This window comes from Carassius auratus, linkage group LG44F, assembly GCF_003368295.1.
Source record: "Carassius auratus strain Wakin linkage group LG44F, ASM336829v1, whole genome shotgun sequence".
In the NCBI taxonomy this organism is placed as follows: domain Eukaryota; kingdom Metazoa; phylum Chordata; class Actinopteri; order Cypriniformes; family Cyprinidae; genus Carassius; species Carassius auratus.
In genome coordinates this window covers 152,699-224,544 of record NC_039298.1, presented here as the reverse complement: position 1 = coordinate 224,544, position 71,846 = coordinate 152,699, and the positions used below count along the sequence as shown (strand labels likewise).

Here is a 71,846-nt window from a genome sequence, read left to right as displayed (position 1 = left end):
TATAGATGTCTAAGTAATTATTGGTTTGTGAAAACTGATTGTTCTGAGAAAAGCTTTGGTTTGAGATTTTGTTTCTAATTAAGTATGCAGTATTTTAAAGAGTGCTTTAACTGTCCAGAACAGAAGCGTTTTTGGGGTTTGCTGTATGTGACATTAGTTTTTATTTAAATGTTTTGTTCTATTTTTATGTATATTTTTTTATTTTAAAAAATACATACATAGTGTATGCTGCTTTAATTTTTTTTTTTAGTTTGACAGTAAAAAAGTAATTATATATATAAATATATAGATATATAGATTTTTTTTTCTATTTATTTAGCGTTTTATATATGCTATTTATTTTTCTTTCAGCCATTTAAGGACATTTACTTGTAAGACTTTGATTCTTTCTTTTAAATACGAAAGGGGATATTTGTTTTTTGCTGCTTTGCTACTTTTTTTTTTCATTAACCAGTGTGACTGACTTTCTTTCTCTAAATTTTTTTTTTCTTTCTATTATTGTTTATTCAGCCCATGCAGTTTAGGCCAGTGCCTCTGCATACAGGAGAAGAGGTGGACTACATGCTCGCTCTTAAGCAGGAGCTGAGAGCCTCCAGCAAGAACCTGCCGTTCCACATAAAAGCAGCCAGAACAAAGACAGGTAAGACGGGTCGAGACAACGTGTGGGCGATGCATTGGTTTATGAAGAGTGGCCAATTCTGAGCACAAAGGATGAGTATCCAGCCTGACTTGGAGAACGAGGTCCTTCGGTCTCTGAATTTGCATTTGAACTGTGGGCAGTCGCTGAGATATTCAGAGCCAACGGGTCATCAGGACAGTTGAAGATCAGGTTTGAACGGCTCTCTTCATTGTTTTCTTTTTTAGATGTGGCACGCTACTCTGATAAATATCAAAACGGAGAGCCGAAGAACAACTGCATTGAATGGAGTCCAGGTGAGACACTACAGTTGATAAAGCAGAGGAAACCATCACATTCAAATGGATGCTTTTTGTGCATTAAAATGTATATCTGTTTAAATCTATGAATCCCACAGATTGGTATCTGACACATACTTAAAAGGTTTGGAGTCTTGATGAATACTTTTATTAATAAAGCAAGGGCACATTAAATTATTCAAAAGTGACAGTAAAGACATTTATAATGTTTCTATTTAAAAACAAATGTTGTTCTTGTGAACTGGTGTAATAGCTGCTGAAAATACACTAATGTATTAAATTACATTACAAAACAATTCAATAAATATATATATATATATATATATATATATATATATTTGAATAAATATTCTAATAGAAACACTTATTTTAAATTGTATTAGTATTTGACATTATTTTACTATATTTATAATTTATTTGACAAAAATGTCAAAAACATACAAAATACCAACCCCAAATGTTTTAACGTGTGGCATACAAGTAGACATTCTGTATTATATTCAGTTTCTACTACATTTCAAAAGAAATACTCCTGATTATTTAGCGATCATGAATGGAAATGAATTGGTCAGAAGATCTGTCAGATGTATTTGAAAAGAGGATTTGAATCAGTACCGTTCTTCAGTTACTGTGCTACAGCCGACTTGCTTTATAGTCAAATCTGTTTAAAAGACAGCTCTCTTAAAAAAATATTCAAATTCATTCCAGACTGGAGCCGAATGCCAAAAGAGCTTTGCATTAAAGTACGGAAAACAAGGAAAACTGGTGAGACAAACTCTTTTTATTATTATTAATAATGTGTGTAGGTTCACAGTCTTGATATTAATGCTAACACTTTATAATATTTCTGCTTCATTTTAAGCTATAGGTGCCAGACCACAACTCACGCCAAAAGTTGCTGCTAAAAAAGAAGAGGTTCTCCAAAAACTAGAGGTACGAGTTCAACAGAAGATGTTGTTATGTTGCATTAACTGTGCAGAAGATTTTGTAACCGTGCTTTGACATTCAAATCAATTGGGAAAAGGTATCAGATCAAGGATGAGCTAACTGAAAAACTTTAGATGAACAGACCGAAACAAAAAACACACGTGCTGTTCTGCCTTCTCCTCATTTTCTGTTTAATCTGTGTATGTAACGTTAATATTGTTGAATGACATTTAGACCCTTGAGAAAAGAGAAGAAGAGCAGCATTCTGAGGAAGAGGAGGATGAAGAGAAGAAGAAAAAGAATGACGAGGAGGAGGAGCCGGATGCGGATGAAGACTACGATGAAGAGGAGCTCGAAGATGTAAGAAAAAATCATCCTAATTTGATAATATCTTACAATCTTTGTGTTGCTGTCATTTGCGAATTTCTTTCTTCCTGTCACTCTTTAAAAATCCTAGCAGTTTGGGAAGGCTCCTGGTAAAACGGTCTTAAGAGCAGAATATGTGTACTGTGTTTCAGGAGACAGACTACATCATGTCCTACTTTGACAACGGAGAGGATTTTGGAGCGGATAGTGATGACAATATGGACGAAGCTGTCTACTAGTGTATTTTATTTAAAGCTCTTCTCGCTGGGGGATGAATATTTCTGTGAGTGAGAGTGAAAGTATGTGTTTCAAGAAGAAGCGTCTTGATTCAAGCCCTCTCTGTGTGCTACACATACTGACTGTGATAGTGACTGGTGTTGTAAAGATCCAGAGACAGAGAGGGAGTGCTGCTGCTAAAGATGCTGTTGTGTGATTTACAAGCTGCTTCACTGATCCATACCGATATACTGCTGCTGCTGCTGCTGTTCATTATGTGACTGAAACACAATCTGCTCTTAATTTTTTAGTATTTTTCGGACTATAAGTTGCACCTAAGTATAAGTCGCATCAGTCCAAAAATACGTCATGACGAGGAAAAAAACATATATAAGTCGCACTGGACTATAAGTCGCATTTATTTAGAACCAAGAACCAAGAGAAAACATTACCGTCTCCAGCCGCAAGAGGGCGCTCTATGTCTTCAGTGTAGACTACAGGAGGACTGAGCAGCATCTCTGGAAGCATAGAGCGCCCTCTCGAGGCTGGAGACGGTAATGTTTTCTCTTGGTTCATTTCTCCTGGTTCATGTCAAATTAATTTTGATAAATAAGTCGCACCTGACTATAAGTCGCAGGACCAGCCAAACTATGAAAAAAGTGTGACTTATAGTCTGGAAAATACATCGGAAAGCTCTGCTTTAAAAGGCTGCACACAGAAGGCATCTTTCCTTTTTGTCAGACAGAAGATGACACTACAGACCATCTCATGTTTACACCTGATAATGCCTTGAATTGTGAATTACACCTGTATAAGAGTGACTTCTCTGTTTTATTATTTTTTGTCTGAGTGGTTTGAGTGTGTGAATGTATAATAAATAGGGAAAAAATAAATTAAAGGGTTTTTTTAGGCACCTGATGCAATTTTATTCTGAAGTTTAGTTTTTTTTTCACTTCCATTATATGGAAAATAATTGTTGAAAATAGCATGGACATTCTTAAATTTTTACTTTTGTGTTACAGAGAATGAAAGTTACGTAGGTTTGCATTGAATGTGAGTAAATGAATGCAATTTCGTTACAGCCGGCAGGTGGCGATAGATCTCTTCAGTCAATGAACTGAGCTCTCACAGCGAGTCACTGATTGTACTGTAGAGCTTTAATAAACACGTGTTTTACAGTGCATGCAAGATTTCACAAAGCAACATCAACACATACACACACACAATAAAAAGAAAAAGCTTTAATGCTTTCTTTTCATAAATGCACTTGCTGGACTTTTTAAAGTCAGATTACTACTTATTCCCTTAATAATTGGTTTTCATACTTTAATTGTCTGCAAGGGCGTAACTTTGGGTCTACCATTGGGGGGGTTAAACTCGCGGCATATGAATAATTTTCTTGTGTAAAAGGTAACATGCTAATTTACACTACAGATTATTTAAAATATGATACTATCTTTCTTGCTGGCAAATGAAATTAATAAAGAAAACGAACAAAATTACAAAAGTATTCATTCTGAATGTTTCATATTATTTTAATCTGAATGATGTTATGATATTAAGGGGGTTATATTAGTTGGATCTGATTTTTTGGGGGGGTCATGACCCCCGTAACCCCCCTGCAAATTACGCGCATGATTGTCTGTAATCCAGGATTTTTATTTTTTATCAAAATGCATGCTTTACCTTGTGTTAAGCACAACGATACTAGATATTCATCATATTTTACTGCATCATTCCTCAGTGACAGATTTGTGTTGTTCTGCGGAGGTAAAAGTTGAGCTACCAAAACTCGCTGAAAAACATCAGCTACCCTCTAATATTAGACTGCATTCAATCTAATTCAATTAGCAGCACTTTGTTAGCTTGATTTGTTTGTTTGACAAAGTATTATGCATGAAACAATGACAAGAAAAAGTAAATATACAATTGAACAATTACAAAGTGTAAGAAATAAGGTTTATCTATATAAATCTAAATAACAGACAATTATCATGACATTGCAATTATGGTTTAAGGTTGATCAGGGAAGTAGTTGTGTTCTGAGGTTTGGGGTTTCACAAAGTGTTGAATCAGATGTGCTTTTTTTCAGTGGTCTGAAGTCAGAAAAGAGAAAACATCCTACACACTGCATGGGGTTATGGGACATAATCATACATCATAGAAATTGAGGTGCATGCATTTGAAAATAACCTCTGAATGTATCCATTTCCAGTCAGCTGGCCCTCTAGCTCTTACAGACTGTGCATGCATTGCATCACATACATTAGTCCCTATATGCAGTTGTATGCACACACCTAACAGTGCAACATTTTCCATCAGGGCCTGAGAAAAACATCTTATGCAACATATGTCACACGCTGTGAAGGACAGGTGGGAAGTACAGTATAAGTCAACAAACTGAAGCAAGCACCTGAGGCACTGCCCCATCTATCTGTGCAATGACCTATAGCACAAGTGAGACATAAACAAATGCCAGCTTAGAAACACAGAGGAACTGGTTTTCTTACTGAACACCTTTGAACGAACATGTGACTGTGTTGAATCAACAGATATATGAAGCAATGCTTATAGCAAAGTTAAATGCCTGGAGTCTTGAAAGTAATAATGCAGATGTAAAATATATACAGTATATAGGCTACACACGCACACATACATGCATGCACACATATCACCTTTGGACAAAATATGCTTTTAAAATCTAAGAAACAGGTTGCATGTTTGCTGAGAATCATATTGTGATGCATTAGGCTTTTATGGTCCATAATGTATGGTTCATAAAGTACACCTCAGTTTAATAGGTGGCATAAACAATGCAAAATATGCAATCTGGTACATATGCTGCATATTAACATGGCCAAAAGGTGCTGGAAACATTCTGATAGCATGTAGTATAAATAAATTAAATCTTAATATTACGTTTAATTTCTAAAATCAGTCATTTCACAGTAAAAAGACAGGTGAACCATGACCAGAAGGAGCACATTATTAAAGGCCTATTACTTGCTAATAAAGTATGGATTATCAATCAGACAACAGAAGACATGTAGTAGATTGTGTTCAACATTTTTTTTTTTAAATATCATAATTATAATTTAGATGCATTTGCATTAATTAAATACAATACTTTAGGCTTTATAGGGTTACGTTTGCATCTGATTGATTGTTTTTATGTTAAAACTTCCACATATTGGCTTTCATAAGGTTATGCATCATCCATTTTATGCTTCAATTAATAAACAACTGAAGTTGATTAATTTTTTAGGCCCAAATCATAGTTAATAGGGTGTGCAAATGACTGCAGGACTGAACTCTCTGTTGCCTGTACTGTACCGTTTGTGAAAGTATAGCGTCCAACAGCACCCATATATTTCACACCCATTCTCCCAGTCAGCAAGCTTAATGTGGAGGATCCCAAAAATATGTCTCGGAATTGCATTTCAGTTCATAAGCGCACACTTACTTACTGCAGACGGCTTTGACAAGTAAGAATCATAGTTTCTCTATTAGTAAGACTCATAGGAGTAAATTATGATTGTTTGTGGGCCATCTGATTACGTAAACAGGTGAAACTGCCTGTTGTGGACGTGTATGAACACGAGTACGTGCATGTGTGTGACTTCCTCCTCCGCAGAGGCCTTGCTGTGTACTCAGCGTGCTTTTGTGGTGAGACAGAGAACACAGTGTACACCCACAAAACATATGTGTTTCACATTTGAATACGTCATTTTTGTTGTGTTCTTCACACTTACTTGAGGTCAACTTACCTGATGTTTTTGTAAAATAAAACCAAGTGTCTTAAATGTTTGAAATGGCAAGCAAGACGCAAATAAAAGTGAAGTAAACTCTTATAACATGTTCTCCAGATCAGTTTGAAGTTGGATGCTAATGCTAAAGATCTCTGCTTACCCTCCCGGTTCACTTTACGGTCATGCAGCGTCAGTGTTACTCATTTCAACATGATAAACTGGCACTAAACTATAGGATCACATTTCCAGGGCGGTACTGCCACACCATTATATGATCTCTGTTGTTATTATAAGTATATAATTGAAGGATTGTGTTGACAAGATACTGTCTGTTCTCCTATTCTCATTGGCATAAATGTTAACTTGCATATAATGCTGACACAACACACTACAAAAAAAATTACCATGTGAAAATTAAAATGTCCTAAAAATCAAACATAGCACTTTATTAATAACAAAGTTTGTGCTTAATTATTGAAATACTGTGAACTTAAAAGAAGTGCACTTAATTCTATTGAATGTGCACTTACTTCAAATCATAAAAGTATTTATTTAATAAATACTGTACTTACAGATAATATAACATTAATGAAATATAATTGCACATAAAAGAGAGTTACATTTCCTTACTTTTTCTTTACACACTTTACACACTAAATACTAAAAGTATTTCCTTACTTTTTCTTTACACACTAAAGTTTTCTTTACACAGATCCAGAGGCTGAAATTTAACAAGAGAAGCAGCGGCAACGACTTCAGCAAGACGTCTCTATGTGGTATGTATTGAAACTGTATATATATATATATATATATATATATATATATATATATATATATTTTTTTTTTTTTTTAAGCTGTACATGTGGAAAGTGCAGTTTGATGATAACATCGCATGTTGTTTACTTGATGTGCTTACGCGCCAATAGCTAAGTTAACAACACAGAGATATTTGAAGCAGTTTTACTCACCGCCTGCGGTTCCAACACACGATCGTGACCCTTTTTCGTTGTGACTGCATTATCCTTAAGAAATAAACGATGTGCAAATCCGTCGTCAAACTGGGCCTTGTTTGTAAAGCAAGCATCTTCGAAATGCAGGGAACAAACAAAAACACTTGCACAACTCCTTTGATGCTCTGTAAAAATAAACTCCATCCACTGGTCCCTTAATGCTGTTTTTTTTTTTTTTTTTTTTGGTAATCTGTGCAGGGTTGTCTTGCCCTGGCAACCAAAAACACACTTCTTTTGTGACATTTCGCGACGCTCTCGCTCTGATCAGTGAATGTCTGGGTTGTGTTCCCTGGGTTTCCACTAGATGTCCTCCTTTCCCACAGTGTCTGTGACCTCATTAACCACATTCCTCACGTCTCTGCCTAAATCATTGCACCCAGCTGTCACTGGTTATCAATCATCACACTCTGTCAATTTCCCATTAGCGTTCATCTCTCCCTGTGTATTTAACCCGGTCTGTCTTAGTATGTGTCACGGAGTCCTTATGAATTCATGTCCGTCATTCAGTCTTGCCCTTGTCTTGTGTTCGTGTTTTGTTTTCATGTATTGTTTATGTTTGGTATCGACCCCTGCCTGGACTGTTTGTTCTCGTTGGATTACCCCTAAATAAAGATATACTCGCAATTGGTTCTCTCTCCGTGAATCCTTGTATCAACGGTCGTTACAGTATGTTCATTTAAATACAATGTAGATTCCAAAACAGTTGGGACACTGTAAAAATTTTGACTAAAAAGGAATGGAATAATTTACAAATCTCATAAACTTATATTTTATTCACAATAGACATATCAAATGTTTAAAGTGAGACATTTTGAAATGTAATGCCAAATATTGGCTCATTTTCGATTTCATGAGAGTTACACATTCAAAAAAAAGTTGGCACAGGTAGCAATAAGAGGCCGGAAAAGTTAAATGTTCATATAAGGAACAGCTGGATGACCAATTTGCAACTTATTAGGTCAATTGGCAACATGATTGGGTATAAAAAGAGCCTCTCAGAGTGGCAGTGTCTCTCAGAAGTCAAGATGGGCAGAGGATCACCAATCCCCCTAATGCTGCAGTGAAAAATAGTGGAGCATTATCAGAAAGGAGTTTCTTTAGATAAAAATTGCAAAGAGTTTGAAGTTATCATCATCTACGGTGCATAATATCATCCAAAAGATTCAGAGAATCTGGAACAATCTCTGTGCATAAGGGTCAAGGCCAGAAAACCACATTGAATGCCCGTGATCTTTGGGCCTTTAAAAGGCACTGCATCACATACAGGAATGCTACTGTAATGGAAATCACAACATGGGTTCAGGAATACTTCCAGAAAACATTGCCGGTGAACACAATCCACCGTGCCATTCGCCGCTGCCGGCTAAAACTCTATAGGTCAAAAAAGAAGCCATATCTAAACATGATCCAGAAGCGCAGGAGTTTTCTCTGGGCCAGTGCTCATTTAAAATGGACTGTGGCAAAGTGGAAAACTGCTCTGTGGTCAGACGAATCACAATTTGAAGTTCTTTTTGGGAAACTGGGACGCTATGTCATCCAGACTAAAGAGGACAAGGACAACCCAAGTTGTTATCAGCACTCAGTTCAGAAGCCTGCATCTCTGATGGTATGGAGTTGCATGAGTGTGTGTGGCATGGGCATCTTACACATCTGGAAAGGCACCATCAATGCTGAAAGGTTTATCCAAGTTCTAGAACAACATATGCTCCCATCCAGACGTCGTCTCTTTCAGGGAAGACCTTGTATTTTCCAACATGACAATGCCAAACCACATACTGCATCAATTACAACATCATGGCTGCGTAGAAGAAGGATCCGGGTCTGAAATGGCCAGCCTACAGTCCAGATCTTTAACCCATAGAAAACATCTGGCGCATCTTAAAGAAGAAGATGCGACAAAGAAAACCTAAGACAGTCCTAAACTTGAGCAACTTGTCTCCTCATGCCCAGACGTTTGCAGACTGTTATAAAAAGAAGAGTGGATGTCAACACAGTGGTAAACATGGCCTTGTCCCAACCTTTTTGAGTTATGTTAATGCCATGACATTTAAAATCAACTTATTTTCCCCTTAAAATGATAAATTGTCTCAGTTTAAACATTTGATATGTCATCAATGTTGTATTCTGTATAAAATATTGAAATTTGAAACTTCCACATCATTGCATTGTCCGGTTTTTTTTTTTTTTTTTTTTTTTTTTGTGTCCCAACTTTACTGGAATCAGGTTTGTATTTTTTCCCATTCTCTTTTCAAAAGAATGCTTCAGTTTGCTTCTTTTTCACATGGTATGACAGGTTGCTAAATGTCTCCTTTATGTATGTTTTGCTCTTAAGTTAATGTTGTAGAAAATGGAAGTGAGAAGAAAAGATTAGACACTAGGATGTTTGCTTTGTCACTCTTGTCATCACCTGACATTCTCGCCCCAAGGCCACTTCTGGTGAACTTCACGAAACAAGGTTCATGTAAAAATCAGCTTCATGGCAGAACGCCAAAATGAGGTCAGGACGAGCAGATTTAGACCATCATCCCGTGCTGCATCAATCCTGTTCGCTAAACTAAGAGAGAAGATTCTGCTGTGGTGAGAAAGAGAAAGATTTCGGAAACATACAGTTAACACAGCAGTGTGAGCGTCTGGACAGGCTTGTGCACAGATTAAACTTTAATGTACTTTAATATACTTTAAATATATTTAAATGCATGTGACAAGGTCAGAACGGCTAAATACAGTGCATTGTCTGTTCTCATCTGTCGATAGCCTGCAAAGACTTGACCGAGAAGCACTTAAAACTTTTATTCAGATTCTAATAGACAAACTTGTTTTACTTTGAATGCAGAAGAACAACATTTATGTCATGTTTGCTATATGGGCAAAATATGGAATATGCTATATGCTATATGTTGGAAGATAAACCTCCATCCCATTGACTACTTCCTGGCAGATGGCATCAGATTTTCCTCAAGATTTTGACAGTATTTTACCTCATCCATGTTTCCTTCTATCCTGACAAGAAGTGCTTCAGTCCCTGCTGCAGAGAAACACCTGATAACAGGAGATCCCCACCTCCATGCTTTACTGGAGGAATCCTGTTATTTAAATGGCGAGCTGAATTGGATTTCTGCCAGACATATCGTTTGGTGTTGAGGCCAAATAAATCAGTCTTTTAGTTTTAGTCTCATCTGCCTCAGTCTTCCAGTTACGTTTTGGCAAAGCTCCGTCTGAATGCATGTGACCTTTCTTGAGGAGTGTCTTTTTATCTCACAACCCTCTCATACAAGCCACGTTTGTGGATGATTTGTGATGTTGTTGACACATGCACACAATAACCGCTCTCTGTCATAAATTCCTGCAACTGCTTCTGAGCGGCTGTCGGCCTCTTTGTCACCTCTCTGATCAGTCCTCAGCGTTTCTAGCTTGTCTCCATCCACAATTTTATCCTATATATACGGTAACGCCCCCCCCCCCCCCCCAAATGACTTGTGAACTCAGGTGTAGTTAATCACCTTCTCAATGTATACATGATATATACTATACTGCACACACTATTAGGCCACTAGTATTTTCTTCCCCAAAAAAAACCAAAAAATTATTAGCCTTGCTTTAGCGTGATCAGTTTACATTACCAAATATTGCTTTTGCCATTTTGGCATTAATTGTAATGGCAAAAAAACAAATAATAATAAAATACAATAAAATAAAATGGTATAATTGTATTTTGTTTGCACAAGAAGTCTGTCAACAGCCAGTGCTTCACACAGAGATCTGATGTCAACATAATCCAGTTCATCTGGAATAACATGAAGACCTTTGCAGGAAGGTTTCTTGAAGTGTCTTGGAGACATTGCCACAGGTCTTTTGGATTCAGTCCCAGTTTTCTTCTGTTTGATATCAAATAACACAGTTAAAATTATAATCAAGTACTCTACATGCTTTAGTATGTTAAACATCAAACTGTGTACTACTTTAAAGCACAACGAAAGATTATTAAACCAAAGATTTAAAATGTACTTAAAAGTAAAACTTTTGATATAACATTAATACAAAGTGAACTTCTTAAAAGTGTGATCTTGCGAATTCATGAGGCCTTTTATTTAATTAATATATTGCAAGTACAGTTGTTCAAAAAAAAAAAAATCCTTTTAATATTTGAAGTACACATTGGCAGTATTGTTTGCCGATTTTGCAAGGCTCTCACAGCTATGAAATCCTCCCTTCTTCTGACTCTGATCACATGTTAGTCATGTGCTGCATACCCCAGTAAACGTCTGAATATACTTTACCAGAAACAAGTAAACCTACATTCCAAGGGCTCTATCAAATTACTAAAGATTTATGTTTTTGTACAGTTATCGCTTATCTACAGCTCTTTGCTGATTCTCTGAAAAATTCTGGGAAAGTTCTCAGAAGGCGGCTGTGGCTCCTGACTCCCGTGGGAGAGCTGGGTCAGCGCCACCCTTTTCCTGCTTCCTCAGATCCAGGATCAGCCTCTCTATTGAGCTTGAAGAGAAGGTGAAGTACTGCAGTGTGCTTCCTCTGTTTGCACGGTTAACGGCTCTCACTTCCTCCTCACCCGTGATCTGACATTGATTCTATTCAAAAGGCACAATGTTCTTGTTACTGCAATAAACAGTCCAGTTAATGAGACTGAAGTAAAACAATAAACAATCACAGTGTGAGTAAAGCTTACACTATTGCTTGTTTTTTCATTACTTGATTGCAATATTAACAGGTAATTAAGTACCGGTTGCAAGTCATGACATCGATTAATGCCGACCTTTGAAATCAACAGTAATAAGGAGAAATAATGTATATTTGGACAAGGATTATAATTGCTATTGCTCATACTTGAGGGGAGAGACTGGAACCAACTCCCCAATACTAAATACTGAACTCTGAGTCTGATCACATGTTAGTCATGTGCTGCATCATTTCATTACCCAACAAATCAGCTGCTTTTTCTGTTCCTTTACCAGAAACACGTAAACCTACATTCCAAGGATTCCATCAAACTCCTAAAGTTTTATGTTTTTGTACGGCTATCACTTATAGACAGTTTGAAGTAAATAATGAAATCATGTATATTTGGACAAGTATTATAATTGCTAGTGCTCATACTTGAGGGTAGAACCAGCTCCCCAAAACTAAGTATTGAACTTAAGTGCATAAGTTGTCCTGCAGTAATTCACATAATCTGCTTAAATTTCAGGGAGATTCTATCAGCATATATATATATATATATGACTAACATGTGATGGGAGTCAGAGTTCAGTTCTTAGTTTTGGGGAGTTGGTTCCAGTCTCTACCCTCAAGTATGAGCAATAGAACATTGAGCAACGAACAAAAACATTGTGTCTTTTGAGTAGAGTATATATAATGCAGTTATATAAAATGCAGTTATCTGCAGTAGTCTGAAGACTTAAGTGCATCTTTATACCTAATTTCATTATTCTGTTGTCTTTGAAATTTGACATGTATTTACTTAGCATTTATGATAAGCTTGAATGTCATTTAATTCAATCTGAAGTTACACATTTGTAAGTGTGAAGTTGCAATTTAGTGCATTTAAAATATATTAAACTTCTTCATCAACACATCTAAACAAGTGATTATTAAAACGATGATTTAAATACTTATTCAAGGTAAACCTGAATATAAATAAAGCCTGAAAATAACTGACATTATTGCAAAGTGCACATTTAAGTGTACTTAAGTGTTTCATGAAAGTAAACTCTTTAATAACACTTATGTGGCCTTTTATAAAAAAAAAAGTGCTTTGTGTTAACATCATTTTATTGGATATATATATATATATATATATATATATTATTTAACATCAACGTAAAACTTAGGTTACACCAACAAAATGGCTAAGATCAGGTAGAATTTTTAAATATTTTTTTTTATATTTTTTTGCATTGTAGCATTGTTTAGTTGCTTAGACTATAATGAACTCTGGATGCAGGCACTTCTATCATGATCACTGTGTGTAGTATCAGACTCATGACATGACAGTTATGCAGGATTATCCTCATATCAAAATTCTCATGTTCAAAAATCACAACAATAATAACAATATTAGTTTCGTGAACCACGTGAAAGCAGGGAAATGTGGTTGTTTGCATAAAGCTCTCTGATTAGGGCACTGAGGGGAAATCAGCAGACTTCAGACTAAACACAAAGCAGGAGACAGACGTAATCTGTCGTATTACACCGCACATTATCTCTGGATTTCTCTCTTGTGTCTTTGTCCTTCCAGAATCTTTAAGTAAAGCTGCGCTGCTAAGATGTTGACATATGTAGAGGCTGACGTCAGGAGGAAATGTCACGCTGCCCATAAAAACAGGGCCAGATCAATGCATTTGGAATAATGAAAAAGTCATGTTCAGTGTCTTCACTTCCTCATCGTGTCTCCGTCAGCTTTGTTCTAGCTGATAGTATAGTGATATATCATGACACTGTCTTCACACCAGGACTTGTCAGCAGCACATCAGTCTGTGGCGTAACTGAAGCCCGGAGTTGGCAGTTGTTGCCACTGTTTCTAATATTGGAGTAAAGGACTAAGTCATGGCTTATTCAGCAGCTGAGGTGACTGTGTGACCTGTGATCTGACTTTGAACATCACTGATTTATGCATGAGTCTTTATGTAAAATGTATGCAGATTCCCAATGGCAAGGTTTCTAAACAGGTGCTATGGTTCCCGAATATGGGTCGCAGGTTTGTTTTGATACAATGTTTAAAGGAATAGTTCACCCAGAAATAAACATTTGCTGGAAATGTTCTCACCCTTGAGTCGTCCAACATGTAGATTAGTTTGTTTCTTAATGGGAACAGATTTGTATAAATGTAGCAGTACATCACTTGCTCACCAATGGATCCTTTGCAGTGAATGGGTGCCGTCAGATTGAGAGTCCAAACAGCTGATAAACACATCACAATACACATCACATGCATGCTTTCTACAAATCCTATACATGAATTAGGATGATGGATTCACTTTGAAGCTTGTGAGTCCTTTATGCAGCAGTGCTGTTTCTGTTCCTGTGCATGCTTGTATCTCAGTGCATAGGCAGCACAGGTCAAGGTTAGCTGACTAGCTGCTATTTCCTCTTTCTAAAAGTGTTGTTGCTGGGCTGACTGTAAACAGAACATTCCGATCTCATGGGAGGAATGTGTCTGTGGCCCAACAGAAGCTCCTGCACAGCACATAGGCAATCCCAAACATGTCTGTGTGCTTTTCTGCAGCATATGCTGAGCCCTCAGGCTGTTTTGATCATTTCACACATGACTTTGAACACACAGTATCAATGGATGAGAAACAACTCTGGTGATGCAATAATGAGAGTCTGCCCAAGTCAAGTTTGTCGAGTTTTTCTTTGTCTTTTTCTTTTCTTTCAGTTTTTTGAACTTTAGAAGGTTTTATTGAAGTATGTTAAGATGCAGTGTCTCCTGTCAGCATACAATGTTCTGAACAAATAACACTTTGCTGATCTGGACGAGTCCCATTTCCCTATCTTTCATCAGTTTCTCTGCCTTGTTTCAGTTCTCTGTGCCTAAATTTGTTGAGGCAGCTATTTATATTTAACAACATGTAATGTGACATTTACTTGCCCATTCAAAAAAGGTTCTTAGAGTTGCTGTGCAGGACACATTTTTGACAGGGTTTTAACACAGATAGCTGGTCATTTTAAAGCTCACATACAGTACACAGCATAAATATCAAACTTAAAACACACATACACTTTCATTTAAAAGTTTGCGGTCGTCAAGAAATCTTTTGCTCACCAAGCATGCATATTTGATAAATTAATACAGTAATATTTGGAAATGTTATTACAATTTAAAATAATTGTTTTCTATTTTAATATGACTTTATGTTTTTTTCCCTATCTCTCCACATCAGTGTAGTGCCATTTTGGATAATATGAGCTGAATACAGGCAGCGTTTGTTCTTCGGTGTCAGCCGCGCCACAAGGATGCGCTGTTTTCTTTTTCTGCGTCCAGCTCATATTCTCCAAAATGGCACTACGCTAATGTGGAGAGACACAGATAAGATGAATTGTTGAATAAAGTATTCTCATCGCTTAATGACATTACAGTTGAACCACTGATGGACTATTCTGACGATGCTTTTCATACTTTTCTGGACTTTGACAGTGTATTTTACTTGTCAGTCTATGGGTCAGTCACAAGCCTCCCGGTATTCATCCAAAATATCTGAAATTGTGTTCCCGAAGACGAACAAAGCTTTTACAGGTTTGGAACGACATGGGGCTTAATGACTAGTTATTAGTGGTTAGTGATTAAAGACAAAATGTTCATTTTGGGGTGAAGTAACCCTTTAACTGTAACCTGAAAAAAAAAAAAAAAGCTGCTATACAACAAATTACATTAAAAAAAGAGTTGTTGGTGCGTCCAGGTTTAGATTTACTCTTTCCAAGTTTACGTCTGACCCAAACTGCATAATGTCAAGATGGTGCTCCGCTCCTTAAAGGCTGACACCCGCATTTTTACACAGTTCAGGCCAGAGTCAGACAGGAGATGCTGGCACACACTCACAGCGTGTTCACAGCATGCTCAAAGAACACAGCCAATCAGCAGGAGCGTGATCGGAGCCAGCCACCAATCAGACGCATCTGGGCTGCTGTTGTGAATGAGTATACAGAAATGTAGGGGAAGTACTGTTCTCAAACTCAGGCCAGGAAGGGTGATGTGGCTGGGGGAAAAAAACTGCAATTTGGCAGAACACAGGAAGTATCCAAGTAGGGAAACAGAACATTTAGTGGAATCTGTGGTGGGTTTATCCAAATGTGCAAAGGTCATATGTGTGTGTGTGTGTGTGTGTGTGTGTGTGTGTGTGTGTGTGTGTGTGTGTGTGTGTGTGTGTGTATATATATATATATATATATATATATATATATATATATATATATATATATATATATATTATACTATATAAATATAATGTTCGATTTTTAGAAAAGTCATACCTAATTTCTGGTAACTGTTGTAACTTAACTATTTGCTAGAAGGGATAGAGAAATGATAAGGGAAAGAAGGAAGGGAAATTAAGGGAAATCTTGAGCATTTATCATGAAAGCTTGCTGCTCACTGGGTTCAACCAATGAGAACATGCATGAGTATGTGTTGTGGCCAATCAAAGGGAGGCACAGTTATGTTAGGAAGCCATCCAAGAAATGTGCCTCATGAGATTACTATGTTGTGGGGCTTTTGAAGCTGAACACATGAACTTTAAATAGAGTGGGACTTTTTGATCACAAAGAGTGAAGTGAAAATGAGTCGTATTTGAAGACAAATTCCCCCTCAGGTTTAGACATCCACTGAAACAAACTGGAGCACAGCAGATCAGACAAATGAAACCAAAACTCTGGCTCAAATGGTTTGTGTCTATTAACCCCAGTGGCACACATTATCCTCAGATCCTTTTCCTCGAAATCTTTTCTTGCATGTGAGCGGTGGAGTTTGTTTATTTTTGTGCCTGTAATACTGCCAAGTAAAGCCAGAGTTCAGGCATACCGGAGTCGGGAGACTTGGAAAGCCATATTTGGCCTGGCTAGCCTGCTGAAATGAACACTGGTTGTTCTGAAAAAAATATTTTTCAGTTCACCGTTTAGGCTAATGTTTAGATTCTCCCTTATTTCCCAAATAACTGTGAATGTTTCGTCTGGATTGAGCTTTATTACAACTATCTGTTCTAGATTTAACCATATAACATTAAAAAATATATATATATTTAAGCTAATGTATAAGAGATACAAGACATAAAATGAAAACACTATATATTCTGTATGGACAAAATAGTACAGTGAATATGATGGTTACTACATAACTGATTGGCACATCACACATTAACAACATGGTTACCACATCATAACTATCTTTAAACTATCAGTTCAGTGAACAGAAAAGTACCTGCTCTCATATTTTTCACCAATGACTGATGTAAAGTTTTTATTGTGATGGATGAATTCATGACTTAAACTCAATTCCCTTTAGTTATAAGCCGAATAGTTCTTATATTGTGCGGTTGATATGTTCTTCTTGATTGGCTGGAGGGCACAAGCATCCAGATCCTCATCAGTCAGTTTGCACATGGTCGCTCTCTACTCGCATGTTTAGTTTCAGCTCACAGTTCACACTTTATGGTGATGAATTATTAACACAGTGGTTAGGATTAGTCAGAATCTCAGGTAAGAAGATGCTCTCTCAGCCATGCTGTTACGTGACACTCTAGCACACTGTAAAATCGCAATGCTATGAGAAGCAGGTATAAAAATATAGCTTTAAATACAATTCTTTGACTGGAAATTTAACATTTTTAACATCTCTCCATCTAAAAGGCTGGAAGGCTTTCTTTAGAATTTTCAGAAACTATAAACTTTCTCAAACAAACTTTGATATACTAGCTGTCCTTTTATTGGCTAAGCAAAAATAACGCCAATGCTTAAAAACCACAGCACTTGAGGGCAGTATTTGGAAAGATGTTGAAGTATAGCTAGAGTTACCATGTACTACCTGTATGGCAATAGTTTAACAGTTTAACTCATGGCGACCCTTAACACATGTGTATTTATCAAAGAGAATCTACCTAAGCTTATACTGAGTCCAAAATTCACATTAGAGGTAAACCGCATTTAAAAATAAATCATTAAATAAATATGGAAAATCCCTTCATATTAATACATTCATGACCTATTTTTTGCAGATATGACACATTTACAAGAGCATGTAAATGTGCCACTAACATGTTCGGTAGCTTCTGGCATGCAAAGCAATGCTTTTGCTAAATTCATTTATCCAAAAAGTTTTACAGTGCATTCTAAAACATGCATCTATTGCGATTATGTGTGTACGTGTCTGTTTTTGTGTTTCCTTTGGACTGAATCCACGAGCTTCAGTTTATAGTGTCGTGCTCTACCAGTTGAGCTGCAGAAACAGGTTGAACACCAACTGAATGTGATACGTTTCACCTTCAGTGATCCAAAAAGTACAAGCAGCAGTAAAACTAGTCATGTAAGTTGCCTTCAGTATTTTCAATAGCATAATTGTCTTGTTTTTTTAGGGGGTGAACAGATAGATAGAAAATTGCTTTTTGCCCACAGAACTGCCACTTGCAAGATATTTTCTATTTTTTTAACCAGTCTCTGTAAACCCTAGAGATGGTAATGAAAATCTCAGTAGATCAGCAGCCCTTTCAAGCAGTCACTCTCAATGTCACAAGAGACCAATCTACTTTGAGTGTAAACTAAACAAGCCAATGCACATTGGCATGCAATTATTGCATCCAGCTCCAGCCGATCACAGCATGGGCATAAAAAGGCAGCAGGTGCAATGCATTTTGCAAGCTTTTTGCTTCGGAGCTGATAAAATCGTTCTGCTCCATCTAGTGTCTTCAAGTGTCTATGAGTTCAACGTGCTCCTGGAAGCTTCTGGGGTTGCTGGTACGGCGCTTCACGGGTGGTCATTTTGAGTTGAGTGGGTTGCACCCTTCAGGCTGCAGTACCCCCTTTCGTTCTGCAAGCGGCCAGTCCCCTGTGCGCCTCAGCACCAGGTGAAGGCTATTTCCAGCAGTTGCAAGAGTCGTTTGAGGATTAGAGTGGTGGCAAACCCTTCTGGTTACCAACACTGGGGGCCCACCACTCCTCTAGCACCTCCAATCCAGTTGAGTACTCGTCTGGCCTGTCCGCCCCTTCAGACATGACATTGAACAGAAGAGTGAGAGGCCACTGGACAGGCGTCCCAGAGAGGGAGGAAGCTTCTCTTTTGGGGATGGTGAAGGCACCTCTCCCCCATATATGGGCTGGGTGGAGAATCTGGAAAATCTCGATGTGAGTGCAGTTTTCTCTATCTCTGAGTCGCAGGAGGGCACAGAGTGTTGTGGACAACCCAACATCAGACCTCGCTCATCCTCCTCCTTCACCAGCCGGCAGCAGCGGGCGGTTTGGGAACATCGACAAAAGCCCTACTCATGCACCCTCTGGTAACTTGTGGAACCAGGTAAGTATTGCACTGCACACAGAACCCTCTTCAGTCCACCCACAAGCCACACAAATTTGGTCCCCTGCATTCCACCTAGCACCAGTGGGGCACACTGCGGGTACCGCGGTGGTTTCATTGGTCCCATTTGCATGGTTTCTGGGTGCCTGGCAAGCACTACCCGACCCTATATAGCCTCCATGTATATAGCACTATAGTCCTTCTATAGCCTTTCTGTGGAGCCAGTATCCTCCTGTGTTCTCACCTCAAACGGGTAGTGGCACCGAGAGGTCAGGGTTAGAAAAACTACTCCAAAGTGTCCGTATTGTGGACCCTGTCGGGCTCTTCCATCCCCTCGGCAGCCAGATGCAGCAGAATGTCTGGCACCAGACCTTCACTCCTTGAATCTTTGAGAACCGGTAGAAGGCTGGTTTCCATATGCAAGACCTAAGTGGACCCCATATGTGTAAAGTCCACGGTATAGCCTTGGAGCCAGTGTTTCGCAGCAGACTTCTGCCATTTCCAAGAGGGTTAGAACCATCTCCAATTTTCCATATGCCACTAAACGGATGTTCAAATGCATATTTGCTCCCGACACCTCCTTCGGGAAGGATTGAACTTCTGCAGCATCCCTGATCAGGCAATGCTCATACGGCCTGTGGAGAAGCTGCCTCCACCTTAAATGCTACGGCTAGCACAGGGCACCAGAAGGGGCAGAATCCATGGCGCTTTGGTAGAGTATCCCAATTCGTCAGTCACCAATGTGACGTCAAGATTGAGTGACTGAAAGGAAACGTCTTGGTTACATAACTCTTGTTCCCTGAAGGAGGGAATGGAGACATCACATCCCATCGCCACGGCTGCTGTACCACCGCTGACCCGCCGGGTCACCCGCTCGGCTTCTTAGCGAGAACCTGGAATGCATTGCACCTGCTACCTTTTCATGCTCACGCTGTGATCAGCGGCAGCTGGATAGAATAATTGCATGTCAATTTGAATTAAACTCAAAGTAGATTGGTCTCTCAAAGCAAGATCCTAATTTGTCGGTCACCGACATGACATCTCGATTCCCTCCTTCAGGGAACCAGGGTTACATAGGTAAACAAGACTTTTCTGAAATACTCAGACAAGCCTGTTTAGCACCATGCCACATTCAAAGTCACTTAGGCCTGGAACACACTAAATGATTTTCAAATCTTAACTGATTATAAAACTGGTGGAGATCAGAGACTTGAGAACAGTTTCAACCAACGTTAAGCATTACAATCTTCCCAAAGCACACACTACACGATTCAGCCAGACCACAAAACCACACCACTGCCGATTGTAGTATGATTTTAGTGTGCAGTATGATGAGACGATTTCTCATGGAGATCAAACGTAAAGTAAAAAACAAATGAAGGGCAATCAGCGTCATCAGCTGGTTCTCCTGGTGTGAGTTTTGTTTTATGGTAAGAAAAACAAATGTGAATATGTGTGATCTTCTTTCTCAGTACTGCACTTTCATGGCATTTATGAGGCCTCAGCTATAAAGTTTCAGCAATAAAATCTTCAAGTGTGTGGCCTGCCTTAACCACCTTTCTTCCTCATTCTGATGCTCTATTTGAACTTCAGCAGATCACTACTAGCCTAAATGCACTAAACATCTTCCATGTGATTAGTTGATTAGATACTGAGCAGTTGAAGTGGCTGGTAAGTCATGCATTCCAACCCTGTTCGTTGATTAGTGAAACACATAAGGAGAAATGAACTGCATTGGTCACACGTTTTGGAGAATTTACAATAAATGGGGACTAGATTTTTTAACCTCTAAAGAATTCACAAAAGTGTCATGAAAGTACTTCTTTGAAGCCAATTAATAATTTTGTGTGAGAAACTGTAAATATTTAATTATACTTTATAGTAGTATTTGATGTACTGTTTTTATGTGACTTGGACATGTTTTTGATGGTCACCCTTGTAGTATTACCATGCCTACCACTATACAAGGAAAAATGGTGGTCAAATGCTTTCACACAGCAAGGTCAGCATTATTTGCTCCTCGGACGATGTGCATCACATGCTTGAATACAGAAGTTCCAAAACAAAATATATTCTATCATGAGGAAGTCAGACAAACAAGCAGGGGAAAAAGAGCAGCTGACCTACCATTACTCACCTGGAATATGAGAGGAGTTTCCATTACAGTGGGACAGTGGTGATTCAACTTTGCTCCACATGGATCACTGCCAAGATTGCATAATGTGACATCAAGACAGAGATGCTGACCCAGGACTGTGCCTACCGCTCAGCACCACATCTAATATTTTCAATAATCTTTTAACAAAAAATAGATACCACACAGGCCTTTCAATGTTGTATGTGATCACACCAGCTAACCCTCAACACTGTTGTTTGATTAGATACAAAAATAAAATATAAAACAGACAGTGAATGCATGATAATTAAATAAAAAAAAGATCAAATTGTGAATAAAATAAAATAAAATAAATAAACCATTAAATTGAAATAGTAATGATTATGGACAAATTGCATGTTAATCTGTTGAAAAAACAAAACACCTTTTCTCTTGTAAGATAGCTTCATGTAAGTAATCTGAAAAATTACAAAGCACAAAATCCAAAGCTAAAGTCTCCAACATCAAACACTCACCTGAAATGCCTCGTTTTATAGTTTTAACATCATTTTTTGTGATTTAGCTATGTCACCATGTTACACATTTGCATAACCCCCATCTAATTTGGCCCATCCTCGAAGAACAATTTAGTAAGTGATTTCACCAAAAAAAAAAAGAAAAAAAAAAGGCTTTAAGAAGCTGAAATCAATTATGTTACAGGCATTACATTTTTCAGCACATGCTCTAAATGGTTGACCAATCAGAGCAGACTGAGCGTTTTGGAAAGACCGACTTTAAAGAGACAGGAACTAAAACAGAACGTTTTCTGCCGAGGGTGAAAAGAGGTGCTGCAACGATGAGATCTAAATGATCATTTAAATAAAAATCATGTAAATATATACTAACAGACACTTTAATACTAATTGTATTCTGTTTTTACAGACAAATAAGGGCAAGTGGACAAACTGCAAAGCTGAATATAGCACTCATATTGTTCCTAGATTAACTGGTATGATGGCTACTTACGAAAAAAGGCAAACAAACATTGTGCAAGGTGTATTAAGATGTCCTGAGCAATATCTGACAGAACTCATAAGTTGTTTATTGCACAACTTGTTTTTGAGCTCCCTAATGGAACATGTTTTTAGACAAGTTCAAACATGTATGAGGTTTAGCACTAAAAACTCTGAGCTTCTGCTGATATAAAATAAATGCAAACATCACTGGCTATATAAGGACGTCCCTTGCATGAAACAGTTGAAGAGGTTGAGTACTAATAAGAGAAGGCATAAAGAAGTCAAGTGCAGTGTGTTACAGTACTGTGAAAGGAAAGACTTGGCCTCATCTTGATACAGATGAAGGACTGGCAAAGAGACAGTAAGAATGAGGGGAAAGGTCAGTGCAAGAGATCTTATGTGGCTGTCACACACAACTTCCTGTTTTTAGAAGCAGCTGGCATCCATGCACACAGCAAGCTCAGGTTTCTCATGATGGACAGGTTGGAGTAATAGATAGACTGGAGAATGATCTCCAATGCCTGCCCAAGCAAAACTCAGAGCCACAATGGCATGATCTTATGGGTGCTTGCCAAGCCATGCAAGTTGCCTTAGGTGCATTGCTTTAGGTGCATTGCTTGTGTATTATGGATCATTATTAATCCCTAATCTGAGCCCATTCCCTGTTCTCCATGTGAAAATCAAGTCTGATCACGTAAACCTCTCACTGACAATTTGCATGATGTGAGATATTTCTTATGTCTGCAGCTCACACTAGAACAGAAAAGACTGTGGAAATGAGTTTCTGACATTATGCACGTATGTGTGCTGGCCCTGAAGTTTCAGGGAAGGGCCGGGCTAAGTTTCCACGAATAGCATTTCCATGAAATGGATGGAGCAATTTAGCTGGTAGTGAGCAAAAGAAATGAATGTGTGTACAAAACATTTAAGCTGATTAGTTTACGTAACAAAGATATTCCCCTACATCTTCATCTCAGTTGACAGACTAAGTTTATCAATGATGTTTACTCCTCCTGACTAAAGCAGTGCTAATCAAAAAAGAGAATTAAACCAGCTGGATAAAGAAATATGGTCAGGTTGGTGAGGTACAAACATACGGAGGAGATAAACAAAAAAGGGATTTTAATTAGAATATCCAGAAGACAGGTAACTAAATCCACATTAGAGCAACAAATAAACTTCTACAAGAACGGACAAAATACCAAAACAGGAAGATGACTTTGAATAAGGCAGCAGATGAGGGGGAAACAGGAGGAGGGGGTTAAAATAATGGCTAATGAGCAAATTCATCAAAAACCATAGAAACAAACAAGAGAAAACTAAATCAAAACCATAATCACTAGTTCCTGCTGCTCATAGGATTAGGGATGTGAACAAACATAACTCATCATTATTTATGCTAAAGACATAATTGAAATTTAAAATCATGGGGTTTACCGAGGGGTGGTGCTATTATGTTTCTAGGCCAAAGCATTCACAATATTAATGTTGCACCTGCAATCAGCCACAACACCCTAATAATGTGCAGGCAAGTCTTGCTACTCATATTTTTCTGTAACACATAGAAAAAAAAAGAACGCCATTTAAGTAATAGTAAAACTCCATCAAATTGAGTTGAATAATCTTTAAGGATTTTAACTGAATAATTGAACAATTCGTAGTCAATTAAAGGTGTAAAGATTTTTCAATTCACTTTGACGTCATTTTACTATTAATTTAATTGTTAAAATAAAATTGCACTTTACAGTAAGATCTTATTTTTTTAACATTAATTAATGCATTAACTAATATGAACTAACAATGAGCAATGTATTTTCATAGCATTTATTAATCTTTAAATAAATAAATGGTTTAAATATAAATGGTTTACATCAGGTCATAGGGCAATAAATAATTTTAACAGATACTTTTGATTTTTTTTTATATATATATTTGTAAATGTTTAAATTAACATTGAATAAGATTAACTCATGTTTAATGTTCCAAATAAACCTTATTGTATAGTGCTACCACATTTCCTTCAGTTAGTGTAAAGCTATAGTGTATTATACTCCAGTTTGAGCCCAAAGGGAGTTGTAATGGATATTTCTCAGGTAGTCTATCTCTGACAGATGTGTGCCGCACTGACAATGTCTATAACCTCAGGCTGAATACCAGTGTTATTGTATGGTTTTAGCATGTCTGGTTGAACTGCAGGCTTCAGGCAGTGTGAAACAGTGTGCAATTATTCTATATAGTTAACACACCTGTAATCCTGTACTGAAATCGTCTCACGGCACAACAATTAAAAAAAAAATTGAAATTCGCTGATTCCATGGTGTACAAGATAATTATCTAAAAAAAAAACATACAATTTCCATGCAACACTAAAACATCTTTTGTATTTTATTTTAAGATATTAAATACATTTTAATATATGAAAATGCTGGTTTAAAACATTCTGAAACAATGTTTAAAAGAGCTTTAAATGTTTTTTCACCCAGCGGTCAAGAAAATATTAGTTTGAAGTCAAAGGTCAAGTGTGTCTGAGCTGATTGTCTAAATATTCCCACTGAACCAGTTCTATAGTCATAAAACAATTAATCGTTTTACTTTTCGACAATACTATAACATAAAGCACATGAAAAGAAATTATGATTGTCACTATAGTCTGTATATTATAAATATTATGTTTCTTGGTATTTCAACTTCATTATTACAAATGTGCAATTGCAAATATATTTAAATACATACAAAAGTCATATACTTAATTCAGACAAAAAATGCTCAAAGTAAAAAAGTAGTTTATTTCTGTAAAAACCAATACTTTTTAAAAGTATGCTAAAGTGTACTTATTTTCACAAGAGTCATCAGGGACAAAACATAAGTCTCATCACATTATCCTTATTAAGCAAAAAGTCTTGAATTCAATGTAATTGCCTGACATCTGAAAGGGGGAGACAGTGCTACTAACAAGGTTTCATGATAGTTACATGCAGGTCTATATAGAAACAATGCATCAATCTTAACTGTCAGTAAGGCAGTTCTTGCGTGTGTTTTGAGTGTGCCTCTGAACACGTAGCACATTAGCCTCCGTTTCAGAGTTGCAGTTTTAGGAAATAATGCTAAGCATTTCTCACTATGCATGTGAAAGGCATCCCACAAGGCGTGCCTTATCTGGTCTGCCTGAGGGTCATCTGGTCACGCTGCATGTCAGTGACTCCTATCTACCCGTATATTTATGCACATTTGACGTGATCCAATACCACACAAGCTACAGATCAGGTGTTTTCAGTAACTGTTTGTGAGTGGAGAATCCCGCTAAAATTAAATCCATGTGAAGCCTGAATGGCATCCCTGTACATGTGCGTCAAGAACGTATTTATCATTTAAACAACCATTATCAAACCATTGCCAACGACGTCTCTAGTGACAGTGCTTGGATGACTACCAACAAGTAGCACTTGCTTCTGAGAAGTACTTTGGGAGGCTGATTATAGTACAAAACAAGACCAACATTACCCTTGTAGTACCCTTTATAATTTTAAAAGAATATATGTGTGAACTAAATGTAATGTTTTCAGACACTTAACTGCAATTAAATGAAAATGTATAATAGTTTCATATTAAATGCAATTAAAATAACCTTAGACTACTTTTTGACCAACTAAGGTAGGACTTTGAAAAAGTGTACTTAACACCGTGTTTATACCAGACGCGACCACGACACAATAGCTAAATGCTCTCTTCACTGGACGCGGCAAAATGACCATTTCAAATAATTAGTACTTTTTGCCAGGACTTAATTAATGGAACGAGGCATCAGCTTACCGACAGGGTTTTGTTGTGTCATGTCACGCCACACTGCATCAAGTGTATGCAGCATCACTGATTACAATGGGTTGTTACCGCACTGGTGTAGACACATTATTATGAAAAAATATAATTCAGAATTGAGTGCTCTTTTTGTACACTTAAGTGACCTTTTATATCATTGATGTGATATTGTCTCCAAGTAAAGTTTTTTAAATATATTTTTAAGATTTGATGTTCACTACAAGACAAGTGCACATTCACTACAATTAAGCACTTTTCATTTTCACATTTGTAGTTTGAACCAATACTAATATTATTACTAGTATAAACATTGCACAAAGGATGCCATGTCCACCATGTCTCTGCAACGTCTTGAGCAAAAGCAGTCCAAATCTGCATCCAAACGTTTTGGGAAATCATATTTCACAGCAGTCCCTTACGAAAGGAAAATATATTTACCAATATATTTCTTAAAATATATTGTGATATATTGTAATATATTATTTTCCCTTTTTATTTCCTAATATTTAATATATTTGAATACATTTAATAATATATTGATGATACATATATTATATAATATATTGCAAAATATACAAATGATTGCCGCTTTTAATATATTGCAATATATTTTTGTCTCATAAGGGGTGTGCTGCAGGGCTTTGTACTGAGCCCACTGCCATTAACCCTAATAACCTAAGACTATGCTGGCAAACATTAAGACAATTACATCAAGTTTGCTGATGATACTACAGTTCAAGGCCTCATTAGCAACAATGTGCACAAACGATGTGACTGCTTGAACACTAGGCCTAGTTTGATGACCACAACTGCTCTTTCAACATCAGCAAAACAAGGAATTTGACTGTTGACTTAGGCAGCATAGCAACTTGTTATTCTCTGCACATCGGTGGTGAAACAGTGCCAGGGAATCTGTCTTCCTCATTTTCTAAACATATTTCAGAAATTGCCTAACTGTATGTTACAGCCCTGCCCCTTTTACCTTTGTCTTTTGTTGTGAGATTGCAAGGACAGAGGCTGGGCTGCACCTGTGGCACTCTATTTAAGAGGTTCATGGATTTTGGCTTACTCTAATTTTTGTTTTGTTTTTTGTTCTTATTTGAAGAGTGGGTTGTTTATCGGACACAGTGTGTACAGCTCATAAAGGCCTGGCATGATTGCTAATTTACATATGCTGCACTTGCACAACTACGTTCTAATATCTTTGTCAAACAGAGAATAGAAACAAGGGTAATCAGCAGTATAGTATTTAACCCATTAGGCTGTCCACTCTGACTTATGATATCAAAAATATACACATCTGTTGAAATGATATGTCTTTGATGTGTTTTGGATGCTTTTATGCTGGTTTCCCCACAAAGCAGCTTAACTAGCTAAACCGACAAGACAGCCATGATTGTCAATCTTTAGGCTACCAGCAGTCTTGCTTCCTCATTCCTCAATATAATACTTCTGTGAAGGAACTAAAGGACACTGGGGACATTCACTCTTTCATGTAACACTACAATGAATTTTATGACATTTAGAAAAATAACAGTTTTTGAATGTTTGAAACAAACTAGCACACATAGTTTTGTCATTTACACAGTCTGGAGAAAACACGCCATTGTGTGCATTCTGGAGTGTACCAATATACAAGAAACTTTGGGTTTGTCAATCTAACTGTGTATCACGGGCTGGTTTCATCTCCTGGGAACCAAATATTTCGTACTGATATAAAAGAGAGGAAGAGAATGGGCTGAAGCTTTAATTATGGGAGGGTTTCCTGAGGCCGGAAAACAGAAAGGGCTTGAGGGCGAGGGCAAACAGAGTGAAGAGAGAGGGGCTCATGAAACGGGTGTCTTGGACAAGATAAACAGTTTTGCCCTTATCAGTAATTGCTCTGCAGAAGAAGAGCACGTCTAAACATAAGCTTCATGCGCACAAGAAAGTGAGCAGCACAAAAATGACGTAAATGACTCGACCCTTCTTCAACTCTACAAGACCACTGTCAGGAAAGTTGCTTAAGTAGGAAAAAAAAGCGATTAAGAGTGGGTCTGATACGTGGGATAACATTTGAATAGGATTCAGAATGTCTCAAATTCGGACCAAAATATAATTTTGACATATTTGACCAGTAACAATTTCCTGGAACCCTAACAACAGCCCTGGTTTTATTGACACCAAGCCTTTTTTATGGCGGTGAACAGATCATTTTGTTTGCCTTGAGCTAATATAAACATCCATGTCTGTTTATCTTGCATTGATTCTCAGCTCACTATTGGTCTCCAGTTTCCACATTTTAAATCTTATCTTTAGCCAGCCACTGAAAATAAACACTTAACTTTTGAAAAAGCCGAAACGATGGATTTTCCAAGAGATTTTTCCAGCCAGCTGTGTTGTATTGGAGAACGAGAACTTTAAAGGGGTGTTGTAATGTGTTAGCTAGTCCTCTTCTTTTGACACTGTCTGTTCTCACTGTATAAAATAGATTTTTGCATTTTCTAATGAAAATATGAGAACGTTTGCATGTACAAAACATTCCTCCGATGCCAATGCCAAGTGCATATTTGGATGGTCCAGTTACTGGCCCAAGTTAAGAACTCACCTACAACTTCTGATTTACCTTTAACATGGGGTTGTTTTGCTTGTTTTATGAGATGAGGTAGAAGTCTGATTGGTTTTAAATAAGCCACATGATCTGAGATAGTGTTTAATGCCTGAAGAGTATAATACTTTGTCAGATTCCCAATAGTGATTCTTATTTAAGATAACACCACTAGTTAATTATCACAGTAATGAATCTTAAGACACAATTATGTCTGTTGCAATGACATGCATTCGATCTCTAGTAGTGATTATTAACTTAACAGTCAAGAGTTTCAAATGTGTGGTTATTTAAGAATACTTCAAATAAACAATAGGATGCAGAAAATATCATAAAAACTTTTATTGAAAAAAACACTTTACCATAAGATACAAAAATTGTATTTTGATCATTGCAAATTTACACTGTTTACAATAACAGTAACAGACATTTTATATTCTATAAGAAACAGAAAACGGAACACACACACACAAAGTTCAGGAAGATCTCCCCAAGTGAAATGTTCATCAAAATGTCTTAAGGATATGTCTACACAGTGCAGCTTCTGGTCTCGCAAATGAAGGTTGTTGGGGCTCGAAGTCCAAAAAGACCCCAATTTTGGCACCTGAAGTATCAAGTTCATTTTTGGCCTAATGTTCAAGTCCACAGTGGAAGAAGCAACATCAGTGGAGCCCTTTGTTAGGACAAGGTTTTCAACGTATTACAGTACAGATTCTTGAGTTGCACATGCAATGCTTGATCCCTCAACAAACAATTTTGGAAGACAAGAGCAAAACAAAATGAAAACATAAGAAATATCCCTGGGAGTAGTTGTATAGCAACTTGCATCCTTAAAAAAGTGCATGAAAAAATTAAATAAAAATCAGCCTCAACACTGGTACATTGTAACTGACACTGCATGATTTTCCCTTGATGAAAAATGTTGAAAAGCACATTAACTTAACCTCACGGCCAGCATAAAATCAAACAAACGTGTTGAAGAATGTTTCTAAAAAATGAAATCTTTCAACGCTGCAAAAAATAAAAATATATTACGGAATGGTAATGAAAATGATGAGCTAAATGCTAATGTTATATTGGGGACTACTGGAAAGTACATGACCACAAATGGGGAAGTCTATGTGTGTTTAAATGGCTATAATGTGGCACAATCAGTTTGCACCTCAGCAGTTATCTCATATCATGAAAGATCAGCTCAAACACAATGAAATACAGCTCGCCTAACAGTCCACGTGCCCTCTTTCAGGCCCCCGAAACAGCATCAATAATATGACAGAAACGCATTAAATTTGACTGATGCATGATATAAGATGGCTGTCAGCAATGCAGGCACAAGAGCGCTCAGACTTCACTCCTTCTTCCTCTGAACTTCGACTAGCTCATCCTGCAGAGGGGCCACTCGGGCCCCAAAACCCCCCGCTTCATCTTCACTTCCACACGTCCATACGACACTTCTCAAACCAGCTCCGATCCACATGGTGAAAGCCCGAAGTGCTAAGAGTGGAAAAGAAGCCCATTTATGATGGGCAACAGTTCAGTTCTAGTGCTCTGCCAGCTTTGTTCAGCAGACAGGAAGCATGCGGGCGTTCCCGTTGTATTCCTCCTCCACCTGAACGATAGAAGAACAAATATGAGATTCATTTTATATCGATATCCAATAGCGATCGGTGTTAATTTTTTATACAGTAACTATACACTCACCTCAGAATAAGTAGGGAGCGGGGGGAACTGGAATTTGGATGCATTCAAGTTCATGAAGATGGGACTGTCTCCACCATCATAGTCATCCAACAGAGGTGTGAGAGGTTGGTCCAGGCTGCAGTCACGTGTAATGTCACAGTAGCTTGGTGGGGCAGACGACGGCATCCGCAGGGACACCCAACTGTTCGATGCATTGCTGACAGAACCATCCTGGCTGCTCATGCTGTTGGTGCGGCTACCAAAACCATTGTAGGGCACCGTCCCAATGACCAAAGGCAGCTCCAGAACCAACTTATCACTGCCCGGGATGTGCATGTAAATCTGTAGAGAACAAAGGAGCTCTAAGTAAGCATTGGGGATGTAACACATTGCTACTATAGTTATTGTGAAAGGCAACACTCACCATCAGCGCATATTCCACCCGAATGATGTTGCAGCCCAATATGGAGGGCTTGATCTTGGGCACACGGATGCTCTTGCCCTGCCAGGCGTCGCACATGCCGGAGATGATGTGGTTGCCACGTACTGAGGAGAGTTTTTGCCTGAAGACCTTGGTGCGGCCGTTGGCCTGGTAGGTGTGCTTGGCGATGATGGCCGCTTTGGGTACCACGATGCGAGAGCAGGTGTTCTCAAATTTGGCATCTATGCAGATCTCTTCACCTTCGCAGAAGCCACGCCTGTCGATTTTGGCGTTTAGGGAAACCTGGCCGTCTGGGATGAACATGCAGGTGACCTTCTTCTCCTTCATGCCTCCGGTAGGGGACTATTGGATGACAAAACAGAAATGATGAGGATATGATTAATGATGTGCTGTCTCTAAACAGACAAAGAACCACCAATGAGCAGAATTTGGAAAAGCCTAACCAGAAGTGAAGACATGATTTGTGGCCTACAGCTCAACTGAATTCATGATATGAGGAACTCACCAGTAAGTCTGGGGTGTTGACATCCAAGGGCTCCTCAACCTCAAAGTGCCTCCTGCACTCCATGGCAGGCTGAGCGGGGCTTTCCATCAGAGCCTTCACAAAGTATTGCACGAACCCAAACTTGCCCTTGTAAGAAGACACCAGTTGTCTGTTGGGAAAATAACACATTCATTAATTTTCCAAGACTTCCAAGGAAATTAACTCCAGGAGATTATCATCTGCAAAGCTCACCCTTGTTGAGGAAGCTCAAAGCCAAAGGTGTATTCGTACTTGTTTCCAGGACGGAGGATGACCGAACCATCTGTGTCTGTGAGAAGATAAGCATATATACAGTTTAGAAGAGTTTTCAACACAACACATGAGAATTGATGCAAACAATGCAATCTCAATACTATAAACTATGAGTATGGCTTTTATTTCAATCAATAGTTTTTTTTTTTTTCAATACACGTTTTAGCATCTGAGATTTAAATATAGAACCACTTATTTTAATAAAACATCAATGTACTTGAGATGCATTGAGTTTCCTCTCTAAACACCCAGTGTTTCTCTCTTCACAATGCACTGCCTCATTCATTCATTGCAACATCAGCATCATCTCATCAAAGCAAAGTCAGCTTCAAAAGCTCAGCTAAATCTTCTAACTCACCTGTTGGTTGGTCATCCAGGTGCACAACCTCTTCATACTTCAGATAGTCGACTTCTTCACGGCATCTCTGTTTGCCTTTAGCGTACTCCACTTTAGCGCATCCGACGCCCAGGACCTTCACAGCCGTCACCCTGGTCACCTCCAACACCTCCACCAGGATCTTCCCCGACACTTTATCTCCACTGCAGTAAAAGCTCTTGGATGGGTCGCTGAAGACGATCTCGAAGACCTTGACTCTTTTTGTCATCCCCACCATTGTGATATCTCACCGACGTCCGAGTCGCAACGAAACAAGCAAACGCGCTGGTAACTCAAACAGATATTTAGTTAACGTAATGTAACTTAGTCCTTCAAAAGTGCGTCCAAATCCGTAGCCAAAGCTGTTTAAATTATAAGCGAGTATGGACTGTAGCAAACTAGTGCTTTGTGCAAATTCACAATGTTCATACGCCGTACTCGCATGATCAGTGTAAGAGCTTGTTTGCGCACGCTGGGCAAGGCCAGGGTTTTATACTCAGAGTTTGTGCCAGTGACTCACTAGGCTTGTTTACCACTTCAGCTGTTCATGTGGAAGTTGTATGCACCGCATGGCTCAGCGCATGCACAGCGCTCCCATTGGTCGAAATTCGATGTTTGGGTCGTCACTGGCCAATCAGCGGCCAGAAGCGGCGCGTGGACACCTCGTGGCTGAGAGCGCCGAGCGAGTGCACAGCAGCTGCAGGAAGGGAGGAGGAGCGAGTCCGGTGTTGCCAAGTCCGCGGTTTTATCGCGGAATGATGCCGATTTAAACACTTTTGGCGCGGGTTGACGCGACCCCAGGAAGGTGATATTTATCAACTGAGATGCGAGTGTCACCAAGGGGGAAAAAGTGTATTTCACCAGCCGGAACTTGAATTTTTTTAGAAGGGGAATCCCCTCGAAATGCCTTTAGGCTAGTTTTGAGTAGCAATTGGGAGGGGTTTGTTGCGGAAACCTGGCAACCCTGAGTCTGAAGATGAGAAGTCTGAACAAAGAAGCGGGATGTTGCAAAGGCATGCCCAACCCAACAATTTAGAGAACCAATGAGAAAATCAGCCGAAAACGTCAGTAATGTGTGTTACGTGCACCGTTTGGATGTACTAGAACACAGAGTTTTCACAGAGAGGAGGAGAAAGGCGGTATTCCCCCGTTTTTAAGCCTCTGCTGGTACAAACTAGATTTAACAACATCCGCTGACTAATGAGAGAACACTTGACTCTGTTTCCAAGATTAGAGCTGAACTCGGAACTTCATTCTGTGTATATATACCCTTCCTTTTTATATTTATATGGTAGAAATAGTGTGCAGTTCAGCATAGTTTTGCATGATTTATGATGCATTTTGTTATGATGTCAACAAGTTTTTCAGAGGTCCCATACACCCCTACCCTCGGGAAAGATGGGTTTTGTTATTTTTGGATTCTTGTATTTAATAGTAAGATACTGTATGGATATGATATGAAAACACCCGTGTCATTGTGTGGCCTATAAAGAGATGTTTCACTCAAAATAATTGAAAAAATCATCATTAACACACCCTCACGTACACACCCAAACCTGGATGCATTTCTTTATTTTGGTGAACATAGAAGATATTTTAAAGAATGTGTGCAACCAAACAGTTGCTAACAGCCATTGACTCCCATAGTATGAGAGGGGAAAACATCACAAAGGGCACTCACACACACTCTCGTACAAACTTCTTTCTTGAGGTATTTTCTGATAAATTGTTAGAAATACTAATTAAAAATATGGAGAGATCTTGAGAGCACAAAAGGCTAATTCACATGTAATTATGGATATGTGTGTATGAATATGAATAGGCTCTCTGGAGCCTGGACCTCCGTAAACACATAGGCATGGCTCTCCAGTATTTGAAGTGCATACCATATTGAGTTAAATTTTATAGAATTTATGAGTAGCAAATGATTTCATTTATCAGATAATGCTTACAGTATAGTATATATTTTTTTTATTTTTTCAGGCGGTGTATTTAAATCTGCAGAATGAACTTGTGAAACAGCTGTGATCACATATTCTATAATAATACACTGAGCTGATAGTTGCGCATGGTGACTTTAAACAGGCTACACATTCACATGCTACACACACATACACACACACACATATATATATATATATATATATATATATATATATATATATATATATATACACACACACACACACACACACACACATAGGACAACTTGTCCAAATAATACTTTTTAAATAATAATAATGACAACGACAACAATAATAAATAGTTTAGTTATCAACCATCTCCAGAAGGCTGTTTTCGGCCTCGGCCTCAATCTAAGACCCATGTCACGGGAAAATGTTTTCTTCTCCAAACATCTGCTCTGTTTACTGGAGAGCAGTTCGTTTTGACCCAGGAGACCATTTAACATGAATATGATTGAAATGTGAATTTATTTGAATTGTTTGACATTTTAAAAGTTAGGGTTAGAATTAGGTTAGGGTTAGGGTTAGGGTTAATATTACAAGAAAGAAAACAACAGTGTCTCCCACTGGAAGAAAAGACTGTCGCGTTGACTGTAATGTAACATTGGCTCCCTCTTCTGGTCATATTTTTTAAATGAAAAATAATGCATTTTGAAAAGAATAATGTATATTCAAACTCAAACTATTTTCAGCATGGATGGCAGTCATCCTGTTATTATTTAACGATTCTGTGGTTTCTTTTTTTCCTTTTTTTTTCATGATGAAATGTTGAAATTACATTGATTCTTTTTACTTCAGTAGAAGGGTTTCACAAATTAATCTCTTATAATAAAATTTATTTATTTTGTTTACACTCTTAGCTAGGGAATTAAACAAATCTGGTAATGGTAGAAATGCATGCTCAAAACTAGTGCTGGATATAATCTGAGTAGTGTGGTTCTGGAGGATGCGCTGATGCACCTGAATCAGCTCTTCAATGGCAAAAGTACGTCTGACTGCAACTTCGTTATAACACTCTTCTCCTTTGTTTGATTGATATTCAATGAGTAACTGCTGCCATGATCAAAATAACAACAACAGCGTCTCCCACTGGAAGAAAAGACTGTCGGCTTGACTGTAATGTGACATTGGCTCCCTGCTGGTCATACAAGCATACAACAAAACCAATAGAATTGTGCCTTGAATAAAAAAAAAAAATGAGTCAAATTAACATTTTTTTATTAAAAAAATGCATTTTAAATGGAATAATCTCTCTCTCTCTCTCTCTCTCTCTCTCTCTCTCTCTCTCTCTCTATATATATATATATAATTAAAACCATGTGATTATAACAGGACTCCCCTACATAGATTTGTTTTGAGTGAACTATTCAATTAACGTAAACATTTCTCTGCACTTACAAGCTGCAAATGACAACTTCACACTTACTTGACTGAAAGAGGCAAATTCATCCAAATCTAAATGCTTAAAGGGGGGTGAAATGTTATTTCATGCATACTGAGTTTTTTACACTGTTAAAGAGTTGGATTCCCATGCTAAACATGGACAAAGTTTCTAAAATTAAGTTGTACGTTTGAAGGAGTATTTCTGTTCCAAAAATACTCCTTCAGGTTTGACACAAGTTTCGGAAAGTTTTTTTCGAGTATGGCTCTGTGTGACGTTAGATGGAGCGGAATTTCCTTATATGGGTCCAGAGGCACTTCTGCCGGAGGAGCGCGCGCTCCCGTATAGCAGAGCAGAGAGAGGCTGTGCACAGGCATTCATTGATCAGAGCGAGAGTGTCACAAAAGACGTGTGTTTTTGGTTGCCAGGGCAAGACAACCCTGCACAGATTACCAAAGAAAAAACAGCATTAAGGGACCAGTGGATGGAGTTTATTTTTACAGAGCATCAACGGAGTTGTGCAAGTGTTTGTGCTTGTTCCCTGCATTTCTAAAATGCTTGTTGTACAAACAAAGCCCAGTTTGATGACGGATTTGCATATCGTTTATTTCTTAAGGATGATGCAATCCCAACAAAAAAGGGTCACGATTGTGTGTTGGAACCGCAGGCGGTGAGTAAAACTGCTTCAAATATCTCTGCCTCCTTGTTAGTGCGTCCGCCTCCCATCGGAGACCCGGGTTCGAGCCCCGCTCGGAGCGAGTCGTTGCTGCTGCTGCTCTCGTTCAGTTTCAGCCTTCACAGCTGTCACAGAGTCCAAACAGCTGAAGCCCCTTTCACACTGTGATTTCGGCAGATACACGGGTAATGTGCCCTGGCAATTGTACCCGGCTCACTAGATTTTGCACTTTCACATTGCCAGTGATTACCTGGAATATGTGCGTGCATGTGTTTGCTTTTACAAAGTAGGCGACGTGCAGTGTGAAAGGGGTTAGATAAAAACATCACAATATTCCACACCATCAGTTAATGTCTTGTGAAGAAAGATTTGTAAAAAGATTTGTGAAAAACCATTTTCAACTAAAATCAAAGTCTTTCATTCATAATATTGCTTTCTGAAGTGAAAAATTTGTCTTGTCTGAATCAGGGGAGAAATGTGCACAGATCAAGCACCATTGACAAAACAGTTCAAAAACATATTGTTGGTGGTTTTTGATGAGATTGGGATTTCATGGATTTTTTTTTTTTTTTTTGAGTATAGGCAGCATTATTATGGATTATGCAATTGTATTTGATGGTTTATAGTAGAAAAAAAAAAACAGTTTGGAGTCTCATTCTGACAGCACCCATTCACTGGAGATGATCCAATGGTGATCAGTCTACATCTTGGATGGCATGATTTTCAGCAAATTTTCATTTTTGCGTGAACTACTGCTTCGGGGATGGCACAATAAAATGTCTTGCTGTTTCTCTGACCCCCTTACAAGCAGAAATGCTGAGTGTTAATTTTTAAAAGTCCCACTACTAATAGTTTACTACTAAAAGTCCCATTGTTTGTTTGTTTAAATAAAACGTCAATAAGGCCATGTGTGTCTATTATCACGTGTCTTTGTTTGTCTACACTCAGTGTACTAAATAAACTAAAACGTTACAGTTAAGTTAAGGTTAATTATTGATTGCCAATAAAGTAGCTCATATTTTTGTTGGATTGCCTTGAAAAAAGTCTTCATTTGTCATATTTTCTATAAATCATACATTTTTTTAAAAAAAAATCAGCTCTGGTGATAGAAACAATGGAGGCTTCAGAGGTTTTTGCAATGTTGGAGGCTTTACACAAGAGGCTTGAGTCTCCAGTTACCACTTCGGTTGAGTAGAGTAATGCTGTATAAGCAAATGCTGGGAAAGAGAATTCCCTTTTAATACTTCACTCGTACTGCGTCAAAGATGCTACAGGAAAAACTCATTTTTTCTCCTTAACTGAAGCCTTATTCAATCATGCAGTGAAACTGCATGTCCATTGGTTCGTGTAGTGTTATAGAAAGAAGCCAATGGCTCAGCAGTGGTGCTGCACGGACCTATGGAAGCGAAGCCCGCCAAAGCCCGCCAGAATGGGCTGGGCCTCTGGCTATACATTGGCTGCTTCGTCACAGGCATTCAGATTTCTTCTCTTTCAGCGACGACTATTCTGCTCTGATCTCCGCTGAACTGGTTGACGTTGACTCACCCCGCTGCAGATCTTTCGCTTCCCCGCGGCCATCCGGTGAGTGAGAGAAAAAAAGAGCAAATTTATCTAAAAGATCTTTTTCTTGGCATTGTTTAAAATGTCAGTTTGTCATTTCAGCTCATGCAGAGCCCCTCTACACGCTGATGACGGACACAGCGAGTGTGTTCCGTGCTTGGGGAAACCCCACGCTGATGTAGCGATGGCTGAGAATTCATGTTCTTAATACGAGAATATGAATCTCGCCACTCTCCGTTTGTGAACCGCTTTCTTTTCAGAGAGTGATCTCGCTCCTCGCGCCCTCTTGTTTACTTCCTCCCACGATCTGGCCAGGAAATAATGGTGGGGCAGAGGACTAAAGCGACAGGATGAGAGTGAGTTCATGCCGGCTCAGCCCCTATGTGCCTCACTTTCTCTGCCCACTGGGAATTCCCCCATCCTTTTCTTTTGGCCTGATCAATGTCCCTCTGCTGCCATGAGTGATTTGGTCTTGTTCGGAGGGACTGAGGAGGAACTGCTAGATGACAGTATGTCTCTAGCTGCTTCAGATGCTGAGGAGCTGTCAGGCTCGCCAGTCCCAGCCCCCATCGACGCCGTCTGATCCCAGCCGAATTAAACACAGGATGGACGCCAAACTCATCCGCGTTCTCTGGGTCTGGAATGGTCTCCTCCAGAGGAACCATCCCGTAGCCGTCTGGACGAGTGGTTTCTGCCTGGGCGCCAGCAAGACCCTCTTCAGAGAGCCTCACCGCTCTTCCCAGAAGTCAATGACGAGCTGACTAAATCGTGCGTACTTCATCTTCCTCCGCTGTAATAATGCACATAAAACAAACTCCTTTCACGAAAAAAGCAGTTTTCCTCTCATACCACTCACGAGTGCAATGTCCCCATGCAAAAGCCCACAGCTCTGGTTGTGGGTGCCAAATCATCCCACCTGCTTGAGAAAGGAGATCCCATCTCAGAGGAACGGGCCATGGGGCCGTAGGCAGCATCTGTGACAGGTTGCCTATCCAATGTTGGTTTTCCCAGAAGAAGAACTCGGCATCTCTGATCTCTGACCCGCCTGATTATTTGGGGAATCAGAGGAATCAGAGGAAAAGTGTAAAAAAGATGGTTGGGCCAGTCCTGGGCCAACGTGTCCTCAGTCATGGAAAAATGTGTTGGGCAATGAGGTCTATTTCCTCCTTGCCAGAGATGCCCCATATCTTCTGAACTGTCTGCGGGTGAAGCCTTCACTCCTCTGAGGGGACTCCACTTCTCGAGAGCATGTCTACACTAGACAGCCCACCTCGGTGATATATGTATGACACCACCGTCATGCTGTCTGATCTGACCAGCACATGGTGGCTCTTTAGGTCTGACAGGAAGCTCTGGCAGGCTCGCTGAACTGCAATCATCTCAAGGCAGTTAATGTGAAGCCTGCTCTCCTCTTTCGACCAACAGCCGAAAGTGGGTTTCCCCTCGTACAGTGTGCCCCAATCTCTGTTGGACGTATCTGTAGAGATTACTTTACTTCTGCAGACCATACCAAGTGGGGCACCCTGTTCCATCCATTGCATGTTCCTAAAAAGGAACTCAGGTTTCCCTGACGCCACGCATTAGAAGGAACATGCTGCTTCAGCCAATATTGGAGGGGGCGCATGTGTAACAGCCCGAGCTCCAGCACTGGCGATGCTGCTGCCATAAGGCCCAACAGCTTCTGTAAAATTTTTAGGGGACAAGAAGCACCTATTTTGAAAGAGTCGCTGTAGAGCGGCGGCGTGCTCCTTCACCATCATTGCCCTCATTGTCACCAAGTCAAGCACTGTTCCCAGAATTGATATCTGCTGGCTTGGAGACAGCAAACTCTTGGCAAAATTCACCCTGAGCCCCAGGCATTCCAAGTGGCTGAGGAGCAGGATTCTGTAACTCAATGCCTCCCCTTCTGACTGAGGTAGAACTAGCCAGTCATCGAGGTAATTAAGAATGCGGATTCCCTTCTGCCTGAGAGGGGAGAGACCCGCATTCATGCACTTTGTAAACATGTGCTGAGCCAAAGACAACCCGAAAGGGAGGACCTTGTTCTGGTAAGCCACACCCTCGAAGGGCAAATCTCAAGAATGTAAGCGTTTTACAAGTCCAGCGAAAAGAACCAAACCCCTGAGCATAATTGCGAGAGGATTTGTTTCAGTGTGATCATTCTGAAGCGCTGTCTCATGAGGGTGCGGTTCAGATGTCTTAGATCGAGGATGTGGCACAGCCCGCCATCCTTCTTGGGAACTAGGAAGTACCAGCTGTAAAACCCTGAGTCGCGATGAGCTGGGAGAATGACTTCTATAGCTCCTTTTACCATCAGATTTTCCACTTCGGCACGCAGACGTGAGCTCTCTCGTTGTGCACTGAAGTGGTGACCACCCTGCAGAAGCGCAGGGGTTGTCATGCAAACTGTAGGGTGTAGCCATGGTTTATTATTCCCATAACCCAATCTGACACTCTGGGAATGGCTTGCCATTGTGTGGCACGGACGGATAGGGGCTGATTTAGCTGGACCCACGGGACTCCCTGAGCGCATGCTAGACACTATTTCACAGGCTAGAGCTCAGTCTACAAGAAGCCTCAACGCCTCCAAGTGGTTGCTATTCTCCGCATGGTGTTCAGACCATGGCGAAAACCCGGCCTCCTGTGACGTATCAGTGATACTGTCAATCTTACAAGAGCTCTTGGAGAAGGGCGATCCCCCTCCACGCTCAAGGTCTACGTAGCGACTATAGCGGTGTCACATGCCCCTATAGCGATCCAGTTGGTGGGCAAAAATCACCTTGTCGTCCGATTTATGAGAGGTGCCAGAAGGCTTAATCTGCCTCGCCCTCCCACTGTCCCTTCATGGGACCTGTCCATGGTACTGAGGGCATTAAAGGGAGCCCCCTTTGAACCACTAAAATCCTTAGGCCTGAAGGCCCTATCGCTGAAGACAGCTCTGCTATTAGCACTAGCGTCTGTTAAGCGCATGGGTGAATTACAAGTACTCTCGATAAGCCCTAATTGCCTAGAATTCGGGCCTGACGACTCAAAGGTTGTCCTGAAACCAAGGCATGGCTCTATACCAAAGATGCTCTCAACACCCTTCAGAGCACAAGTGGTAAGCGCACTGCGCCGATAAGGCGATCAGAACAACTCGTAAGCTTTGGAAACTGCACCAAAGGGCTGCCAGTCTCAAAGCAGAGGCTTTCTAAGTGGATTGTAGACGCAATTCAGCTACCCTACTCTTCCTTGGGCCTGCAATGCCCAGTTGAAGCGAGAGCCCATTCAGCGAGAGCAGTCTCTTTGTCCTGGGCATGTTCTAGCGGTATCACTATGGCTGAAATTTGTGTGCCGGCAAGTTGGAACTCAACGTCCACATTTGCTAGATTTTATAATCTAGACATCCCGGCACTTCATGCTAGGGTACTTTCTGTCTAAAGGTCAGGTTTCTAAAGGTAAAGTTTTTGTTCTTCATTCTCATGCTCATGCTATTGGCCATTCTTTGCCAAAGACTCAAACTCTGCTCATGTGCACTCTGTCCCTTACGTACAGAAGCGATAAGAGCATGGGACGATCAAGCTAGGTCAGATATAACCTCATTGAGCTTATTCTACTCCTAGTTGCTATCGTCATATCTTGGTATCAAAAATCAAGTATGATTGCGTTGGTTTTTCCCCCCTTCTTGGCACGGTGTGACTGAACTGGGTTCCCATAGCGTCTTCAATGCATTACAAGTGAAGTATTGAAAGGGAACATACTCGTTTACTAACATAACCTCAGTTTCCTGAAATACGGGAATGAGTACTGCGTTCCTTGCCATACTAAAAGGCTGCACGACTCAGTCATCACTTCAGTCGAAGTTACCTGAATACCTGTGGCAAAGCGACGAATATATAGCCAGAGGTCCCACCCATTCTGGCGGGCTTCGCTGCCATAGGTCCGTGCAGCACCACTGCAGAGCCATTGGTTTGTTTCTATAACACTGCACAAACCAATAGACGTGCAGTTTCACTGCGAGATTGAATAAAACTTCAGATCAGGAGAAAAAAGCAGTTTTTCCCATAGAAACTTCAATACTTCAACGCAGTGCGAGTGAAGTATTGAAAGGGAACCGAAGTTATGTTAGTAACCGAGTACAATATATTTGCTAAAAAAATAACAAATAAAAATCACCACATTGAAAATACCTTTTTGAAATATATTAAATAAAATTATGTTTAAAAAGTGAAAGAGCGAAAAATAATAATAAATTAGATCTAGATTCAAAATAGTGGTGCATTCCATACTTTTACTGCTTTTTCTTATTTTCTGAATATGGGCATTTCATTTTACTTTTCATTTATGCTTTTGACAGATGCTTTTATCCAAAGATACATACAATGCCAATTTTTCTTGGGATTTTAATGTGACAACAGGAGATGACTTCAGGGAGCGCAATAGATTATGTATTTTGGCCAGAACAGTGGTTTAAATTAGTTCAATAATTTCACACATTTCCTGGGAATCGATCCCATGATGTTGGTCCAAGGACCGCCCACTTAGTCAGAAAGAGGCCATCTGACTGACATGTAAAGGGACTAGTCACAGTTTTGTTTTGTTTGACGTCATGTTTAGTGGTAAGTACATATCCAACAGTAACAGACCAGCGTGCTGTAGCAGACAGATGGTACTTTCCCTGCAAATGCTGCAGATATTCTGATATAACTGATCTTCTTTTAGAGATGTGTGTCACGGTCTTACGCTGCCTGAAGGAATACGGAGTCGAGGATAAACAGAATAAGGCTTTTAATATATCCAACACAGGGGATATCCAACATGGAGCACAGAGGTAGACACACGTAAGTAGCAAGTGATGAATGAAGACCCGACAAAACAGAACTGAAAGGACAAGGCTTAAGTACAAAGGATAATTGGGGAAACACAGGTGGATGGGATCATTAAATTAACAGGGACATGGAACACATGAGGAAGATAGTAGACACACCTGGGAACTAATCACGGAAGACAGAAACTGGGTCACTGGGGCAAAAACATTAAATGAGTCCAGGTGTGTGACAGTACTCCCCCCTCCCGGTAGGTGCGTCCTCGCACCGTAGAAACAACAGAGGGAGGCATGGGTGGGAACCTGGGAGGAGGTTCCGGTGGAGGACGGACTCCCAGGAGGGGGCCAGCAGACAGGGACCACAGAAGGAGGAGCCAAGGAGGAGACGACGGAGGAAGGAGCCAGGGAGGAGACAGGAACAGGAGGAGCCAGATGGTCCACCAGAGACCAGCCAGGACGGAGATCCAAGGTGGGGTCGACGGCGGGAGGAGCCATGGTGAAGGAAGGGTCGACGACACCAGGGGGCCGACAGGCGGAGACTGCACCGGTGGGTGAGGAGCCCAAGATGGAGCAGCACAGCCGCAGAGCCAGGGTGACGTCGAGGATCCGGAGGGCCTAGGTGGAGCTGAAGGCTCAGGCGACCAAGGCAGAGGCGGGGTCCTGGCAGACCGCTGTGGAGCCGGAGTGACCGAGGATGGAGGTGGAACTGGAGGGAAGGAGGAGCCTGACAGAGCCGGAGGGATGGAGTGACGAGGTGGAACCAGAGGAGAGGAGTCCCGAGGTGGCGGATGGTCGACGACTGACCAAGGTGGAGCCGGAGGGACGAGGGAGCCCGGTGGAGCAGGTGGGATGACAGGCCACGGTGGAGATGAGGGAGCTAAGAGCCAAGGCGGAGCCGCTGGGTCGAAGGACCGAGGAGGAGTCCAGGGCTCGGAGGCTGGAGGCGGAGACAGGGCCTTAACCCGCCAAGGCGGAGCTGGAGACTGGCAGTCCAGCGGCGAACCACCGCGCCCCGATGGCGCGGACTGAGGGTGAGCTGCGGGACTGGCTGGCACCAGCAGGGATGACGAGGAACTGGCTGGTCTAGGAGGAGGAGAGAGGAGAAGGATGGGAGGGAGGACAGGAGGATCAGGACTGGACGGAACCAGCGAAAGAGGAGTAGAGGGACCAGCAGGTTTGGGAGGAGGCGGGAGAGGGAGGCTGGGAGGGAATACAGGAGACACAGAAGATTCAGGGCTGGGCGGAACCAGCGGTGAAACAGAAAAATCATGGCTGGGCGGAACCAGCGGAGACACAGAAAATTCAGAGCTGGGCGGAACCAGCGGAGACACAGAAGATTCAGAGCTGGGCGGAACCAGCGGAGACACAGAAGATTCAGAGCTGGGTGGAACCAGCGGAGACACAGAAGATTCAGAGCTGGGCGGAACCAGCGGAGAAACAGAAGATTCAGAGCTGGGCGGAACCAGCGGAGACACAGAAGATTCAGAGCTGGGCGGAGCCAGCGGAGATACAGGAAACTCAGGGCTGGGCGGAACCAGCGAAGAAACAGAAAACTCAGGGCTGGGCGGAACCAGCGGAGAAACAGAAAACTCAGGGCTGGGCGGAACCAGCGGAGAAACAGAAAACTCAGGGCTGGGCGTAACCAGCGGAGAAACAGAAAACTCAGGGCTGGGCGTAACCAGCGGAGAAACAGAAAACTCAGGGCTGGGCGTAACCAGCGGAGAAACAGAAAACTCAGGGCTGGGCGTAACCAGCGGAGAAACAGAAAACTCAGGGCTGGGCGGAACCAGCGGAGAAACAGAAAACTCAGGGCTGGGCGGAACCAGCGGAAATGGAGCAGAGGAAATGACTGGAGGAGGTAGGAGTGGGAGACTGAGAGGGTATACAGGGGAATCAGGGCTGGACGGAACCAGCGGGGAAACAGGAATATTAGGGATTACCTCCGTAGACCAGTCCATCAGATCCAGAACTTGCCCCATATGATCTTCAGAGACTGCATACAGCTCACCCTCAGTCGCAGGAGTGTGGGCAGGGCTTTCCTCCACGCCCTCGATCTCCACGAGGACTCCCACGATGCACGGTGTTGCCGGCTCACACACCTGGTCAGTCGCGCTCTCGAGATCCGGCTCCCTGTTAGTGGATGGCTCGGGCTCTGCGGCTGCGGTGGGCTCTGGCTCCGTGCGGCGTGATGGTGGCTGGCTGGTCTCTGGGTCGGGAGTGGGGCTGGCGAGGTCCTCTATGGGGCAGATGGTGAGAGATGAGCCATTTCTCGCCAGAGTCCACTCCACGAATGCGGCGAAATCCTCTCGAGGACCATCTTCGGACGACAACGCTCTGCATTTGGAGTTCAGGCTGGTGTTGTAGAAGGTGCAGAGCGCGCCGTCCGGGTAGCTGGTGGCATTAGCTAATAGGAAAAACTGTCTGGTATGGTCCTCGAGAGAACGTCCTTCCTGCTTCAGCAGGAGGATGAGGAATTCGGGACGATAGAGGGGATCCATAGACACTAAGAAAAGAAAAGACTGTGAAAAAACAAAAGCAAAACGGAGGGAAGAACACGCAGTTTTCTATTTTCTCTTTCTGGTCGGGTCTTCTGTCACGGTCTTACGCTGCCTGAAGGAATACGGAGTCGAGGATAAACAGAATAAGGCTTTTAATATATCCAACACAGGGGATATCCAACATGGAGCACAGAGGTAGACACACGTAAGTAGCAAGTGATGAATGAAGACCCGACAAAACAGAACTGAAAGGACAAGGCTTAAGTACAAAGGATAATTGGGGAAACACAGGTGGATGGGATCATTAAATTAACAGGGACATGGAACACATGAGGAAGATAGTAGACACACCTGGGAACTAATCACGGAAGACAGAAACTGGGTCACTGGGGCAAAAACATTAAATGAGTCCAGGTGTGTGACAATGTGAGGGGACACATAACTAATATTTTTTTTTCTATTTTTTTGTTGTTGAGTAAATCACTTGCATTTATGACAAAATTTTACACTGGACAACTAAATTATGTATTTCGCTAACCACTGGCTAATATAGTGTTATATTTCAAGTTGAATTGTTATGCTTTCAAATCATACAATTTTGTGAATACAATCTGTTTTGATTTGGAGTATTCCATCCGTCCGTCCATCCATCCACGCTATTACTCATTTACTCTCTTAGTTTTCCATAAAAACAGAGAACACTATAGATTAGTTTCCTGCGAAATGCGTTCTCAGCACGACAGTCGGGAGCCGCAAACCACACTGGAATTCATAGAGCAGCAGCGAGTCTTTAGAGACTAGCTGGAAATAAGATACTATCTCAGGTCTGATCATCATCTGATTTTTCCTCCACCAGGTTTGTCTTCACTCAGAGATGTGACTTTCATAAATTCCAATGAGCGTGAAAGATGATTGACTTCTCCACGCTCAATTTAATGCAGCTGCCTGCAAAATGTTGTTTACTAACAGGGCTTATGAAGTGAGTCAAGGATTTGATCTCCCCCCCACTGGCAAACATGAGATCCTCCCAGCCACTAACTCAAGTCAGCACATTTTTGGATGGCACAATTAGTGAATTACCAGTCAAGCCCCAAATAAATGTCTCAATAGTATGGTGCCCGGGAGAGAACATGGGTGTTTAACTTAGTTTTGTATTAATTTGTATTAATTTGAGGGAACATCATGTTAACTCATGAGAATAATAATAATATAATAATAATTGGCAAATACAAGTTTGAAACAAGTTGGATTTACAAGACTGTAGGATGGATAATTGTTTTTAAAAATATTTTATATAATGTACTTTATGTAACTTTTATTCATGATAAACATCATTTGAATACTGACGATCGGATGTAAAACAGCCCGGTTGCCCAGGCCTATGATTAAAATAATAATTTAATAATGTAATAATTTATATAATATGTAATATGATAATTTCTTAATTCAAAATAAAATATAAATTAATAAATCCCTGATAATCCAGGGGTTGCTCTGGTCATGCAGGTTTGTTTACGCATTTAACTCCTGGCCATGACATATTATCACGTTCCCACAAGTTATAATGTCATGGCCACGACAAAACTAAGTGAACCGACCATGTCATCGTAGGTGCACCGTACTATAGCAATGTAGCAATGTGCTGATGATCCAGCCCTACTATTACTCAACTGTATGGATTTAGTATTTCAGTGGGGTCAATGACACTCATGCAAAATGTTTTATTCAAGTATGTTAACCAAAAAAAAAAAAAAAATACCTACATACATAAGGTACGATAAAAGCCTGAAAATTATTTTATTAGCATCTAGTTGCCAAGGCAAAATTTCTACTCTCTCTCAACTGAAAAGAACTAAAACTAAACATTAAAAAGTGCGCAAAGTTAATAAAAAAAAAAGAAAAAAAGATCAGTTAGATTAGTTCTTACAAATTTGAACAGAACTGCAATTTAAATATTTTCAGGCCAAAAACTATTAAAAGACACTGTTCACAGGGTCCTGATGTGATTATTTACAAATGGTTGCCATACACTGCAGAAATATGATGTTTCAGGTTTTCAGTGTACTTGGGTTAAAATTACTTGGGATTTCACTTCCAGAATTCAAGTGTTGTTGTTTAAAAATTAAAATCTGATATGTATCTGCTTAGCCCCAGGGCATCCAAGATGTAGGTGACTTTGTTTCTTCAGTAGAACACAAACTGAGATTTTTAACTCGATTTTTAATGTTGCGGTCTGTCTGTCCTATAATGTAAGTGAATGGGAATCATGGCTTTGAGAGTCATAAAAACATATTCAGACAAAACCATATTAAACCCTGCGGCTCATGGCTATACAGTGATGTGTAAAGACAGTGATCGGTCTGTGTAAGAAACTGAACAGTTTTTATATCATATTTTACCTCTGATTCACCGCAATGCCAGATCTGTCCTGATTGAGATTGTAGATAGAGTCAATGGTCCATTTGAGAGATGGGTGGTGGTAATGCTTTTATAAGTCTGCGATCCACCATAAAGCAAGAAGAAGATGAATCACGCACAGGCTGAAGAAGACTTGAATGCTCTCAGACAGTTCAGACATTGTGGTGAAAGTCAGCAGTAAAAAAAACATATACTGTTCAGTTTCTTGCACAGACCGATCGTTTTGTGTCTTTACACATCAATGTACCATCTCAAGCTACAGTGTTTAATTTGGTTTTGTTTGAGTATGTTTTTTTTTTTTACTCTTAAAGCTGAGATTCCCAACCACTGTCATTTATAAGAATGACAGACTTCAACAGTTTGTGTTAAAAATCTTTGTTTGTGTTCTACTGAAGAAACAAAGTCACCTACATCTTGGATGCCTCGGGCATGAAGTGTAGCTTGGCATGAATGAGTTAATAACATGTTTTCTCAGTCTTTTGCTTTCTAAGGCCTATGCCAAGTTAGCTGCTGCTCCTCTTAAAGTTCACAAAATCACCAACCCATGGAGAAGCCCTGCAGGTGAGTTAACAGCTGAACCTAAATTCTGCCAGAATCACATCAGGCTTCCCTGGTCATGTGAAACAGAGAGCCACTAAAGTGAGCTACTGCCAAAGACTGCAGCTCCCAACCCAGTAAGATCATCATTCAACTCAGGAAACAGGTGAATGAGCCCTCTCTCAACCTTCAGAGAGGGTCAGTGACTCTCTCTCTCACACACACACACACACACACACACGCACACACACACACACACACACACACACACACACACACACACACACACACACACTTAACAGGTGAGGATTAGACCCTAAAGCTCCTCTGCATCCTCAGAAAACAGATGAAGGATTTTCCTCAAACCAGATTAAGTGAGACGGTGTTGAGTGATGTCAAGACAGCTGCTCTGAAGCTCTTTTTGAAGGAAGTCATTAATGACATCTGGAGTTAGACCTGGAAACCTGTACCCAGACTTCTTATTTTCCAAACATTAATTGTCTTGCAGTTTTCATTTATTTATTTATTTGATTCTTTTGGAATTCTGTCATGGTGATTGAACGTATGAGAGCATAGCATAACAAAAACTACTGTTCAAAAAATTTAGGGTCAATAAGACTTTTTGTTAATTTATTCAGCAAGGATGCATTAAACAGGAAAGACATCGATAACACTAAATTTTACTTTAAATTCTAATCTTTATACTGATCTAATCTTTGAACAAATACATATATGCAGCTTTGGAGCGCATAATAGATTTATTTAAAAAACAGTACATTTCCCAAACAGTAGTGTATATTTCATTGGATAATTGTTGCTCTTTCCGAGGGTTTGTGCAGAGAAAATGCAAGTATAATGACATCAGTTAGACAAAACTATTGGGGCAACTCGCTGATTTACTATCATAGTACGATGTATTGTTGTGGAATCTAACTAGCTAGTAACAACTCTAACATGGCCATGATTCAAGATCTCTGAGATGTTTCTGTATTGAATGGCTGCTGACAACTGCTATACTGTTTTTTTTTTTTTTTTTTTTATCTGTCATTTTGCTGTATATGATGTTTGATTCATCGTGGATTCCCTCTTGGGTCATACTCCACAAAGAAATGAACAAAAATTAAACGCACTGACAAATAAATAGAAGGGGTCCACAAATAAAATAAAAAAGAGATTTGCAAATAAAAAGCATATTCACTAATATATTTTTGTCACAAACAAAACTTTGCCTGGCATTCATTTGTGAATCGCATCCTGTGCGTTTGTGAATAATTGGCTTTCTGTACATTTGGGGGTTTTGAAACAATTCTTAGTGTCTGATGTCACCCGTAAGTTTCCGAAGAGCGTTTTTGAAACTTAAAGTGGGTGGAGCCGGCTGTCACCATCTTGGCAGTGCGTCACTCCCAGATAATAGAAAATGGGCAAAGAGGCGGGAGCTGGTTACTAAAACCACACCCACCTAACTCGACTGTCACTCAAGTGGCCACACACTTAATCATGCAGAACTTTAAAGCTTAATATAATTTAAACGGATGAGTTACAAAAAAATAAATAAAAACATTTAAAATAAATTCACCTTCCTCACAGTTGTCATTAAGGGCAAAATTAGCTATATAGACCAAAACAGTTGCTGCTGTTAACATGGGGAGTCTACGGGATTGACTCCCTTCTGGAGCTAGCCTCTAAGCATCCAGTCGATGAATTACAGTTTTAATCACTTCCGTGTTGGTTTCACAAGAGAGACCGGAAGGGTGCCACTTGGTCAAGACACTGACAAATCCACAAATGTGTGACTCCACCCACCGACTGCTCAAGACAATCGAATAACAGCCGCACTTCCAATCACAGCACATTCTTCACATTTTGCTTTACAATCAGGGCTGTCTTTTCCTAAAATAACTTCTTTCATAATATTCATTGGCGCAAATATGAAATATAAGAGCCTTGAAAATTGGTGTAGTAAAATATGTTTAAAATTGGATTTCGTTAGACCGTTAAACTATGTATAAACCCAAGTCGCAGTAGGCTATTATATTTTAGGTGCCTTTGAAAATGCCAAAGAAACAGCACTATTGCAACTTACTGATTACAATCAAGTTGAAGCATCATGTTATGTAAGATGGAAAGAAAAGTGTCCATAAGTAACTGAATAATAAATAACTGTATTCAACCATGTGATGAAAATGTGAGTTTGTGTAATGTTAAATTGCTGTCACACAACAGCCAAGAGTGTTTCTCAGTTTTTCAGTCAAGCCATTTAAATGATATGAGCAGCTATGTGGATCTAACGATGTATGCATTATAAGTAATACTGTCAAACATTAATTAAAGTATTATAAAGGCATTGCCATTGTTTGTGGAGGAAAAAATATAAGTGGGTTCTTATTCAAATTTAAATGTGATGCAGGTGTGTTGAATATAAATGCATTTAAATCTAAGACAAGAGATATTTATTGCTTAAAACACTTTATCCATTAAACAATATTTCATATGAATCACACTTACTAGTTTTGATTGTGAAAGCAACATCCAAAAGAAATGCACAGGTTTTATTTTTACTTCATCAATTCACAAATCCCCAGTACATGCTGCAGTCATTTTGAGGCTGGTTCCCAGATTTTATTGATATTATGCATATTATTATGCCCTAAATTTATCACCGTGATTGTGGTAAGGCCAAATAAGCCATATTGTGCCATGTCTTTCTTTCCGCATTGTCGATGCTCTGCAACAGATGTAACTGCCACTGTATGCATCAAAGCAAATGTATGATTTGTCCTTCATTGTGTCATGCTTCGTACAGTGACAATATCACTGATTATAAAGATTTCTATTTCCTATTTATCTTATTTGCTTGAGCAGATGGTGGGTGGAGTCCAACTTTTTGTCCAACATAAGTTCCTGACCTCACATATTCTCTACTGGATGAATGGACTAAAATTCCCACAGAAGCACTCAAAATCATGTAGAAAAAAAAACTTATCAGAAGAGTGAAAGCTGTTACAGCTGCAAAGGTCAGAAGCAGCTCTATATTAATATCTAATAATGCAATGTCATTAAAGTCCCTGTTGATGTAATGGTCAGGTGTACCGAATATACTTTTGTCCATGTAGTATAGCTCTGTTGGTGTTTGATCTTTCATGGTCTCCCTGAGGACATCTGTCATGTTTACTGATGTGCCGTACAGCCTCGGTTCCTCTTTAATACTGTAAAACAGAGGCATTAACAGCCTGAAACTGCTGAGAAACCCCATATGTTTCTGAAGCCTTCTTTCTGTGTAGATGTACACTCTGTGGATAGACTCTTAAAAACTATGTGGATGTTACACGGTGCTGGTATGCAGAAAACATCTCCTTCCCTCTTAACTTCCTGCTAGCCAACAGCATGCCCGGCCAGCAGCTGAAGAAGTTGAGGCTTTTAAAGGGGAAACCCAGTCCTGGAGCCTGGTGAACAGCTGGAGAAGCTTTTAGTTCTGGCCATGAATTAGAAGCACAACACAAGGATTTGAAAAGAAAAATGTCAGAGGATTTCGAAATAAGCCAAGAGGAGACTGGTTTTCCTTTGCTAAAGTAAAGAAACTTTGTTTTTGTTTTACAAAAATACATGGATTCGCTATAGGGGGCCTTTATTCACTCCCCAGAGCCATGTGAGGGACGTTTTATTAGAGATGCGCACACTTTATTTCACGTCTTCTGAACTGTTGACAACAAACAACCGCTTACCCCATTGAAAGGCTTGGAAGAGCAAGAGCATTTTTTTTTTATATATTACTCTGATTGGATTATTCTGAAAGAAGAAAGTCACATACACCTAGGAAGATTCGAGGGTGAGTAGAAGATGGACGAATTTTGATATTTGGGTGAACTAGCCCTTTAAGGAACTAAACTAACAAATGTTCTGCTCTGGCTTTGTTTGGAACTTTTTTGGTTGACGAAACGAGACAATACTGTGTCTATAATCTAACTCAATCAATGTTAACTTCTTGTTTGTTGAACTGTTGTACAAAAATCAATACAACATATGCGATCGCACTTAGGCACTAATATTTTGGGAAAACTGCACTTTTGCTCCTGTGATATCGCATAACTATATCATATCTTATAAATATAAAAATAAAAACCCATAAAGGCATAGTTTTTGCTTTCATAGTTTATATGATTTATAGGGGCATTTGTAACTGCATTATCATATGTTTCATCACACAGTGAATGCTTTTGAAAACTCGAGATGTTTATTTATTTATTTTATCTTTTGCATATACAATACTCAACCATTGGCGATATTATGATATTAGACAATAAATATCACATACCCCTACTGTAGGTGATTGTTTTTCTTTAATAGAACAGCAAAGAAGATTTTTAGCTGAAACTGCTGTCCTTGGTGATTTTAGAAAATCCAAGTCAATGGCTACCGTCACTTTAAGAGTCAGGCAAGAAAAAATGAATACTGTGGCTCCTGACGATATATTGAGCTCTTTTTAAGCTAAACAATTGGTCTGTGCAAGAAACTGAACATTATTTACAACATTATTACCTGTAATCCATAGCTGTAATCCATTTTTTTAAACTAATTTACAGTTAGCAATTTACAGTAAGCACCAGTAAACACTTTTCTAAAATGTTTTCACTAGTTAACAGTATAATAAAGGTATACTATATGGTTAAGTAAAAACTTATCCAAAGTTATGTTATCATGAGATATAGTTTATTATTTCAACATAAGCTGCTTCATTCAAACCATGAGAACACATTAGAGGGCCATTTCTAAATGTAGATTCATTTTTGACTGTCTGTTGGTGGTCTCCATTTGTTGTAGAGACACTCCTGGATTGTTCTGCTGGATCTTCATCGTATGTTTACACAACATAGAAAGATTTGGGTCAGCTGACAGCTGCGATAGCAACATGTCTTTGTATTAAGGCTATGGAAGAGGCAGTAATGTGCAAAGACAGATGTCCTTTTTGAAAATACTGCCAGCAGTTATGATCTATATGATTGTATTTGTATTATTGTTAATATAATTGTTACTATAATATTTAATAGTTATAATAGAGATCTGTAATTTTGTCAGGTCTCACACAACACAGGCAGGAATTTTGATTTTCAGGTCATTAAAAGACGTCTCTGGGACGTCAGACTTGTGGTCTGCATTCAAGTAAACTTGCCACTCCATCTGGGTAACATTTATCTTAAATGTTAAAAAGACAAACACTAATATGAAAAAAAGAAATGGTTTGTGCTCCATTTTATCCTACTACTTTTCACATAGCAGTCCATTCTTCTATACATCATATATACATCTTCACGGCCCTTACAAAAAACTAAAATTAACCATGATTTTTTTTTTATAGTGACCATGCAGTGACCATGCTTTTTTTTTTTTTTTTAAGGAAGATTGATTGCCATTTGTATAACCACATAACCACAGTTTTACTACAACTCTGGTTAAACTATGGTTAGTTAAGCAAAACCATGGGTAATTTGTGGCACCATGTTTTAACAACCACAACAACAAAAAACACATTAAAACCTTGGTTAATTTTCATAAGTGGGAAACAGACTGAAAATTAGGAACACCACTGGGAAGAAACATTAACAGCTGCACCATAACAATTCAGAAATCATGCAGGGTGAACTTGTCAGACTTCTTATCTTAAACCAACCGTCTAGGAGCTCTTTGACCACTCAAGATGACAAGCTTTATTAATCAACCAGATTTTAAAACGTCCCAGTCTCTCACCAGAAACCCAAGCCACACTGGGGTTGTCCATTTTGCTTCCTTCTCAAAGAAGTTAGTAAAATCATGACAGGATTCCACATTTATTGGACAATATTTGTTTTGTACAAATGCTGCTGTTCATCTTCTGTATATAAACAATAAAAGGAATCAACATGAGTGTAATTTGAAGCAGTATTTAACAGTTATAATGACTTCAGTTTGAAGTCCATTTTCTTTTCTTTTTTGTCCCTGGATTTTTGAGCATTAAGAACATCAGGTCATCAGTGTGTCCAATTTCATAGGATGAAGATGGCTGTTTATACAGCTTGCATGTGTTTAACTTTATTATTGTTCTGTAAGCTTCAGATATATCTTAATCAAAATGTGTTTTGGTAGACTTGTTCCAACTATGCTGCTGTCAAGGTCAAGGTCAACATTTAGTTAAAAACTGCTGCCGTCCACTTTCCCTGGGTTTTAATGAAAGTAGTGGGATGTGTTTTAAAGAAAGATAACACTCCAAGGAGCATATTTCATGTTTGTTAGGGTTCAAATTATAAACTGAAAAGTAGGCTATCCGGTGGCCTTCTGTTTTGCAGGTTTTAGTGGAACATGTGCTTAGTTAATGTGATGAAATAGATGTGTGGTGAATAATAGGACATCTGTGTCCATATATCCAGATTCATTTCATTAGGTTTGTAATGTAACTGAATTGTGTCATTTCCACATTAGCCAAGTCATACAGGTACTGTTATCTTTGCCCCTTCAAAAAATAAAAGGTCCTAGAATGCAGTTGCTAGGTTTTCTTGTACCGTTTATTGCATTAGACCTCATAGCTAGCAACATCCCTATTAAAAGACCACAAGGTTTTAATTGACATGTAGGCTAACCAATAAGTTGTTGCGTTTCCATTCATTCACATTTTTACAAGTTCTTTAAAGCTTGTATTTTGGCGCCAAATAAAAGCGAGTGCTGAGGAGGTAACCATAGAAACAGTTGAGCTAACAGGAACGGTTTCCCTTAGTTTCCCTTAATAGACACTACAAAACATTGACAAAATATTAAAATAAGCTTAAAGGGATGGTTAACCCAAAAAGGAAAATTAACCCATGGTTTACTCACCCCCTCAAGCCATAGGTGTAGATGACTTTCATCTTTCAAACAAATACAATAGGAGTTATATAAAAAAAAGTTATGGCTCTTCCAAGCTTTATAATGGCAGTGAATGGGTGTTATTTTTCAGTAGTCCAAAAGAAGTCAAATATAGCGCATCCATCCATCATAAAAAGTGCTCCATATGTCTCTGAGGGGTTAAAAAAGGCCTCATGAAGCGAATAGATGAAAACTTTCAACCTGAAAAACTTTATAAACTATAATCTGTATAATTTCCGCTAACTGTCATTTGTGTGTACATAAGGTGAGTAGCGTTTCAGGCGGATGATGTATATGTAGCATAAAGTCTAGTGAGAATAAGCTTGTCTCGCGAGAACCAAGCTCTGTTTACAGGAGCAAAGGAAGCAAAGTTTCAGTTGTTTAGCAAAGGAAAACCAGTCTTCTCTTGGCTTATCTTGAAGTCCTCTGACATTTTCCTTCACAAATCCTCACTTTGACCGCTATTTTGTTTTGCTCTCTCCTCTGCGATTCTGCATTCGTCACTTCACACTGGAGCTTATTTATAGTTTTAAATATGGATATTTTTTCTCACACAAACACATAGATTAGCTTCAGAATGCCTTTATTATCCCTCCGGAGTCATATGGAGCATTTTTAATGATGGATGGATGCACTTAATTGGACTTCTATTGGACTATTGAATCTCAACACCCATTCACTGCCATGATAAAGCTTGGAAGAGCATGGAGATTTTTATATAATTATAGTATATAACTCCGATTGTATTCGTCTGGAAGAAGGAAGTCATATACACCTACGATGGCTTGAGGGTGAGTAAATGTAATTTGCCAAATTTAAAACGTTAAGTAAATAAGGAGTGAGTAAATAAATAAATAAAACAAACAAACTGAGCTTGCCCTCAAAATTATCCAAGCTTTCTCATAGCTTTATTTTTTGCTCAGGGCGTCGTCTATATGCTTCATTCACAAAACCCAAACTCAGTCGATTTATTTTTAGTTTCCCCAAACAAAAACGGTCAAATCTGAGAGGAGCTCAGCGCGATGCAGGCGCAGCGGGAGAGAGTCGCAGTAAATACTTGTAAATTGATTGACAAGGCTCGTCATCTCTCCCCTGCAGGCTCGTGCAGCTCAACTTCTGTTCCTCATTTGGGATCGAAAGTGTTGAGCTCTGCCGAGTCTCAGAGGACCGCGGACTCACGCGCACAGCGCCGTTCAGGTCAGCGTTTATGTGATGTTATGAAGCTCTCGGACGTTTTGAGCTGTTCGTGTCTTTGAGAGACGGGAACTTAACTGGATTATATAGCCTATTATTCGGTTTATTCAACACTATCTGATGGACTTGGTTCAAGTCTTTTTTTTTTAATGGTCCTACTTTATTCATTATGGCATGTTCAGAAACAAAAGTTATTTTCTACATTGCATTTAATTGTTACAATAATAGCATAATAATATTTTGCACAACAAATAATTGGCTCAAAATGATGTCGGTGTCCTTCCAATGAAAAGCATATCAATAGAATTATAGGGAAGAAAAATAAAGGACGATATGTACAATGTCATTTATCTGGAGAGACAGAGAAAGCTTCGGTTTCGTTTGTGCTGGCGACTGTAAAAGTAACTAGATATTTTACAGTTTACTGGAGTCATAAATGCTTAGATGTAAATTACATAAAATTACATAAAATCATATTTAGTTCAACAACCCCCCCCCCCCCCCCTCCAAAAAAAAAAGTTCAAAGTTGTCTCAACTCTTGTCTCATCTCAAAGATTTTGAAATTGAACAATATATTGGAAATGTAAGGGTTTGGGAGTTCCCAGCATGCACTGTAGAAATAATTAATGTAAAATAAAATAAAAAATAATAAAAATATTCTAATTATTATTTCTCCTAAATTGAAAAAGGTAATTTGCTTGAAGGTCAAAAACTCAGTAGAGTTTGGAGAGAAGCCAACAAACACCATGTTATGTTATATAATAATTTATTTACAAATTATTTTAAATCTGTTATAGCCTAAGCTTAGAGTCATCTTACTGCACATGTGTTATCTGTGCCTGTGTCGTGTCTGTCGTTATCTGTGCCTGTGTCGTGTCCTCTCTTCTAGTGATGAATGTCCTGGAGCTCCATGATGCACGTCAGACTGCTGCAGCTATAGAGGATCTGTCTGGAGCTCTGCAGACGGTCGGAGATCTGTACATCATCTCCACCTTCATGCTGCCACCCAAACTCGGCGGCGTTTTGTTTGGCCTCTACGATAAAGAGGACAACAAGAAATACCTGGAGGTTGCTGCTGTAGGCAAGATCAACAAATGTAGGCTAAGTGCTTTTTGGTCTTATTATACATTTTCAAACATTTCCCCAAATGCAATATGTGTAGGTTCACAATAGTTTAAGTAAGTCTTTGCTTATGATGCCTGTCTTTGGAAAGATCACTTCTCCTTTCTCTCCTCAGTACTGGTGCGATACTTGCGCTCTGATGGAAAAGCTCATGCTGTCAATTTACAAAACCCAGTCCTCGCTGAGGGACGCACCCAATCACTTATCCTCAGAATGAGTGGACTGAGACGCAGGCACATCAACCTAGAGCTTTATGTAAACTGCCGTTTGGTGGACTCTGCTCAGGGCCTCCCTTCACTTTCCGGGCTTCCATCAAAGACAGAATCTGTGGATGTTCGCACCGGACAGAAGTCTTACGCCAGGATGCAGGTGATTTATTTAGCTCAACAATGCATGACAATTGTTTGCAAAGCTGTAGGGCAGATTTAAAGGGACAGTTCACCCAAAAAATGAAAATCTGTCGTATACTCATCCTCGTGTCGTTCCAAACCCATTTGTCAAAAAACACAAATGAAGATATTTTTAGCGAAACCTGAGAAATTTCTATCCCTGCATTAAAAGTCCACACAACTCAAACTTAAAATGTGCATTGATGTTTAAAGACTTTTGTAAACATAATGCATATAAATTGAGACGTTTAATCCAAGTCTAAAGAAATCACTTTATATGATGAACAGATTTAATTTAGACTTGTATTCATACATGCTCCTTAGATTAAACCACTCATATGGGATTCTATTCAAATGGATTATGCTGTATGCTACAATGTCTTTTTGTGCTTTTTGATGTGTGACAATTTTGGTTTTGTTGAGGCAACCAAAATATTATACAGACTCAGATCTGGGCTCTTTTGTGCCAAACACACCTGCCTTAACCAACACCCATAATCTCGCATAGTGTGATGAGTTTTGTATGAGCGTATGTCTAATTATTGTTGTGTTAAATAGATATGCAAATATATGCAGACATCCTCGTGAATGTCTTGTTGTAACAGACTATGCACCTGACTGAAATCACACTCTCTATATGAGCAACAGATGTAAATGTACACAGGTGTGAAGATCAGTGTGTTAAACAGTGAAGTGTGGAAGAAGAGGGATAACAAAACATGTCAATCTTTTTTTCATATGGTTTAGGGCTCAGTGGAGTCTGTTAAACTGGCTCTCGGAGGCTCTCTAGCAACTGCTGGTCTCCTCATTGACTGTCCTGTCCAAGGAGATTCAGCTATCAACAATGCAGGCAAGCACTTTTCTCACGGCATTAGAGGAACCTGTAATGTATTTAAAAAATACTGATGATGACATCATACTTCCCTCTTGTGGCAATGAATGAATACCACATAAATTATTCCTACAATCAATTCATGAATTTTAAATGAATGAATAGAATGGAATCATGAAAAATGTAGAGAATTTGATACACACTACCATTCACAAGTTTTGGATGAGTAAGATTGTGTCATACTTATATTATGCAAGGATGCTTTAAATTTGTCAAAAGTTACATAAAGGCATTTATAATGTTGCAAACTATTTCAATTTCGAAAAATGTCCTTTTGAACATTCCTGGGGAAAAAAAGTGCCACAGTTTCCACAAAAATATGGAGCAGCACAACAACTGTTTTCAACATTGATAATAAAACGTTTCCCGTGAAGCAAATCAGCATATTAGAATCATTTCTGTAATAATGCTGAAAATTAAGCTTTAATCACTGGAATAAATTACATTTCACAATATATTAAAATCATAATTAAAAAACCAGCCTCAGACTTTTGAAACTAGAAACATTTGATTAAATGTGCCTGTTGTTTCTTTACAGTTGGCAGTGACATTAACACCATTCTGGCTAAATATCAACAAAGATTCAGTCGTATGTGAATGAACTATTACAGCTGATTTATAATCATGCCTGTCATGCCTATATGCCCAGGGGATCACACCAAAGCTCTGATCGGACAGCTGATCATCTTTAACCAGATCATGGGAGAGCTGAGAGAGGATATCAGAGAACAGGTAAGAGAAAGCCATAGAGGAATGAATGAACGAACCGGCTTGGATGTCTTCAGCAGCTCTATAACTGAATATGAGATTTTGTGTCTCACAGGAATAGTTTTCATAAAGCCAGTCTACAAATCACTTGACCTCATAGTTGACTCTGCATATTAAACTTGGACTGGAGGACATATTGTATTACAGACTTCTGTTTTTAATTGGGACCATGCATTTTATAAAATTAAATTCTTTCTACTTTGATGTGTTTTCAGACAAAAGAGATGTCTCTCATCAGAAACACAATTCTTCTCCTGTAGATTGTATATTATTATTATTATTGTTGTTGTTGTTATTATTATTATTAGTGTTTGCTAAGGCAAAAATTACACATTTTATTACTCGAGTTATGCCCCTGTGAAAAAGAATTCCACTTCAGCATACTTTTAAAAAAGAGTACTTATTATAGAAATAATGGATTTTAAAAGAATATACTTATATGCAAGTTGAGTGTAATGGTTTAGACACTCTGTTGCCTGTGAACTGCAATTGAATTATACTATATTATATTAAATGCAATTAGCTGAATGCAGTAAGTAGTACTTCTTTATATGTAATTTCATAATTGTTTATATTTTATTTGAAATGAGGTTAAAGTGCACCGCTGAATGTACTGACAAGCATTTATGAAAAACCGAAATATACTTTAATGTGTTCTATTGTAATTGTATTTCATGTATTTAAATATGTTTTTAATTACAGATTTGTAACAATGTAGTAGTACATTTAAAATATATAGAACTATAGAAGCGATATTGAATATTACCATTAAATTTATAATCACATGCTTTATGTGTGCTTTAGTATGTTAGTCAACATCAAAATAAGTGTATTTCTTTAAATCACAACAACAGATTAGTAAACATTTTAAATGTACTTTAAAGTAAATTTGATTTGACATGATTAAGAAGTTAACTTTTTTTGATGTGTTAAGAAACATAAAAGTGTAATCTCACTAAGTTCTCTGCAATTAGCCTTTTATTTCATTGATATAATATTTAAAGTACGCCTCAAGTGCACATTTAGAACAAATCAGTGAATTTTTTTGCTTTACTTTTCTTTTTTCTCTCAATATCTGTCTTTGTCCTAGTGCGCTGCTCAGCCCTGTTTTTCTGCAGAGTTGTGTGTGAACACAGCTAAAGGCTTCACCTGTGAGTCCTGTCCCATAGGATTCACCGGTCCAGCACTCAGGGGGGTGGGTCTTGAGTTTGCCAAGAGCCACAAGCAGGTAAAATGTGTCAAAATCCAAGTACAACAGAATTTTACTTTGAAGTGAATATTCTTTTACTGTGTGAATGTTTTTATTTTTAGTTTTCAGGAATGTGTTGATATTGATGAGTGCACTGAGCACTCTGGTTCCTGTGTGCCCAACTCAGTCTGTATTAATACAGTGGTGAGTAAACTGTCAAAATGTGCATATAAATAATAAACTCTAGAATCTGCGAGTTGCATAGCAGCCATAAGCACTGAAATTGAAATGTAAAACTGAAACGAAATGCTCTTTTTTTCATAGGGATCGTTCAGGTGTGGCCAGTGTAAAGCAGGATTTGTGGGTAATCAGACTGCAGGCTGTTTTGTACGGAGGACGTGTGAAACTCTGAGCTATAAACCCTGTGATGTGAATGCACACTGTGTGATGGGCCACAGCAGTGATATTTCCTGTGTGGTGAGAATCTAAAAACTCTAAAAACTTCATATAGTAAATCCAGACAATTTCCCACCTGAAAATAATGAATCCAAAATCATTCATTTGATTTGAAAAGACATGCAGTTCTTAACTGAGACAACAAATTCTTTCATGTTTTTTTTTTTTTTTTGTAAATCCTTGCTTTTTTCAAAAACTAAAAAAGAATAACCAGGAATTGTCCAAATAGCTGATTTTTCTCTCCATTTTGTGTCTTGCAGTGTAACGTTGGCTGGGCAGGTAATGGGGACATCTGTGGTCCAGACTCAGACATTGATGGTTACCCTGATGGGCCTCTTCCATGCATTGACAACGACAAACACTGCAGAGCGGTACACATTCAGTTTTAAAGAGGGAATTCATTAAGAGTGAATTGCATGTTGGGGTGTAAAACCGGTCCAAATAGCACCTGTTAAATTGGATTGCAAGTAGGTTGTATGCATTAAAAAAGTGGCATGACTGTTTACTGAAATTGCCCCATTTTAGCTTTTTGAATGGTATTCTGCTTAACTGATGACCGTTTTCTGTCAGCAAAACATAAATACTTTATTTCTGTTGTGAGTTTGGTATAATATGCATATTAAATGTATTATCCCTTAGATAATAATATTAAATTGAATAATAATTTTAATATCCCTGTGCAGGACAACTGTGCAAATACCCCAAACTCTGGTCAAGAGGACACAGATGGAGATGGGATTGGTGATCAGTGTGACGAGGATGCAGATGGAGATGGAATTAAAAATGTTGAGGTTACTGATCAAGTGATGAAGAATTTTTAAAATACTTGAGAAATAAGCATTCAGTGCCAAACTGTTTTCACTTCGACTTGAAAATGTATTTTTTTTTTATTATTTAGGAATAAATTGTCCATGGGGCAGATTCTAAGCAGTAGCTATTTTAATTTTGCATGTATCCAGGACAACTGTCGCCTGGTACCTAATAAGGACCAGCAGTACTCTGACACAGACTCCTATGGCGATGCTTGTGATAACTGCCCAAACGCTCCCAATGGAGATCAGCTTGATACTGATGGCAATGGCAAGGGAGACATCTGTGACAATGATATTGATGGAGATGGTCAGTCCAATTCACTTTTAAATGTTCTGTGGTTTTACGGCATTGTACCACATTATTTGTTCTCACCACTTTATTTTTTTTACAGGCATCCCTAACGTATTGGACAACTGTCCTAAGATACCCAACCCCATGCAGATAGACCGAGATGGAGATGGTGTGGGTGACGCATGCGACAGCTGTCCTGAGGTCAACGATCCATTGCAGGTTAGACAAAGAGAGCTGAATAATGCTAAAGGGAAGTGAAGAGGGCGTGCTTTTAAGGATAAAGCTGAAAGTCATTCATACAGGTTGAGATGTTTAAAAAAAAAAGGCAAGAAGATATAGAAGCTGAGATAGTGGGGTCATCAGGCTGGAATTATACCACGACTGTGATGAGACCCTTGAGCAAGGCACTGAACCTCCAACTGCTCCCCTGGCGCTGCAGCAAAAATGGCTGCCCACTCTGTGTGTGTTCGTTCACTACTCACTGCTGTGTATACAGTATGTACTTGGATGGGTTAAATGCATATGTATGCAGAGCTCAAATTCTGAGAATGGGACACCATACTTGGCCTCATGTCATTTTCACTTTTAAAACTTTGTGTCATCTTTGTAGGAGCCATAATAGAAGTAGCATTCATGTTAATGCCCAGTGAGGTTGTGTATATCAAGAAAAGCAGAAGTCCAAGCACTGAACCTTGTGGCACCCCAGTAACCTAGATGTTAGCTCAGGTTAGGGTTAACTTCTGTTTTTAAGCTAACAAGAGATGAGCACTTGAATGAAAGCTGTTATGTGTACCAAGATTTCTTCCATAATTATTTTTAAAAGACATAAACAATAGTGGCACTAGCAACGCTGCTTTTCAAATATGAATTTAATGACTCATTTCCGTTTTTTGCTGTTTTTGCAGTCTGATATGGACAATGATTTGGTGGGAGATGTATGCGATACAAACAAGGACATGTAAGTACTTGTGTAAATAAATACTTATTTTACATAAGAACAGGTGTAGTGATTTTCACTGTTCTCTTAAAGTGTTATACTTGATTTAAGTTAGTTTCCTTTCGATTTATGTCAGTTCCATTATTCTTATTGCAGTGAGATTCATTACTCAGGAAAATCTGCTTGTCATTCATTAATTTAAGGACTATTGAAAAAGATTCTCTGTGTGCAGGGATGGTGATGGATATCAGGAAAGCGGGATAACTGTCCTGAAGTGCCTAACAGTTCTCAGCTGGACTCAGATAATGATGGCATTGGGGACGAGTGTGATAATGATGATGATAATGATGGAATTCCAGATATCCTTCCTCCCGGCCCAGATAACTGCAGACTTGTTCCCAACCCCAACCAAAAAGATACTGATGGTGTGATGCGTAATTCTTTGTTTTTGGAAAACATACCAGCATACTAATAAAAGTAATATCTCTGACTTCTGGAGGTAATGAAGTTTGAGTTTTTACACAATATTTGATAAAAAAAAAAGAACTTACTTCTGAGATTGTATCTGGACCATACAAACTTGTTATTTAAAAAAAAAAAAAAAAAAAAAAAAAAAAAACATATATATATATATTATATGCAGTAATTATATGCAGTAACCAGTATACTAGTATAATTTCCCAAATACACCTTACATATTCTGTTACATACTGTATTCTTATTGTCTTACTGATTCAATTTAGAAATTAACATGTTTGTTTTGTACCTTCTCTCACATCAGCCAATGGAGTTGGAGACATGTGTGAGAAAGACTTTGACAATGATAAAGTGACTGACTTGTTGGATGCGTGCCCTGAAAATGCAGAGGTCACTATGACAGATTTCAGGGCGTTCCAGACGGTCATTCTCGACCCAGAAGGAGACACTCAGATCGACCCCAATTGGGTGGTAGTAAATAAGGTTATCATTAAACCCAGATTATCATTTACAATAATTACAATTTTAGGCTTTTATTTTATCAGCTATTCTCTGAGCTTTTACTATATTTGTGTGCACACTGGAGAGAAAGTCTGTGAGGAATTATAAAACAGCTTTGGTGTTTTTCTAGGGAATGGAGATTGTGCAGACCATGAACAGCGACCCTGGTTTGGCTGTGGGTATGTTTCTAAACACATTTTCATAGAGACTCAATAAAATTTCTATGTGTCTTTTACATTTATTTCTACTTCAGCAGGCTGACAGACATCTCTGTGTCTCAATGGCTGTATTAACTATTTTTTTATTTTTTTATTTAGGCTACACAGCATTTAATGGTGTCGATTTTGAGGGCACAATCCACGTGAACACGGCCACTGATGACGATTACGTGGGCTTCATCTTTGGCTATCAGGACTCTTCCAGCTTCTATGTGGTGATGTGGAAACAGACAGAACAGACGTATTGGCAGAATTTACCTTTCAAAGCCTCAGCTCAGCCTGGACTACAGCTTAAGGTGAGAGTAACGCAAAATATAAATTCAAATGAAGGCTGTCAATCGATTAAAATATGTAACTGAATTATACACGTCATATGCAGGTTCATCTTAATTACATGTGAATATTTGCTGAGAAAAGCAAAGCAGGGAAATAACATTATTGTGATAGGTGAATAAAGCAGTGAATAAAGGAAAAGTACAATGTGTAGCACTTTTTAAGAATGTGAGACAGGAATCTGGAGGAAAAATAATGGGATCGAGTCATTTAAAATGTAATTTATTCCTGTTATCAAAGCTGAATTTTCAGCATCATTACTCCAGTCTTCAGTGTCACATGATCCTTCAGGAATCATTCTAATATCCTGGTTTCAATAGTGGTTTCAATGCTGAAAACAATTGTGCCGTTTCACTCATCCAGGCAGTGAAGTCTCGGACAGGTCCTGGTGAGTATCTGCGTAATGCCCTGTGGCACACAGGAGACACACCTGGGGAAGTTACTTTGCTCTGGAAGGACCCAAGAAATGTGGGCTGGAAGGACAGGACGTCCTATCGATGGCACCTCACTCACCGTCCACAGGTGGGCTACATACGGTGAGAGCTATTCTGACTTTAAACTTTAAGAGATACTCAAAACATGCAATGTTTATCTGTTACTACTAAATCTTGGAGAACTTTTTCTGACTGGATTCTCTATATTTGTGCTGTAGATTGAGATTGTATGAAGGTACAGCCCTAGTGGCAGATTCAGGAGTCGTGATTGACACGACTATGAGAGGAGGGCGGCTGGGCGTCTTCTGTTTCTCTCAGGAGAACGTCATATGGTCTAATATCAGCTATAGATGCAATGGTAAGTAGCATAATTTGAGAAGTATCTGAGGATCAGTTTGACAGTTGTCTGTGTTTTTGTATGCAGCTCAAAATCAGTGTTTGGGTGTCTCAGATTGACTCACTTTTTTTATATTGCACAGATTCCATCACAGATGACTTTATTCTGTACCAGAAGCAGATGAATGTGAGGACATAAGCATCTCCTCATCTCAAGAAGCTACGTCTTACTGTGTGCTTGTATATATGTGTGTTTGAAGTGGTAAATAAGTTGTCTGCGAATTTGACGGCTTGCAATAAAATAAGTTTGTCCATGAAAAATATGCATAGTCGTGTTTCATTGTAAACCCCCATAATGTCTTGATTCAGTGATTCAGCACGGTTTTCCCGCCCTGTTCCATACAAAGCCTCTTTAATCCAAAGAGACTAACTGTGAAGTTTTGTTCATTTCAGTACCATGGACAGGGCTGTACTTATTTGCCATGCAGTGTGCTGCAAGAAGGAGCCGCAGCAGTATAAGCAAATACATTTGATTTGTGAATCAAATCAGATTATCTTATTTAAATTTCATATACAGCATTCTAACAAGCAATTTGTTTAAAAGAACTACAAAATCACTTTCACATACTCACTGGACCCACAAAGATTACACAAACTGTGACAGTGTATAGACCTACGTTCAATATCTATGGCCCTTTAATATGTAGCATATAAAGATGGGAACTTTATATACTGATGTTTTCTCCTCTCTCATTCGTTTACTCTGTTATTCATTCATGCTTTCACTTTTGGTCAAACATGCTTCAACTGCATAAATTGTAGTGATAGAAGCTTCTCTAAAAGAGTGTCCCAGATTTCAAAATAAACTGTAGATTATAAAATATATTCCTTTACCTAATGAAGTGTGCAGGTACCACTATTCATCCTAGAATTATATGCCATGAAAAACACAAATTCTGTTCTATTGGTTTCTATTGGTCTAAGTGGGAAAATCTTTTTCTTCACATATTGGTCAACAGAAGGAAATTATCCAATTGTTTGGACAGAGAGCAAGTTTCAAAGGGCCCAAAACAGCAAATCAAACAGAGGGGAACATGAAACTTCAACAGCTTTTCAAAAACAATCTAATGTTTTCTCATACAATTTCAATAATAAGACATGGTCATGCTATTTGATGTCAGTTGTAATTTCTCCTTTTTAGAGCAGAGAAAGTAGGGGTCTTCTACCAGCGGAGTTCAAATCAAAGTCACAGCCTATAGTCTTTTAGACTTTCTTGCATTTGACCACTAGAGGGCAGCATACAACTGAATGTAAAATACAACCAACAGAAAATAGCATCAGCAGCATCTCTTTCAGAGTTTGTTTGCTGCTTTGAGATTGCAAATTCAGTGGTCACAACTGTGTCACTGTCTTGCCATAGTGTAAACTAAGGTTCAGTCAGTGTTTAAAACCCCTGTACTTTACATATGTGTTAGCATTTTAGCACATCAAAATTAGTGTAGTGCTTTTAATTTAATTAATTTTAATGACATTATAATAAAGTCCACTTTTCACCCTACTATGTTCTTCTTCTCTCTCTCTCTCTCTCTCTCTCTCGCACACACACACACACACACACACACACACACACGCACTCATCTCTCCCTTCCATCCAGTCGATCTATCACCACCAGGAGGAGAAATGGCTGGACATTTGGTCTGTGGACCAACAGAGAGACTATATAGAGATTATATAGAGAGATTATATTCACAGACCCTTTATCATTGCAAATTGCACCTTTCATGTATTTTCAGTGTTTGACACACTGCACAAATATTAATTTCTATTTATTGATCCCCTGGTCATAAATCCTTTTTACGCTGAAGGGAAGCATGTGCTGTCACCACTAAATGGACAAAAATGTCAGCTCTGAGAAAAAACTCTTATACCCGGCGTCCAAATCACTTCTGTGCAACACTTTTGCAATTCCAAGTTACGCTGTTACTGTAAGCGATCACCAAGACTGCACTTATTTGATAGAAAATACAATATTTAAAAAAATATACTTTTTTTTCTGGTTTGAAGATATCTAAAAATGTAATTTATTCATGTGATGCAAAGCTGAATTACTGTAACAGCATAATTATTAATCCAGTCTTCAGTGTCACGATCCTTCAGAAATCATTCAAGAATATGAAAAGTTTTTTTTTTTTTTTTAATGGTGTGATACATTTATTTCAAGATTCGTTCACTAACAGAAAGTTATAAATGAACGAATAAATAAATTAATTCATTAATGCTGACTCCAACAAAAGTTGTTTGTAGATGCCATCTGAGATTTTATTATAAAATCAAATGGAAGTAAACCATATTAAGTGTGATTTAACTATCCAAATGTTTTGTCAAATGTGTGTCTGAATCCTGAGCACGTGCTGCTGTGTGTGTACAGAGCTGCTGTGTGCAGTGAAAGGGATGATATCAGCGGCGCGTCACATGTCGTGAGGAGGAGCTTCTGCTGAACACAGTGATGTGCAGCACAGAGGACCAGAGCACAAACTCCTCCTGCTGTCAGCACACCCTCATGCTTATGTGCTCAAGTGCGTCTTTGGATAGCCTATATAGATTTTTGACGTGCTTTCTTGTAACCAGCCTAAATATGCTCGAACCACATCAGCTGTTTGTGCAAAGTTCATAAACCGGACTATGAGGGATGGAACTGCTTTGTCATGAAAGTTTGATATGGTGTAAATCCTCCCGTTCAAGTTCATTCGCGTCCAAATGAGGACACTTCACGAGCAGCGTTTCTGGATAATGGACACATTTAAGCAGGAACGACATCAGGGACTTTGTTTGTAACTCGAGCAGACACCGAGAAGAGATCCTGTTGGATGCGCTCAAGTTAAGTCTGTTGACCGATTTTTCGTTAAAGGACGGATTTAATGCAAACATTAATGCGTTCGAGCGCGCGCGCGCGTGTGTGAGGTGCGGGACGCAGTGAAGCCGCAGGGTTGACCTGATGCGCGCCCCCGAACAGGTGAGCAGAGCACTCCCTTAATGACACTCGACCACGGTAACCTAAAGAGTACAGTCACTTTTCTTAAAAAAAACAAAAAGTTAAAATGGAATTCCAATTAAGGTACTTGCCTACTTAAAAACATATTTTTTATTAGTTAGTAAAGTTGCCACTGCAATAAAACTGTTTAATTGAGTGCTGTTGTAGGGTTTTGAATGATACATGTCTGCTAGTGGTTCTGATGACCCTCTAGTCTAAGTTAAATGGGTCAGATTTTGACCTGGTCTCTAAAGGAACTCAGTTGACATAATGAGTAAAATAATACCATGTCTACAAAATTGTTACAGCACTAATCTATGCAAAAAAAAAAAAAAAAAAAAAAAAAATTGTGAAAATGCTTCTGTTTTTATAATTAAATGCAATTTTCATTAAAAATTATACTATTTGAGTGAGAAGGTGAACATTTTCAAGTATTTGGGAAGCAAATTTTGGTTTAGCACTTTCATTTTGTTCCAAACCCTCTGACTTTCTTCTGTGGAGGAATTTTAATATTGTGCGGTTCAAACTTTGTTTTCAGTGCATTTGAAATTAATGTGGACTCTCAGTATTTCAAGCTTCAAAACAGACACAAATATAAAATAAAATGATCTAGTTGCAAACATTAGCAAATTTAGTTCATATACAACTAGCTATTTGAACAGACTGAAATTGAAGTCACTGTATAATTTTTATATTCACCTCCAATGAGCTGTCGTCAGTGAGTCGAACGGATCAGTTAGATGTGTGAACAAATAATTCAGAACAATTTTGTGAACTTGTCATTGAATTCATTGTTTCATTAGAAAGAACAGTCTCAAAAGTGAATCATTCACAACTCAAATATTAATTCTCCGTAAAATATTATAATTACACTGAGAATATCAAAGGACAAGTATCATGAATTAAATTTCTTTAAGATTCTGAATGTTTAAATTTAAACATATTTAAATCCTTTTTTTCACATGAAACTATTGCATGACTTTAGAAGTCTCAGAATATAACATTTTTTCAAACCTTTATGACATTTTTATGCATATTTATGTTTTTTTTTTTGTTGTTTTTTTTTGTTGTTTTTTTACTTGAACACGCCAGTATTTAGCTTTTTTCAGTGTTCCACAGATAAAAAGAAAGGTTTGAAACAATATGACGCAGAATAAATGATGGCAGGATTTGAATTTGCATTAACCAGTATTGACTAATAGAACTTTATTGTAAGTGTTACCCAGAATTTTCATTTTTGGGTGAACTATTCGAGTTAACATGGTAAATGTGACAAACAGACTTATTTAACAGAGTGAAATAGTGACAGATAATCTTTAATATATTTGTCATTGTTTTACATGTTGCTAAATAATTACAAGTAGCATGCATCCTTGACAAAAATATAAAAAGAAAATGTGTTCATATATTTTTCTCTTAAGCAAAATAGTACTTAAAGGCAACAAATACATACATATGTGAGTGAATGAATGAATAAATAAGTTTAAGAATTAGTACTGTATAATTATAAATGGATATTACCAATATAAATAATGCAAAAGGTTTTAATTGTTTGTTCATTTGGGTTACCCAAAACAATACATGCCAGATGCTTTTCTCTCTATTTCTATGAATTTACATTCATTAACTATCATTTAAAGTTGTCACTTATTTATTATAATGCTCTAAATACACTCTTCTCAGGAACTCTTCCATGCTCCTCATCAGCCCAGTCTTGACCTTCCAGATCTCAAACAGTGAGGCACACGCACTTAAGTTTTGAGCCACATCAACGCACACAACTGGTCTCTTCAACACCTCGGTGGACTCATGGGTACCGTACTGTCGCTTTCTCCGGGTCCTCGAAAACCGGGTTATTATGAGAACCGGCCCAGTTCTCTAAGCCATTACCCGAGCCTGAGCAGCCGCTCGCTGAACACTCAAAAGGACCGCAACCTCAAACGCGGCCACTCCATCTTCCTCCCCGCTCTCACCTGGAAACGCCTGGTGGCCTCCACCAAAAAGCGGGGCGAGTCCAAAAAAGCCTATCCTGGAGGTCAAGGGGCCGTCGGGGCTCCTCTCAACAACAATAACATCTACCAGAAGGATGCGGTATTGCACCTCAACCGTGAAAATGTGAAGAAGTCTCTCTCCTGCGCCAATCTCACTAGCTATGATGGTCCTGCGGGGCTGGGGCTGGGCGTAGGGCTGGGTGTGGGATACGGCAAACCGCAGCAGATTTCCTCTGTTAAGAAGATCGCACCTACCTGCACCTCCTCACCGAAGCGTGTGATCGTCCAGGCCTCGACCAGCGAGCTGCTCCGCTGCCTGGGCGAGTTTCTGTGTAGCCGCTGCTATCGGCTCAAGCACCTTTCCCCCGCCGATCCGGTCTTGTGGCTCCGCGCTGTGGACCGCTCACTCTTGCTCCAGGGCTGGCAGGACCAGGCCTTCGTGACGCCGGCCAACGTGGTGTTTGTGTACATGCTGTGCCGCGATGTGGTGGATGGTGACGTGGTGTCTTCAGAGCATGATCTCCAAGCAATTCTTCTTACCTGCCTGTACCTGTCGTACTCCTACATGGGGAACGAGATCTCGTACCCGCTCAAGCCCTTCCTGGTGGAAGCGGCTAAAGAGGCATTCTGGGACCGTTGCCTAGCCATTATTGACATCACCAGTGCCAAGATGCTGCGCATCAACGCAGACCCACACTTCTTCACGCAGGTCTTTGCCGATCTGAAGAGCGAAGGAGGCTGCGCTTTGCAGGACTACGCTAGAGTTCTGGATCGGTGAAAAGAAGCATGAGGCGAATAGTCATCACAAATGCGACAGCTTCAACATCTCACACCGTCATTCCATCATTCTGGCCCCCTTCATACGCCTTGTCACCTAACATTATGAGCCTTGTTTTTGACCGTTCTGCAAGACTCAGAAGCAACATATTTCTGCTGAGTAGATCAGCTTAGATCTGTGAGAATGTCCAGGCTGGTGTATGTTGGTTTGGTGCTGGTCGAACTGTTGAACTACACAGTCTTTTTGGTGTTTACGAAACCGAAAATGGTTTGTGTTATGTTCATTCCTGCTCTTTGAGGGCCAACGTCCTGTAGATTTTAGCTTCAACACACTTGCCTGGAAGTTTCTAGTGAGTTGGCTGACTTTGATTTGCTGTTTCAGACATTTGGAGTTAAATTCTGCAGGACAGTGGTCCTCCAGGAACTAGCTTGGACACCCCTGTTCTATGGCATCACTGCAAAAACACCTTTTTTAAGATTGTAAAGTGGAAAAAGGTTCTTCAGGTTATGAAAATGTTATTTATAATGAGAAACAATGGTTTGTTTGTAAATCGTTCAGTAAAAGGTTGTTTGTGGAACTCAAAATGATTTTTCTGTCATGTCAATACAAACCCATTTGTGTGTGTGTAAACAAAGGGCGTTCCCAACTTTGTCCTTTCTCATTCAATTTCCCAATCTTAAAAATGAAATATAGTCATAATTTAAGGATCAACATCAAAAGGAAGGGATAGACTTTCAATCTGCATAGTAGTTTGTTCGTTGCGTTGTTGTCAAACCAACCTTTTTCAAAAATAGCTATGATTCCTTTACTTAACATTTCAGTTCCTCTACCTTTATGACATTTAGTTTGAGAGAAACTGGAACAGAAACCATCCAACAAAGAGCATTTCAGTGGGAGCGTGTGTGTGTGTGTGTGTGATGGGCGAATCAAACAGTGAGAATCAACAGCTGTTGGTTATCATG

The 71,846-nt window shown here is 39.2% G+C and overlaps 4 protein-coding genes across 4 annotated transcripts in view; 3 read left to right on the top strand and 1 right to left on the bottom strand.

Moving 5' to 3' along the window:
- The window catches only part of LOC113068212 (DNA-directed RNA polymerase III subunit RPC7-like), a 3,396-nt gene extending 515 nt beyond the window's left edge, over positions 1 to 2,881 (top strand). Inside the window, exons 3-8 of the mRNA XM_026240875.1 lie at positions 511 to 640; positions 865 to 933; positions 1,645 to 1,701; positions 1,799 to 1,869; positions 2,098 to 2,223; positions 2,382 to 2,881. Coding sequence (XP_026096660.1) covers positions 511 to 640; positions 865 to 933; positions 1,645 to 1,701; positions 1,799 to 1,869; positions 2,098 to 2,223; positions 2,382 to 2,468 — 540 coding nt within the window. The 3' untranslated portion in view covers positions 2,469 to 2,881. The remainder of the gene's footprint in view (positions 1 to 510; positions 641 to 864; positions 934 to 1,644; positions 1,702 to 1,798; positions 1,870 to 2,097; positions 2,224 to 2,381) is intronic.
- Positions 2,882 to 29,095: 26,214 nt separating this feature from the next.
- On the bottom strand, positions 29,096 to 32,501 carry LOC113068243 (thioredoxin-interacting protein-like). The gene is made up of 6 exons (XM_026240902.1): positions 32,008 to 32,501; positions 31,590 to 31,665; positions 31,359 to 31,506; positions 30,836 to 31,195; positions 30,433 to 30,753; positions 29,096 to 30,340 (listed from the first exon to the last, which is right to left on the bottom strand). The coding sequence occupies exons 1-6, from the start codon at positions 32,261 to 32,263 to the stop codon at positions 30,293 to 30,295; spliced, it is 1,209 nt and encodes a 402-aa protein (XP_026096687.1). The 5' UTR covers positions 32,264 to 32,501; the 3' UTR covers positions 29,096 to 30,292.
- Positions 32,502 to 56,816: 24,315 nt separating this feature from the next.
- On the top strand, positions 56,817 to 65,393 carry LOC113068436 (thrombospondin-3b-like). Its single transcript, XM_026241224.1, is given in 22 exon segments — positions 56,817 to 57,023; positions 57,165 to 57,418; positions 58,186 to 58,288; positions 58,980 to 59,062; positions 59,314 to 59,354; positions 59,801 to 59,804; positions 60,189 to 60,326; positions 60,417 to 60,491; positions 60,612 to 60,764; positions 61,004 to 61,114; positions 61,427 to 61,534; positions 61,703 to 61,862; positions 61,948 to 62,066; positions 62,753 to 62,805; positions 63,017 to 63,036; positions 63,039 to 63,209; positions 63,566 to 63,744; positions 63,893 to 63,941; positions 64,080 to 64,276; positions 64,677 to 64,849; positions 64,966 to 65,105; positions 65,227 to 65,393. Coding segments are annotated over 22 exon segments (2,592 nt in total). The 5' UTR covers positions 56,817 to 56,818; the 3' UTR covers positions 65,283 to 65,393.
- A 2,224-nt stretch (positions 65,394 to 67,617) lies between these two features.
- Positions 67,618 to 71,468, top strand: LOC113068242 (cyclin-dependent kinase 5 activator 1-like). Its single transcript, XM_026240901.1, has 2 exons — positions 67,618 to 68,097; positions 69,799 to 71,468. The coding sequence occupies exon 2, from the start codon at positions 69,925 to 69,927 to the stop codon at positions 70,882 to 70,884; it is 960 nt and encodes a 319-aa protein (XP_026096686.1). The 5' UTR covers positions 67,618 to 68,097; positions 69,799 to 69,924; the 3' UTR covers positions 70,885 to 71,468.
- Positions 71,469 to 71,846: the final 378 nt, after the last annotated feature.

What these genes read in the sequence shown, in the direction of transcription:
- LOC113068243 (XM_026240902.1), bottom strand. Translation starts at nt 32,263, where the DNA reads ATGGTGGGGATGACAAAAAGAGTCAAGGTCTTCGAGATCGTCTTCAGC. An exon ending in TCAACACCCCAGACTTACTG is followed by an intron (nt 31,196 to 31,358) that starts GTGAGTTCCTCA and finishes GTCATCCAATAG; the next exon opens with TCCCCTACCGGAGGCATGAA. An exon ending in CGCTCCCTACTTATTCTGAG is followed by an intron (nt 30,341 to 30,432) that starts GTGAGTGTATAG and finishes TCTATCGTTCAG; the next exon opens with GTGGAGGAGGAATACAACGG.
- LOC113068242 (XM_026240901.1), top strand. Translation starts at nt 69,925, where the DNA reads ATGGGTACCGTACTGTCGCTTTCTCCGGGTCCTCGAAAACCGGGTTAT.